A 72,089-nucleotide genomic window follows, 5' to 3' on the forward strand; every position below is an offset into this window, starting at 1 on the left:
TACGAGAACACAGTCTCCAGAGCAGTATTATTGCTGTGGCAAATGGACCAGACAGACGATGTTCTAGATATGCACATATCTTTGCATTTCCTTATGTTAAGTTCCATCAACGATATGTTACACCATTTGTTACAGCGCCAAGGTCAGATTGAAGGGCCTTAGTGTAATCAGCGCAGGTTATTCCTCGATAGACAACACAGTCATCGGCAAATAAGTTAACGTATGAAGAAACACAGGAAGATAAGTCATTCATGTAAACAAGAAAGAGCAAAGGGCCTAGTACCGTTTCTTGAGGGACCCCAGATCGAACAGCAGTATGCTCTGAATTAACGTTATTTTCAGACACGAACTGGGAACAGTTAGTAAGAAATATTTCTAGCCAAAAGAGCACTTCGGAGTTTATGTTAAGCTAGCGCAGTTTGTAGAGAAGCAGTTTATGACATACCTTGTCAAATGCTTTAAAAAAGTCTAGAAAAATGCAGTCAATTAGAGAAAGATCAAGGACGGCATGAAGCTCGTGAGGAAAAAATATTAGTTGGATTTCGCAAGAGTATGATTTGCGAAAACCATGTGATAATGAAAAAAACGAATTTAATTCAAGAAAGTTAGCAAGGTTTGAAAACAAAATATGCTGAAATATTCTGCAAGGAATGCTGGTGGAGGAAATGAGCCGGTAATTTAATGGTGATTGCTGGTTATCAGACTTGAAAAGTGGAATCACCTTGCCGATCTTCCATTCAACTGGCAGGGATCCCGTGTCCAATGATTGCTGAAGTAGCTTGGTTAATATAATGGATGAATACACATTTGTGGCTTTCAAAAACTTTGTGGTAATCCAATCGCAGGCGGGTGAAGAGGAAATCTTTAATTTGTTAATTATATTTTCCCTACCGCTAAAATGCATTATTATAGGAAACGCAATGGTGTATTCGGAGCATGAAAATTCTGGCAGTGAGACATTTACGCCATCAGAAAAGTTGCGCGAAAAAACGGTGTTAAGCACGGATGCACATTTCTCGGGCGAAATGGCACCACCAAAGCTATCGATAAGGGTTACTGTGTTATCAGCTTTGGAATTTACAGAGCGCCAGAACTTTCGCGAATGAGTTATCAGCATGCATGGTAAAGTGTTTTGTTGATAATTCTGCTTCGAGTTTTTAAGGGAGGTCATGTATTCTTCGGAAGCCTGTTTGTACGATTCCCAGCTCATGTTACTAGGACGTAACCAGGGTAATCTATAAAGCCGCCTTTTTTTCGTTTGCGAGCCGACTAACATTAAACCATGGTGCATTGCGATTTAACATTAGACGGTGAAGAGGGATGCACTTGTTGGTTAATTCAGCGACACTATAGCTGTAAGCATGCTCCAGTTGGACTGCGGTCGCTGAAGTGGTTAAAAAGTATGTCTATAAAAGTGCAGAGTTCACGGTTAATTGCCTCAAAGTTAGCGTTCTTGTAATCCCTAATAAACTTATATCTTTTTGATGTTTAGGGTCATGAAGTGTTCATCTGAAAAGTAATGAGTTAATGATAATTTAAGCCAGATAAGCATGTAACGTTAGAAATAAAATCGGGTTCAGATGTTAGCAGCAGACGAAGAATATTCGACACGGATGGCGTTATTCTAGTAGGTTGACGGACTAGCTTGCCGGACAATTCGTCAGACATTACCATCACTTGTGATTTTATTGCAATGACAGCAACATCCTCATCCACTCTATTGTAACCCAACCTTGCCTGGACTCAGTCAAGTTGTAACCACTGAATATGTTTAATGTTCGTGCGTATTTTGTGTCGGGCACACACGTCTGAATCATTCATTTCTGATCAGGGCGAATTAGCAGCTAGACTTTGATACTTGTCAGCATTAATTTATTTAATCACGTGTACAGACTTCCTAGAGCGCTTAAAATATAGAAGCGAGAAATAGCGGTGGAGATCGAGAGGCGTACAAGTGTGCTACATAGATAGAGCACCGTGTTTCGAGTTAAGTTTCCTTTAAATTTACGTTTAAGTTTATTGAAAACGTCTTCATTTAGGTTTGAAACAAGCGCCAAGCGCAACTTTTTTGTTTTTTCTGTGTCATTATTTTTGTTTGGTGTTTTTTCGTTGGTTTTACATGCACATAGGCATGGTGCCGTCATTTCTTGTTCTGTATTAGAAAACGAGCAGGCTCCTGCTCACGTTGCGGCTTAGAGGGACCTCGTACTGCTTGCACACGGTGCATGCTTTGCATTTCTAGGTGTTTTTGCCTAGGCGATTGTATGGTTTGTGCACTGTTCAAGCGAACCCCTCAAGTAGCTTTCGTTCGTCTGGACCAACACGACGGTGTACGTGATGACAGCACCCATGATCTGAAAAATAGAACGGGGAACACACGTGTGGGAATGCAGTTGCAACCTTCGCCACATTTTCAGCAAATGCGCGAAGTGGGGCTTGCTATCACTCTCGCGTTCGATCTAAAGGCATTTGTCAAATCACAGCCAGTTGTGTATGTGTGAAGTGCGATTTTATCGATGTATCCAGCTTAAGACTAAACGTAGAAGACAGATGCACCCGGGCTGCAAAATTAAATTGCGGGGTTCACCATCCCGTAACAGTTCAGAATGCCATAGGGGACACCGTAGCGGAGGAATTCAGGATCATTTCGAGCGCTCCGAGTTAACTTGGACCCGAGCCGAGCGGTACACGGGCGTTTTCTCGTTCCGCTCTCGTTGGAATGCATCCGCCGCGACCGAGAATCGAACCCGGGACCTCGTGGCCCAACAGCACGACGGCATAGTCACCTCGGCGAGTATACCGTATGGGCTATTTCTGAGAGGGAGCATAAAATCAACGCTTCTCAGTTAATCTTTGCTGTCCCCTGTTGCGTTCCGCTGGCAAGCGCCGCGGTGCAGTCGCCCACCGGGGGATCGGAGCGCGATGTGGCTCCGAGATGCCCTCCGAGTGGTGATCGCAGTGTACGCACGCCACGTCGCGTTGTTGTCGCCTCCGCACGACGGAGATTAGCCAGCGCCCAACAATAGATAAAGAGGGGTAAAACAATCAAGAACGAAACATTAAGCAAGTAAAGCAACAGTTTTTTTATTGTTCCATTCATAAATATTAAAAAAATAAAGTACGCTATGGTCGGTAACCTAGTAGCGTACTTGTTTTTTCAAGCCGATGAAGTGACGTTAAAGCGTGACGTAAAAAATGTTAAGTAACCGAGCTGCCGCCGGCACGTTGAACCATTAAACATGCAATTTTCTTAAGTGTGCCCCTTCGTTTCTTCAACCATATATACACATATATACTGACGCGATGATATCGATGTGCGTGCGATTAGATAAACATTCGTTTTAAAGCAACGGTGAAACGGTTCCGGGTGACAGCGAGAATACCAGGATTGAAAGCCTTATCGTTTTACGTAGATATTTTAGCTTTTGGCGATACGCAGTACATGCAGGCTCAATTGCAACACATCTCGCTCTTGAGCAGCTTGATCGAAGATGTACTTGACGCGATTAAGGCTTCACATCGCGTCGTCATGTCATTCTTATTTTCGTGCCCTATATATGCTTCTGTTTTCCACACCCTTGTTCGATGTCACCCAGACGTACGTCATTATACGAAATACACCAACCTCGTTCATGCGCTATTTCCCAAAGCGAAATACAAGGAATCACAGTCGTTACTCACATCGGCGAACGTCGACAGGTCCACCACAAAGAACCCGCAGCCCGTAAACCTGAGGTCGTCGTGCTTCATGCTGTTCAGCATCATCCGCAGCTGCGAATAGGAATGTCTAGTGGCGCCTACTGCCGGAGATTTCGGTGATCGCATGCCGTGAAAGCACATTTCGCGCTCGTCTGACGCATCTGCCCCATGTGTGACCTTACGACCAAATCATGCCTTGAATAGGAAGGAAAGCAAGCCGCATTCGCAGTTTGAAGGGATGCCCTAGAAATGTACTTGATCAGTTCAACCTAATGAAGTACTCATTCAAAACGCTATTAAAAATTAGGTGTGTCCGAGTAGACATTGTCAAATCCGTGACGTCACGGCGAGCTGGTGACGTCTAAGGTGCCGTCCGCCATCTTTTTTGGTTTTTGCATTTTTTTTCTTGCTTGCCCAGCCTCCTCCTATAAGGGTGGCTTTTCTGTTTCCTTTCTTTTTTTGTTTCGGTAGACAGGCAGTTTGGTCTAAGTCGAGAAAGAACATCTCGACAGTGACCCTTTCATCAGTTGAAATGTCTTTTATACACCTGTTACACGGGCACTTGCAACGGCCGTTAACGCAAACGGCAGTTGAACGCCGCAACGGCCGTGGGAACGGAACGGTGGTGGCTGCGCTCACACGGCACTTTCCATGTTCAGTAGGTGCACTGCCGTTTCAACGAGTTATCACGTGACTCTTGAACTTTTTACCTCGCCAACTCGAAAAAATTTTGTTTCTGGATCCAATTCGATCCATTGCTTTGCAAAATGGCTGCGTTTGTAGTGGTTTCAACGTGGTGAAGCGTCCGATTTCACGTTCCATCGCTTGTACTAACCGCAGCACCACTGTGCATTTCCTTGTTTCTTTCGTACCGCGAGTGACCATCTGCGCGATTCAGTAGGTGCAGTGTTTAACGTGGTGCAACTTTGCGACGCGCATCCGAGAACAGCCGTGGAATGCCGCTTAGCCGGCCGCTTATGAATGCGACCGTGATCGTCCACCCGATTTGCTTCTCCTGGTTGCGCACTACGGGGCCTTGTCTGCAAAAAGGGCTCAACCGCAAGCTGTGCGCATTAAGAAAGCGTCAATCAAGAAGAAGGCGGCCGAGAAGCGATGCCGCATCCTCGCTGCACTCTCTGTCTGCCAGGAGTGTGCGGACGCTTTCCAGACGACCGTCCTGGTACGACACCACCGTGCCGACGTTGTCGGATCAAGATTTCAAGGCCAACTTTCGCGTGACTCGTTCCACATTGGCCTACATCGTGAGCTCGTGTCCCTCACGGGAGGATACGAACATGCGAACACCCCTACACCAGCGCGTCGCCCTCTCGCTGCACAGACTGGCTGAACAGAGCTGGTTGAACAGTGCCGTCATCCTTGTGTACACGGGCGCATTGTGTTTCTGAGCTCGCAGTTCGGCAAAGTGATCCTGCCACAAGTTGATAAGTAAATGAGTCAGTGACGCTGTCCAGGCAAAGCGTTCTTGCGTCGGCGCGCTCGCCTGCCGCGGGGACACGTTGCTGCTGGGGACTGCCATCTTGCCTATTTCACGAGAAAACAGACGGAAACGGTGGCGGAACGGAGACCGGCGAGTCAATCGCCGTTGGATTTCCAACGGCGCTCGCGCTGCCGTGTAACTCCGCCTAACGGCCGTTAAGGCCAATGGCCGTTTCCCTTAACGGCCGTTCGAGTGCCCGTGTAACAAAAGGGGCATTAAGTGTTTCATTTGAAGCATATCGTTGATGCTCTTGAATGTGTTACTGGGAACGTTCACTGCTCTCGATTATTTAATATAGACCGTTGCTTATCTGTGAGCAGGCAGAATTTAGCTAAGACATTAAAACGACGCAAGCCACAATGAACAAACCTGTGCTAGCAGGTCGTCGGAGTAATCAGCCATTGACACTCCTTGCACTGCGCTCCGCAAATCGATGACCTGAAATGTAACAGCGTGTCCATTATGCCACATTTTTCAAGCCAAAAATTGTATGAAACTGCTTTTGGTTACTTGACGCCCATGCGCTTGTCTGTAGACTCCAACATGGTATCTTGTTTATATTTGTAACTGCTAAGGTATGGTTGTTGTAAACTTTGTGGGCCTCAATCTATTTTTTTCTTTGAGTTACCCGCCTTGGTTGCTTAGTGATTTTGGCGTTGAACTGCTAAGCACGAGGTCGCGGGATCAAATCCCGGCCACAGCGGCCGCATATCGATGAGGGCGAAATACGAAAACACCCATGTGCTCAGGTTTATGTGCACGATAAAGAACGCCAGGCGGTCAAAATTAATCCGCAGTCCCCCGGCGTGCCTCATTATCAAAATTGTGGTTTTGTCGCGTAAAACTCCATTTAAAGAAAAACCTTTTAAATTCTTATTTTTCCGATGTTAGGTAATTTCTCTGATCGACGGCCAAAGTGTGTGCGCATCTCGTGTTCGGAATAGCCGCACAAAGGCTTACGGCTCCCTTCATGCGGTGCGTGGTGACGGTGGGCAGCAGGACGCTGAGCCAGTGCAGCGAGCCGAAGAAGAAGAAGAAGAGTCGGACGCGGAACTCCAGCTCCGGGATGATGGTGTAGTAGGCGGCCGCGCACAGGATGGCCACGCTGTACGCGTAGGCATACAGCAGGCTCGGACCGAGCAGCGAGCTGGCCAAGTCGACGCAGTTCTTCAGCAGCGCCAACTGGACGCGCATGTGGTCCACCAGCAGCACCTTCCTGCGAACGCGCGCTCCGCATAATTAAAGGGACCCTGAAACGATTTTGGCGATTTTCTACAAACGTACTGAGTCGTTAGAGTAGGTTCTTCTGATCATTAATTGATGCATCTAAGTGCTCTGCGTAAAGCGTGTAATTTATTATAAGGTTTTAAAAATACACATCGCTGCCGATCGCAGCGCACTGCTCGGCGGAATTTTAAGCCGCCCCTACCCATATGATGCAAATAACCCATATTACGTCACATGGGCGAGCTATCTGATTGGCCGACCAGGGCGCGTGGTCGATAATTTTTCCAACTTTATGGGGAACAAATGATGCTCGTAATAGTTGGAATGTTAGTTACTTTGTTTTTGTAAAAAGAAAATAACTTAAAGAGAATACACAAGAATAGTTTTTTAGTACACTTCAGCACTTCCGGCACACAGCAAGTGTCGTTTGCTTGTGTTACAACGTACTCCATTTTGACGAGAGCTCCGCTGTCAGAGTCGGTCTCAGTCTTTTCGCGAGCACTATGATTCGACTTTGTTGCCTTGTGGACTGCAACCCTAGCGACCTGCAAACCGCGAGTCCAGTATTAGGGCAAGCGCAAGGGGACAGGGTCTGGCCGCTTGACTGTGCCGGGATGAGCCACGAGATGAGCAGAAGGGCAAATGTGAACGGTCTGCACGGTGCAGCCACCTGGTGGCACAGAGCTCAACCATACTCAGTAGCAGCAACGAAGTGTATTCTTTGCTGCTGGTGTGTATTTTTCGCAGGAGTGTAATCATCAACACGTTGAATTATGAATGTTTAAAATGCTTTACACTTGGTTAGAGCAATATTAGCGCTTTGTTTGACTGGTTAAGCGCTGCGCCAGCAAGTGTCTGGACCGTGCAGACCGATCAGGCTGTTCACGTACGTCTACGCTAAAGTTCCTTCATCAGCTTGAGTTTATGCCTCCAGTCATTTGCCGAAATGACCAGCTTGCGTGTTTTTAGCGGAGTACCGGACACGTTCGGCGCTACGACAGAATGCTCGCAACACACGCTGCTTCGATAGCTCTCGGTCGACGGCCAAGCGGCTAGCGGAGAGGTCTCGCGCGGGAGGGGGCGTGCTCCTAAACAACCGGAAGTGAACGATGTGACGTTGCATCGTGACGCTGAACCAGTGAAGGCGGAGCTTAGCGCCGCTCGCTCGGCGAGCGAGTTGAGGAGGAAAAGCATAGCTAGGGAGGAGGGTAACTTCTAATCGCTTGCAGCTCCATTATTGCGTAACGCTTCACTTAAATTGTGGTGCGAATGTTCTACTTAAGCTGTACCCTACGCGCTTACAAAATTTGTCCGAACCGTTTCAGGGGCCCTTTAACGTGCTTCTGCCACCGCGTCGTCGTAGGTGGTTTTCTTAGATCTCCCCGCCTTGCAGACTTGCCGGGCGTACTCGCTCTGCTGCGGAACGTCTGGCACAAGAGTTGAACAAGCTTGTGGCATTTGATCAACCACTTCACTGTAGATTCGCTCTAAATAGATCCTAAGATACGCATTGGGTGGACGTAATTTCTTTTTCTATAAATTCGGGGCGTTTGGCCGATGTGTTGATGTGTTGATGACCGAGCGACAGTGCATGAACTTTCTGTTAGGAATACATTATTGTTATTCTTAGCTTTCTGCTAAGAATACGGTACATTGCAAATCATGCGAGGCCAGATTCACCAGTGTGAGCGTAATGGGCAGAAGTAACGAGGTGCTTCCACGAAAATGTTGGAGGCATAATACATGAAAAGAAAGAAAGATACCTGTCTTAGCGATACGTCTGTGATGTTGTGCGATTCCGTGTTTGAATTCTTAAGATGCTTTTTTAAACTAGCACGTGTCTTGTTATTGACCGATCTAGGCTGGTACGACGCGCAGAAACTTGCCGCGCATGTGTGGCTGGCTACATATGACGCAGTTTCCTACGAATAAAGATAGTTGGCGCCCATTCCTTTCGCCTGTCTTTTCCTTGGTGTTTTGCGTCTTTTTCGGTGTATAAAGCACGCACTGCAGCCAGCCCAACAACAAGCTTTATTCTGATACTCCCAATGCGCATTAAAATTCTGGCAGTAGAACTTATCTCACGGCGACTGTGGGCATCAGTGCGATTATATGTATAACATTCAAGCAATGTAGCGACGCACTGCATTGCTGATGACATGTTTACTTGAGCCTGTAAAGCAGGCTGAGAATGATAATCGCATTAATGCGCCCACTCGCCAAAGCGCCACCACAGACCACAGCGCCTACACCGGGGGGCCCCAAACTACGGCCCGCGGCTGGATCAGACCCGAAGAGACCTCCGGACCGTCACCCGCGGTGGTCCTTCCGATGGCGGCCGGACCGTAGGCAGGCCGTTATTCTTCGAAAATTCCCCACTCTTCTCCATAATACCTTGGGCTATGGGGCTTCTTCCCGAGAGCCGGCTTCACTGCAGTTACGCGATCAGGCCGCCTCGCCTGACGACGCATCCGCAGGCGCCTCGCGGCCGACGAGGCATCTCCTCGAAACGGGGAGAGAAAAGACTTTATTGATCGGGAACGAATCGTCGCCCGCTCGAGTTTACGCTACGACTGGGGCCGTATTCTGTAACGGTTCCTTTGGGAACCGGTTCCTTTTGGCTGTTACGTCTGGATTACGTAACTCGGAGAAAGAGTGGAACGGGGCGGCATGAGGGGAACCAATCAACGAGCGGCGGTCTGCTGGAAGATCACGTCATCATTTTTGTTTGTACTTGGGGGACTGTATAGCAATTAAAGGATGTTGCTGGTTTGATAAAAAAACATTGGTTTCTACAGAACACTTGCAAATATATTTTCAGTAATAAATGTGAGCTTGCGGCGCAGACCGCTACTGGGAGTTGTAAGTTTATTTCTGTTGTTTTCTTATTTAGTCGCTAGGTGGTGTGCCATACGCTATGCAAACAAGTTGCCTCGCTTTGTTTACGTTTTGGACATATTTCTTTTCTCTATGTTTTGGACTTGCCAGTTTGCGCGCCGCGGATCCAAAACGATGTCCTCGCAGAAGGTTAGGCTGCTGGGTCCTCATGTTTCAGCGAGGCAACGCGATATACTCGTGTCATTTGTTGAAGAGCACCCCTACCTTGCGAAGGCGTCGTGTGTGCTGGGTCAACAGCTGACGGCGGCGCGCAAGGAGGAGCTCTCGCAGCAAGTGATTGCCTTGCTGCCCGGCAGTGAAAACTGCAGCCCAATGGCGCGGCGTGTGGAAGAAAGACGTGTATAACGTCCGCCGTGATGCAGCCAGGTAAGCACACTCGTTGACGGAGCTTTTGCGCACCATATTCTAACAAACGTGTTAATCACAGAGGAACCGGAGGAGGCAGCCTGCCCGGACCGCGAGGGCGGGCGAGCGCCATCGGAGTCTGCCCGCCGTTCTTTGAGCCCGACGAAGAGGTGAACATCAGGCGCATGGGTTTCAATAGGTCAACGCCAAGTCGACGTGCTGTCGCGATTCGCTCAGTCACCGCCGTTATGGCTGATGTGTGGTCGCGCGCTAGTGTTGCCGCTCAGAAGATGGCCCGAGCTTGAGCGGAAATCGTCAAGCTATTTACTATCGCTTGCGTCAAGTAAGGTCGACATTTTTGTTTAATACCTTTCATCAGTATTTCAGTCTACTCATTCAAACATTAGGGGGGTTAATAGAGTTGATTTTCCGGTCGGAGCCGGCGAAATGTCTGAGGTTGTATTTAGTGTGACGAGCATCGAGTGATTATTACAGAGTTTGAAACGAACAAAAGTGTGTGGTCCGGATGATATCCCTACATCATTCCTTATAAATTGCTCGGGCATCTTTGTACTTCTGTCGCTTATTTCAAAATTTCTTAAATAACAGCGTTGTTCCTGGTGATTGGAAACTAGCGCGAGTGGTGCCAATTCATAAGAGTGGACAGAGGAACAGAGTTGAGAATTACGGACCAGTATCCTTAACTAGCATTTTATGTATGTAAGGTTATGGCACATGTGTATACCTGCATCATGTCTCATCTTGATAACAATAACCTTCTTCATCCTAGTCAGCATGGGTTTCGGCAGGGTTTTTCGTGTACGACACAATTGGTTGCATTCACTCATGAGCTAGTCTCACCAGTCGACAAGAAACAAATTGTTGATTGTATATTTCTGTATTTCAAAAAAGCTTTTGACGTCGTTACGCATAGTCTACTGATCGCTAAACTTTGACTTTACAAATTGGTTGAGAAGGTTATCGCATGTATTGCCGAGTATCTTCGCTCAAGACAGATGTCTGTGGCTCTCAACGGATGTTCCTCTGAATACGTACCTGTGACTTCTGGGGTTCCCCAGAAGTCACATTCATGGCACCACTTCAGGCATTACATCATTTACAGCATGGTTTCCAAAAAGGATTTTCTTGCGAAACCTAACTACTAGAATTCACGTCAGACTTACGCTTTCATATGAACAGTAATAAACAAATTGACTGCATCTTTTTGGATTTCTCGAAAGCATTCGATCGTGTAGCCCATAGTCACCCGATATCAAAGCTCTCAGCAATTAAACTCGACTCACTAACCCTATCATGGATTCGCAATTTTCTTACTAATCGCGAACAGTTCACTGTTGTTGCTAACTTTTCCTCTGGCCTCTTTGACGTCACCTCTGGTGTACCTCAAGGCAGTTTACTTGGGCCTCTTCTCTTTTTAATTTACATTAATGACTTGCCGAACAATATATCATCTTCTGTACGATTATTATTTCACAGATTTGTTCACACAGTTGGCCTAACCTTATCAAACCTGAAAGAAGCATCCTCGACGTCACAACGACTGAACAATCAGTTCAGCTACACCCGAATTTATGGCAACACACAACGCTTTTAATTTTTCAACTTTGCCCCGTGCGGTCCGTTTATGGAACGCACTACCAGATACCATTGCATGCCAATCTAAACACACCGCATTTCGCAATCTGCTAAGCAATCAATATGCCGTTTCAATCGTCTAAACACGTCATGTCTTTTGTAATTTACTTGAATTTTTTTCTACAAGTTAAAGAATTTCAGCGCTCCCAATTTTTTTACAATACTTACTACTGTATAACATGTAAAAACGTTTACAATGTTATTATGCTATTATGTTGTTGTTTACCATTTATTGTTATTGCTCTACATATTGTATTTGCTAATGTATTAATTTTCCATGTTCTGTGTGCACTCCTTTCATTATGCTGATGTTTATTTCTTTCCCGATTCAATATTACTATGTTACCGTATTTCCCCCTTACACTATGCCTTCTCGAAGGCCTGTAAGGTACACGTAAATAAATAAATCAATATTTAGAATGTTTGCAGATGACTGTATATAAGGTCATCAACAGCGAATCTGACCAACAAGCACTACAATATGATTTGGATTTGATTGCCACATGGTGTGAAAAATGGAAAATGTCACTGAATGAGCAAAAGAGTGTCCACGTCACCTTTACCGGGAAGCGCTCATATGACAGCAATCGTAACACTATAAATAATGCTACTCTTGAACAAGTGTCAGAATATAAATACTTAGGTGTATTTTTTTCTGCTGATCTAAGGTGGAACAGACACGTTACTCATGTTAGGAACAATGCTGTCGGAGCATTAGGTTTCTTGAAACGTATCTTTAGTAGCTTGCCACAGAAACTTAGGGAGCAACTGTATTTCACACATGTGCGCAGTACACTAGAGTATGCGTGTGTTTGCTGGGATCCATATACTACAGAACTTGTAGATAAACGAGAAAAAGTGCAGAACAGGGCAGTTCGGTTTGTCCTTGGCAATTATGACAGGATGCTTAGCATGACAGAAAGCAAAAAGACATTAAATTGGCATCTTCTCGAACACCGTCGCCGAAACCTCAGATTAAAATTTCTTCATAACATATACCACTCTAATGCGGGGATAGCCAGGTAATTGTATTTTCAGCCGCCCACATGTTTCTCAAAGGCGAGATCACAAATTAAAAATATGTGAGATTCCTTTTGACGCTCTATTGCATGAATTATGAAAAGTCATTTTTTTCAGCTTTCATTATTGATTGAATGAGCAAACACGACTGTAATAATAAAGATAAAGCTTTGTGCCAAATATGGCACACCATGAAGATGGCTGAGCGCTCTTGCAGCCATGGGCGGAAAACAAACCTTCACGGACGGTGGTCTTTTTAGTGCGATGTGGGGAATGAAATGAAACAGTTGTTTGCTGCATTCAGGCACAGATGAATGTTGCACTTCCTCTATCTTACCAACGACTTGTTTGTGCAAGGTGGCCGCTTACATCTTTGTTTCTTCTCGTCAAATTCTGGCCAGTGGCCGACTTGGTCAGATCGGTCGTCTTTGGGTGGCATTGCGGCCGCTGGTCCCTGTGCTTTTTTCGACTTGAACCTGGAATTCGATGTCCTGACTAGAAGTCCTTCCTGGTCGCTAGTTGGGTAGGCACTTGTTATGCGAGGTAAGGCATTCTGCAATTTCTGCTTTTAAATGAGCCAGCGGTAGTACTTGTCTCCTCCTAAGCTGCTCCTGCACCCTCCTGTACAAGACCCATGCTGTTACTACCGATAAGTCTAGCATAGGCGTAAAAATTCGAAAGTGCCATTTCTTCGACCTCTGATATGTATGCAGTAAAGTCCAAACAGTGAGTGCAGCAGGTCAACACCACCCATGTGCCTGTTATGGACCTTTACTACGCTGGGGCAATCAATTTCGCGAAACACCTTGGCGGAGGTAAACCAGCGCTTAGTCTTTTGGACTGGATCTCTCCCAACAAAGCTCGGCAGAAATGTCACTGCGCGGTTATCGTATCAACGCACACACGATAACTCCACGTCATGTATCGCGTTTGTGAGTGCCTCTGAAGCACCACGTCCTTTACATTTCAGTTCCTTTTCGCTTTTCAGGCGGCTGTTTGGTAGACAATTCGCCCTTACCGTACCGATCGTCAAAATTCCATCTTGTGATAGAGTGACCTGCAACTTCGGGCTATTGAACAGATGGTAGCACGTTACCATATTTTGTATTTCAAGTTCATACTGTGCCAATATGGCACACACCGATTTCGGTTTCTCTGCTGTAGTTGCAGGCAAAATTGAGAAAACTAGTAACTGCCTTGAATTGACGAGACCAAAAAATATGCCAAAATAATTTTTCTATGCTTCTGCGGTCGAAATTTTTCAGAGAAAAAAAAAACAATTGCTCGTGTTTGCCCCCCTCCAAGTTTCACGTTGCATCCCAAAATCTACTTCACTTCTGTCTTGCGTATCGCTCAAGAGATGGCAGCACTTGCTCATAATAAGTGCGCATAACTATGAGATTTACTCTGATGGTATCACATTCTCAACTGGGAATCTCACACAAGCGAAAAAGAATGGTAACTGGTATGTGCCAAATATGGGACGTCATGCAATAGAAGGTTAAAAGCGACGCTTTCCGCTACTCTTTCTATGTTCGTACTATAAGAGATTGAAATACTCTACCACCTGACACTGTCTGTATTTGTTCAAATGATGATTTCTTCCATGCTTTATGAATGTAATTTTGAGTGTTCATTTATATGAGTTGTACCCTCCCTGCTGTAATGCCTGAATGGCGAAGCAGGTACCCAGTGAATAAAATAATGTTTCATTGTCATGATTTTGTTTATATTGTGTTATAGCGTAGTTGCACCTTGTTAAGCAGCAATTACGAGCATTATGTGAAATCATGCGTGCAAGAAATGCAATGTTGAAGCAACTCTTGAGTTTAAACAAAGCAGTAGTAAGCATGAGTGTCTGCTATGTAAAGAAATCCTGCTCCAAAAAGTGCTTGGCATGTCTCGTTTGTTGCTATACGTTTCAATATGTGCTATACAGATTGCTTTGAACGACATTTCAGTTGCTGTGCAACTTGTGCTGTGCTTGTGTGTCACACATGAACAGACACCTTCAGCTTTGGAACAATGCATACTGCACAGTAAAATAGGCATCGCAAAGCAATATTCAACTATGCAAGATTGGTTGCCATTCACCTTGGAAATAACCTTTATTTTAAGAAAATTCCCTGGCAAGACAATATTTAAAAGCACAGTGAACAAAGCAAAGGAGTAACATAATGGCACATGGCTATTTGTCACTGCATGTGTATCTGTCATGCTCAACATAGACAAATCATGTGCTTTTCACTACCGCAGTATGCAGCATACTACGATTAGCCACATGTGAGCACACGCAATGTGTTATGTTGAAGTGCACGGCCTATTTACTTCATGAAAAGAAAAATAAAACATGTTCCACCAGCACATGTCTCCGCCTCATTTGCCAGCGAATGCGCCGGCGCACACTTTGCAGGTAGGCAATGCGCAAATTTCTGGGCAGCCGAAACACACCAACTATGGATTCGCGCACCGCACGGCCTCATTGAAACAAAGCTCGAGAAGGCTGTACAGGGTGCGCCTGCGGTGGCACCTGTACTTGAAGCGGCACTTGTGCCTGGGCTGGCCGCTGTGCGCTGTCGTCATGTGCACCGTCATCATCTGGGTCGTCTGGCAGAGGCACGCCTGCTGCAAGGCAGAGGTTATGCAGCGCTGCACAAGCTGCAACAATAGTGGCTGCTTTCTGAGGCGAGTAGTGGAGCACCCGATACATCTGCAGGCATCGGAAGCGGCTCTTGACGACTCCTATGTACCGCTCAACGGCATTTCGCATTGATGCGTGTGCCTCATTATAGCGCCCCTCTGCCGTGAGGCGATTTGGGTGACCAGGCACAGGAGTCATGATCCATGGCGCTAGCCGGTACCCAGAGTCCCCTGTAAAGTGTTGCATGTTAGTGAACGAAATGGATACATTAAGGCGCAATGCAAGAACACAGTCTACGCCAGGGCCCTTTTACAACAGGAGCGGGTCTTGGATTTATTGTTGCAATATCTATCAAACATTGACCTTCCCGGAAAGTTGTAAAGAAAGTTCAACTCATTTTAAAGAAAAGCCCTATTTCACCTGTTGTCTTGGCTGCAAATCTCTATCTCAGGTTAAGTTGGACATGTAATATTTATTTCATACTCGTGGTTTTCTGCTCCGTTCATCCCATTTGCCCCTCCCTAAATGTACATCTTCCACTAAAACTTATTACTAAAACTTCAGAAGTCTTATTTTATGAAACACTTCTAAGGTCTACTCTCGAATATGCTGCCAGTATCTGGGATCCTTGCTCTACCTTTCGTACCTCTTCTCATGAAGGTACCCAAAATCGAGCTACCCGTTTGATCCTTTCTAATCACTCCAGCACCACATGTCGCTGCAACTAAAAAAATCACACACATTGCGACACAAAGCAAAATAGCGCAACTTGCACCATTCTACAATATATACTACACCGATCACTAACGTCGATGCCGAAAGTTTCACGCACACGCTTATTCCTTTGTTCCAAGGACAGGGACCAGGTCCCCGAGTCCATTGTCACCAACCCTTTTCCACCATACTTGTAAACTGCCATTTCGACGTGTTCTGTAGAATTCCACCCCTGCCTGTAGCGCTCCACTTGGCATTCAGTGTATTGAAATTAATAAATAAACAGCATAACATGTCAGCTGTTGTATACATGCTGGTACAAATATCTGCCTTTTAAGAGAGACTTGTTTCTCTCGATAGTCGCTGCAGGTTCATTAGGTACCGCTGCATTCACAACACATTTCTAGCAAATCACGCTTTCTTAAAGTTTGCTAGGATGCAAAACTATTTGACTGTGTATGTTTTACATGTGGAAGAAGCACTGCTACTTAAGGTGCACTTACCAAGCAAGACTTCTCCATGAAGTAACAGGCCACGAGTGAGGCGGCGGCGAAATGTAGAATGCCTCCAGACGAATGAATCGTGGCACGATCCCGGAAACCGTGGGTCAATTTCCAGGATATTCAGCTTCGCGTCGCACACCTCATAAGGGAAAGCAAAGAGAAGGTGTCAGTGCCACTGCAACAAATATGTGGCACAACCTTTTGCTTACAACACTACTTGCCAAACAGTTACTGTTCAGTCAGTGAACACAATTACAGAAAAGGAGATATCAATATACGCAATAGGCAGTTGAACTAATGATCAGCATGATAACAGTGTCATCTTAACCTACAAATGCAATGTTGGCATGTGTTCACATGCTCATGTATGGCGTGCGGTAACAACACAATGCGCAAAATAATTCTTTTGGTTTCTTCCGTCCATATTGTATAAGATTCTGCTAAAGAGTGAACCTATGTTTTTTTTTTTTTTCAGACAAAGTGCCTATTACAAGCGAAAGAACGCGGAAACAGCATGTGCCGTATTGACAGCTAGAGCAAATGGGTGTCCACACATTCTCATTCTCCCTCACACCATTTTCATTGATGGGATGCTCCTTTTCGCGTTTACAGTCTGTTGGCCACAATGCTTTAGTTTTACGTCGAATAAGAATCACAAGGGCTCGTCTTCTGTTAGGATCGCTCGCAGACGAAGACTCCCTTCACTGCTACGGCGTCTATTCCGGTTTAAGTCGCGCGTAATGAGTTTACATTGTAGCATCGAAAAGGCTATTCAACTGTGATTGGAGAGCACTGAAAAAGTGCGGCCGTGTTCTATGCAAAGATCAAAGTCGTCATTACACATACAACACAAACGCTACTTTCTCTAATAGGAACGCAAGTATTGCCGGCAATTGATGAAAAATAACGAAACGAAGTTTTTTACAACGTGCACTCGCGCAAACACATATCGAAAATATTTGTCAATGAACAATACTCACGACCATGCAGTTGAGGGTGTAATACCCTTTACGGCTCCAGTACGATTCCGTTTCGCCGGGGCCGAGCTTCTTAGGGCGAACGATGGCTATCAGACTCCCGTCCACACATCCTAGAACTCCTGGAATTTTTCCACGGCTAAGAAAGCCTTCCTTGACGGCGGCTTTCTGTTGCGCCGTGGATGGGAATCTAACCCATCCTTTTTCCTTGCCCGCAACCGTAATGGCCTTGGCGACAGCTGTAATGATCCGGCTGACCGAAGGCTACGACAGTGCAATCGCTTCTTCATTCCCGACGCACTGTTGAAAGCTCCCGGTGGCAAAAAACCGCAGCGCGCACAGCACTTTCATCGTAGTGTCGACACCACGCAATCTTCGAGGTCCGAGATGTCCTTCCAGCTCATCGCAAAGACGTCGCACTATGTCTTTGGAGAGACTAAAATGCCTTCGAAACTCTTCTTCGGCCATGCCGAACGCGTCGCGTCGTTGCCTCTCGTCGCGTCGTTGTCTTTCGGCACTCGCCAGCAGCACAACCAAGGGAGCCGCCATTGCCGTCTCTGTCTCGTCTCGTCTAGGTGCCGGCTCGTCAGCTGGCGCGAGATTAGCCGGCAGCCGCGGTTGCCCTAGCAACCCTCGACATCATGCTCGCCTCCGCGCGCGACTCTCAAACGAACCACTTCTCCGCGGTTCCGCTCCTAGCAGGGAACCGGTTCCTTTCCAGAAGATTGGCAACCTGTGTGACGTCATCAAAATTTGTCGTCCCGCCCACCAGGGATGACGACATCGAAGCGCCGACCAATGGCAACAGCCGAAAGGAACCGGTTCCCAAAGGAACCGCTACAGAATACGGCCCCTGCTTTTCCCTCCGCGTGGCCATCGCGTGCCACGCCGGCCTTCGACGCGTTCGTCGTCGAACTAGACGCACGTGCATTCAGGTGCTGCGGTCGACGGTGGGGCTTTGTCGCCCTCATCCATCCACAAGACGTCAGTAAAAAGACAAGTGCGGCAAGCTTTCCGAGACGTTAGTCACAAAATCTTCGTAGTTCGTCGAAACTTCGCGTTCGCAAGCATGCAAAATAGAAACGATAATGCTCCTTTTCACACATCTGGTGCAACGCTATGGAGGCTAGATAGGCTTTTCGCAGTGGCTGCGTTCGCGCCTAGAAACAGTTTGGCGTTTTCTGACCAATTTTTGCGAAAATGTCCTTCACAGTAAGGCTCAGTTACGAATGAAAAGGAAAATATCTTAGAAATAAATAAACCACGTACTTATGCGGCTACTAACACGTTGTCTTATATCACTTTGCTGTTCGTTGTTTTTATTTTTAGCGTTATTTATTTGCAACCCGCCGCGGCATTTGCTCGCCAACCCGCCGAGCACATGCTGCCGGTGCGCAGCGAAGTTTTCATGAAAGAACGCCCGCGGAGTGATTCATTCTGGTGACCAAACTTCTTGCCTAGCCTTCACAGCGTTACACCTAGTGTATGAAGCCGAGTACAGAACGATTACTCGACAAAAGCTTGTTTTTTACTCGTCCTGAAACAATAACATAAAAACATGCACGAAAACGTCGGTAAAGCCTTAAGTACAAGAATTTCAAAGTATGCTGGTACATTCCATAAATTTCTGCGATATACGGACATTAACAGATAATATAGCGGTAGCAGAAAACTATTCGCTTAGTTTCACGATCGTCATCGATGGTTTTTTTTACATAACTTTTCCTCTGTTGCGAACACATTTATTGCCGTTGAAGACGCCCTATAATGTGCCTTATAAGAGATGCGGTCATATTCCGTATTTCTTGTCGGTAAAAGTTCCAAAATGAAATCGATCACCAGCAAGTTAGTTTGTCATTTTCTGGTGAACAACAATAAACGGCTAAATTGTTAATTATAATGAGGTTTGAGAACTGTGATTACAAGTTCTCTCTTTCTGCCACTTCGCGGCTTTTCCGAGCGAACGTGCGCGCGCCTTCGTAGCTGGCATTTGGCGGTGAAAACAAAGTTCTATAATTTCGCTCCTTTTCTCGTCCTTATGCCAGAAGGTCAGCACTGCTAGTTAAGATTAGCAGTTCTTTGAATAAAGCAGGTCGCTAAATTGGAGCAAAATACTAATTTACCAATTTTATTTGTATCTTTATTGCCCGGTCCTATGGCCAGAAGGCTTCGAGACCTTGGTTAGGTAGAGACCTTCGAATGTCACAGTGAAGAAAAGTTCACCAAACGTGTCCTGCCAAGCGAAGCCTGCTTTGGCGCCGACCTTCGTTCTTTTTCGCTGCCGCCGCTGGCACTGCAGTTCAGGATAGCCGAGAATGAACGGCAGCAGCAGCATCTGCGTCGCAACAGAATTACGCAGACGCTCGCGTCTACACGAGGCAGGTACTGCTGGCACGCGTCGGCACGGGCTGTCGTTCGGATCTCTCTCTCTCTCGGAAGACCTGCAGAGCGCCTTCGATAAGGTGAAACATTCGGCGATTCTGACCCAAGTCTCCAAGCTCGAAATGGGAGAAAGATCCTACAACTACATCAAGGACTTCCTCCCAGAGAGGACCGCCGAGCTACGAGCAGGCGACCTACAGAGGCAAGAGAAGAAGCTCGGGAGCACCGGCACACCGCAGGGATCGGTCATTTCGCCGATGCTGTTCAACCTGGTAATGATCGGAGTGGCCGAAAAGCTCGGGCACATCGAAGACGTCAGGCACACCATCTACGCGGACGATATCACTATATGGGTGACCGGTGGCAGCGACGCCCACATCGAGGGCGCGCTGCAAGCCGCCGTCGACGCAATAGAAGACCAGCTGGAAGGCACCGAACTGACATGTTCGCCGAGAAAATCGGAGCTTCTTATACTCCCACCTACCGAAAACAGCAGAGGCAAGACCAGACAACGCGAAAACGAAAAAATCAGAATCGTCACCAAATCCGGCAACGTGATCCCCGAGGTCGGCAAAATTAAGATCCTAGGCATGGTCATCGAAAAGCACGGAAGAAACGGCGAAACCATCACCCGTCTCAAGTCAAAAGCAGCCAACGCGATTCGACTCCTCAAACGAGTCACTTCCCGAAAGGCTGGCATGAGAGAGGAGAGCCTAATTAGGCTCGTCCAATCGTTCGTCATCAGACACGTCGCGTACGTTGCAGCCTACCACAGATGGCTGGAACACGAACGAAACAAAATCAACGTGCTCATCAGAAGAGCGTACAAGACGGCGCTGGCCCTGTTCGAGTCCACAAGCACGACCCGCTTGTTACAACTCGGGCTACACAATACGCTCGAAGAAATAGCCGAAGCGCAACGGACCTCTCAACTGGAGCGGCTGTCTATGACCAAAGCCGGGAGGAAGATACTGGACGATCTGGGAATTAGACACTCGAATGAGGTGGAGATGAAGCTCCCCGTCCCCGAAGAGGTCCGACGTCAGACCAGAATCGACCCCATACCGAAGAACATGAATCCTGAGTTCAACAAGGGAAGAAGAGCGGCGAGGGCCAAGGCTCTCATCGACCAGCATGCCAACGACGAACACGCGCGGTACGTGGACGCGGCCGAATACCAATGGAACGCCTTCGCAGCGGTCGTCATAGAGGCGTCAACCAGCGCCACGAGGACGGCAGCGAGCGTGAGAAGCGCCGGAGCGGAACAAGCGGAGGAGGTAGCCATCGCCCTGGCCATCGCCGAGGCAGACTGCCACACGGTGCTGAGTGACTCAAGACAGGCGGTGCGAAACTTCGCCAAAGGGCAAATCTGCAGGGAGGCTGGGCGCGTACTGCGAGCGGTAAAACTAGAACTAAAAGTACGACTGAAGTGGTTCCCGGCGCACGCGGGCGACGCGTCGGAACGCAATGAGAACCATAATGAGACGGCACACGCAGCGGCGCGAGCGCTAACCAACCGCGCCCCGGCGACACACCGTCCGACGTGGTTCGGAACCATGGACCGCATGACGGATTACAATGAAATCACGAAGGCCTACCGCCTAGCTCGCAGGACTCTCCCACCCCCGCACCCGAGACTGAGTCGAGTGGAGGCGGTAGTACTGAGACAGCTCCAGACCGGATCGCTACCGAGCCGGAAACTGATGAATCGCATGTACCCCGTGACATATCCGACAGATATGTGCAGAGTCTGCTGGAGGGAGACTATCCAGAAGACGCTAAATCAAGAACGCTCCCACCGCGGCTAGAGGCAGCCGCGAAGAGCTACGACCGAGACGATCAGCTCTGGGCCGTCCAGCAGGTCCTCGAGGTGCTCGAAAGGCACGGACCCAGCGAGCCGGCAACGGCGAGCGGAGACCCGCGCCGAGTAACGGCAACTTCGATTATGACATTGGCCCTCGTCGGGGCGCGCGAGCGCCCAACTGCAGGCATAAATAAAGTTTCTCCAATCCAATCCAATCTCGGAAGGCCGACACTGCACCGGTCTACGCGGCCGCCGGTCGCCACAAACTGTACGGCTAAACGGAATGGGCCACTTCTCCTAAACTTTAATTTTCAGCGTCGGCTAAAACAGCGCACGTCCTCACTTTTATCACTGGGACGCGTAACTTCCTCTTTCGTTTCGCGAGCGGTATTAACGTTTCAGGGACCAGAGCCGCAGCAAGCTAAATTTGAGCGGACGGCGATTGAATTAAAAGCAGCGAGATGAGAACGTATGCACGATAGGAGATACAGACGTTGGTGAGCCGGGTACAAATGTCCACCTGCTTCAGTTTTCACGTCTCTCTCACTGCCCCGTCTTTCATGCTGCCTAATAATCGCTAAAGCCCAAACTCGAATCATTTCGAAGCCAGTCGGTCTCGCGACCTCTCTGAGTCACCGCTGTAAGTTCGCGTTCAAACTTCTAGGCACGACGTCCTGCAGCACCAATTCCTTTCTCACGGTTTGAACGGCACGCAGAAACGCCATTTGGCGCTGTGCCTGCATTTGATTTTGTCGCAAGCCCCGTTAAGCTTTAGGCGTTTCCCTAAACTGGTTTTTTTCGCATCATGCGCAACTGCAGTGCTGCATTTTGTGAAGTAAGAAGCGCGCAAGACTGGCATGGCACTGATCGGCCATGTTCTCCTTATCAATAAGACGTTCTGCAGATTTTCAGTCGATCTGTCATTGTATCTTTTTTCAGCTGAAGTGTTTTTAATGTAGTAAGGTCGACACCACGTCACTGCACGCCTCTAGCAGCGCCGGCATACTTGGCATACGGTCCCTTTATCGCAGTAATGTATGGCAACAGTGAAGCTTCTGTCGTGGGTTAACATATTGTTTTCAATAACTGCGGGCAAAGTGCGTGCAATCCTAGCACGCGTGTCAGACAGAATAAAAAGCATTTGATGAAGACTGAAATGAGCGAATACGTTTCTGCGCTGTCCTGAACGTACATTTACGAGCGCCGATTGGCCTAAGATTAGTTTGTTCTGCACGGAACATTGCGCACCACCGTGTGTGCCGTCAAATCACTCGTTCAAACACAAAGTCCACCTGCTTTCCGGAGTGCTCCTCGATCGCAGGCACTGGTCCAGGTTCCTGTAGATGCAGCCCAAGTAGAGCGCGACGGCCCTGGAGATGTACATGAGCAGGAGCCGAGTGCTGAGGCACATGGCGGACAGGTACACGACACCAACGAACCCATTGCTGACGGCTAGGTTCATGACAAGCGGGTCCAGCTGGCGACCATCTTCTGCCAGCAGCATCGTGCCGAAGTGCGAGTGGACGTTCAGGGCCACGTTCAGGATGACGGCGGCAACCTGCGTGGGACACACTTGAAAAGACTGCTCCGTCCCTCCGCTCTTGGTCCACTGACAGCGGAATTATTAATGCGAAAGCACTGTATGGCCACGGGAAATCGGCGTTGGCGTGACCACGCCGTTGTCCGAAAAGGCTACGATCCCACCGACCCTTGGCGTTAATTAAGGTGAATTAAGGCAAAGTTAAGTAAGATAGAGTTAATTAAGGCACTCGAGCACACGACCTTTGGGATTAAGGCGCAATTCTTTTGGGCGCTCCAACCCATGACCTTTGGTGGGAGTCGAATCCACGACATTTGGTGTTAATTAAGGTGTTAAGGCACAGTTATTTAGGTAGAGCTAGTTAAGACACTCGCACCCACGACCCTGCGCTGTGCGCACCTTGTGGCAAACACCGCTGGTCACGTCGCGGCACTTCTGACGCCGCCGCAATGCTTTCGCATTCATCCACGTAAGTGCCCCTTGAATATTTGTCTTTCACTTTTATACTTTGATGAGTCTGTGTATATCTGATAATCACGGAGTAAAACCGTAAGTGCTCCAATGTGACTGTTAGCATAATTAATTAGGATCGATTTTAACGTCACTTAGACTGCCCACCCGAAACCATAATAGTGGGCCCAACAATTTGAGGAGCACGCTTGTTGAATTGCCAGTTGCTGAATATGCCTGCTAATTGCGAGCGTGTCGTCGGCCTCAGAATCGTTGTCGTCGTCATCCTACATAAAGTGAGGCCGATGACTGCGTGCCAGTCGGAATCACTGCCGTAGTAGACACGTAGCGAACCGTTTTCAGTTGGGGCCCCTCACTGCAGCGGGTTCGAAATTGGCAGCACTGCAAGTAGAACATGAAAACGTACTCACTGGCAGCCCCAAAAAAGTGAGCGCAAAAGAAATAACAAAATGGTGCGGGCAAATTGTGTTGCTCTTCCTTGGTGTCCTTTTATTCCGAGCCTTGTTGAAAGGGAAGTCGACCAACTGTTGTCGGTGTCCCGCGGGGGGAAACGAATGGTTCGCCTGCTGCGGTGCCATCGCTTTGCTACTATGGAGACAGCTGCAACCCGCGCACCGATGCCTCGTCATGCCGGTATGTTCAGACTGCTGCTACACACGGTGTGATTTCGCTGCTATCCTTCATATACGACTCCTGGCCACTGGCCGTAGCTGCTTAGTGGTTTCTGGCGTTACGCTGATTAGCACAAGGTCACGGGATCGAATCCCGGCCGCTGCGGCCGCATTTCGATGGGGACGAAATGCAAACGCCTGTGCACGGGGTGCTGGCTGTTCGTTAAAGAACTCCAGGTGGCCCAAATTAATCTAGAGTCCCCGACTACGGTGCGCCTTATAATCAGATCGTGGTTTTGGCACGTAGCACCCCATAAATAATGATATTACGCCTGGCCGTCCTACTTGCCGCATGCATGTGCGCAGTACAGATATGAAACGGGCGCGCGAGCGACCGTGCGCAGCGCAGGCTCTGGCCAGATTCGGCGTCCCTGCATGCATGCGCGGTCGCAAAAGTTCGTATCGTCATCAGGAAATACAAGATGGACTCATTTGCACGACGCTCCTTAGTTTTGCGCGAACGTTGTCAATAAGAGCACTTCACAGCTAGCGACCAGCAGTTCACAAAGGCGCGTCGTCCACTGGCGCGCGGCTCCGATGACACCCGCCCATGAATCCAGTGGCCACCGCAGTCCATGGCGCTTGCGACCCGGCCGGAGCTTATAAGTAGGGTACTTAGTTAGGAGCACAGCTATAGTAGGCGCCCCGAGCGTCGGTGTCGGCGTCCCTCGTTACCGAGCGAACGAGCTCGGCGAAGGATGAAAGACCGAGCGTGGAGCGCAGCGGGGAATGAAAGACGGCGATAGCGAAGAGAGCGCGAGGAGGAAAGCGGAAGAGGTGATATACCCGTGATATTTTGGCGTAGGTGCGGGATATAAAACTATTTACACGGTGTATTTACAAGGGACACATAAACATCAGCTGAGAATCCCGAGAGGCTGTTGCCACTTCGTCGTCTTCACCGTCGTCGACATTGTCCTCTTTTCCCACCGTAACAATATTACGCGTTTAGTGGCTGCTTGGGCTCTCTGTGACGTTCGTCAGCTCCACGACGATTATTAGCGTCAGAGATCGGGATACTTGTGCACAGCACCACGGGACGCTGCTTCCTCGCTTCCATCTAGGGCTGGTCGTCTGCTCGCATGAGGCACACGGTACGATCTGTCCACGGATCCGGCGTGCGACTTGTGGCTACTACGACGTCCAACTATTTCCAAGTTCCAACAGGATGTAGCGTTAGATCGGACGCCGTACCCGTGACGATATCAATATATTGTTACGGGTACGGCGATGTCGCGAGGTGCTGCCAACTGAAATCAGCCGCTCCACTGCTGCGCAACTGTTTTCGTGCCGCAGCGGCAACGTGTGGCGCCGCAGTCGTTATCGAGGAGGCACCATGGAGGTCATAGTACAAAGTGGTACCGCCGCTGTAAGGTCAGTGCATGCAACATACACGAACATGCCTTGGACGTAGCGTACAGTGTGGAAGTGTAATGTTCGGATATAATGAAGCGAACAAAGAGACTTGGGTATCGCGAGGAAATTTCACCAGACATAGGCAAGTGTTTGCAAAGTCTTCGGTATGGAAGTTTATTTAAGGAATGAGAGAGGTCGCCTTGAGGCAGACAGCTCTACCCTAGCTGCTGCTATACGCCGGGATAAAAGAAATGGAAAACAAAGAGGGCTGTGAGTGATGATGATGATGATGTGTACAGAAGCTGTCAGAAAAAATTCTTTAAGATGAACTTTCACAACCGCGAGTTGAAACCGTACTGTGCAGGAATGCAAGTAATGTGCAAATTGCTCTGAAATTGCATTTGCTGTCTGGCCAAGGTTCCAGTATTACGTCTTCCGTAAAATACCAATCGGTGATCTAGGATAGAGAATCAGCCAGCGTATTTTGTTCACGTGCACTGGGGGATAGTGGGGGCGATGGCAAGCCTTTCTTAGAGGCAGGAATTGTCCAAATTTGCATATATCTGCGAAGGTTCCTTTATTTTCCTTTCACGCGCGGTCAAGTGCCAACATCAGCGCCTTACCTGGAAGGTCACCATGGCCCATGCGAAGCGGACTGTCTGTCGCTGCACGTAGGGAGGCACAGCAGTCTGTAGCTCGATGAACCCACAGATTCGCAAGAGCTCGACAAACTTGGGCGCCTGGACCAAGAGGAGCACGTTGTTGAGCGCAGCCTCCACGGTGAGCGCCGCCATGAAGGCGATGAAGATGGTCTTATTCAGCCGGTCCGTGTCCCTCATGGCGTGCTTGTGCCGCTCCGAGTCCACGAACAAGGTCACGCCGACCGCTGCGTGCGAGCACGTCACCCATCTCGTGCTGTTCTGTTAGTTTAGTGAAACGCACATCTGAACACAGCCACCGAAACATCAGGACGCCGGTGCACTGAGATAGTTATGAAGTGAAACTTCGATAAAACATTTATCATTTAGGGCCTTTCAATCCCCCATACCCTCCCCCATGCAGAGTAGTATATGTAGGACACTGTACGCATGTCGGCAGAATTGTTTCATTAGAGCTGTTTCTCTCTCTCTGCTCTTAAAAAAATACACGGAAAGGATACTCTGCCACGTTCTTATGCCACGTACTTATGTAGAAATAGGAAAAAAATAATAAATATTCTGGCATTACTTAAACTAGTCACTTGAATTTCACTGCAGATATCTGAAAGTCATTCCTCCGCGCTACAGAAATAGCGTATCTTACAGCGAAGCTATTGAGGGCTACTTTCCCCACTATCGTGTCCGCGTGCAGAAAAACAAAAAAAAAACAAAATAACTCGAAGATAGTGCAATGCCGGGCTGACCCGCGGCGGGGGTGACGCAAGCGTTGAGCGCTCCCTTTACATGAGCCAATACCGGAGATGGTAGTTTAGAACTTCTTGCTGGTCAAGTTGGTGCATTGCTTTGAAGAACCAAGTAGCGCATTCAAAAAATACGAGAGCGCCCTTTCCGTCTCCGTCGCCTTTTCCTGTGGTTGTATTTTTTGAATGCGCAACTTTGTTCTTCAAAATCCGAAGATGGTTCAATACTGGGCCGACCCATGGTGGAGGTAAAGCAGGCTTTAAGCACTCCCCATACGTGGGCCGATCCCGAAGATAGTGAAATGCCGGGCCCACCCGCGGCGGAGGTGCAGTTCGCCATTAAGGGGCACACATACACAGCTTCGTTGGTCATCCTTCTTCACAGAGTGGAAGGGAACTGAGCTTTTTAGATAAGGAAGTTAAATGAGGTTATACAGTTCAAGGTAAACTACAAGCTTCAATGATAATGCAATTATTAGTCTGAAGTAAGAGTACGTGTCTGTAGTACAGGACCTTTGCGTGAAAACACAGATTCACCGCTTAGAAATGGTACCGAGGAGAGCGGTTTGGAACATTTTTAACAAATACAAAAAGATAGCCTCACCAACTTACAAGTAGTATACCTACACGAGCGCCACGCTGAAAAAAAAAATGGGCCATGTGGTATATTTGCGAAGTATTTTGCTTGGATTAATCACTGTAAGCACACCTTTGTCTAAAGAACCCCTGACAACACGAACGGTCGCCACACTCACAAACACACTACAAGAAAGTTCTACAATAAAAACAGCTTAGAAACAGTTTTTTTCCCCGTTTACAGTCTCAGCGCACTGGAACTCTCTCGCTGAGCATGTATTTCAGCCTGGTAGCTTTCATGAAGCTGTTCAATAGCAGTTACCACACAAAACATTTTTATCACGTTATTTTTACAGCCCTACTTACTGCTGTACTGAGTATTGCTAAATGCTTTTGATTCTCCAAGTGTGTGCATGCTTTGTGTATTATATGTGCGTTTTCTTTCTTTTTTCGACGCCTCGTTAAGCCACAGAAGACTTGCAAAAAACAAATAAACAAATAATAAAGTTGAGTGTGACTTAAGTATTTAAAGTCATACGTTCAATGTTGTAGTCGCTGTTAGAAGCATCTTTCTTGTTTCGGCACTTTATTTTTACGCACACTGCCAACGTGCGTGTTCGCCGTCTACGAATTCACGAAGCGGCACGTTCATTGTGGTCGACGACTTCGCCTGCAATTCTGGCACGCCAAGTTCTTCACTTGAGTGGGGGTTTTCTTCTTCTTTAGCGACAGCCACAACGAAGGAGTTGTTGTTAAAACTTGGTTCAGGAACTGCAAGTGGTTGTTCCTGCTGAAGGAAGTGGTCGCGACTAGCCCATCAATCGATTAATCTCAAAGCCCCCCCTCCCCCCATCTTCTCATTGCTTAGGCAAAATTTAAACCAGTTGACTGCTTGCCTAAAAGCATTTATGCCTTTCACATGCATTTTGACACATCTGGTAAGCCCAAAACAAAAATTTTTCTTTAATGTATGGCAGCGCAGCAAACAAAAATGACAGAACGCATGTGCTGTACTTCCAACTGATTTTTATTACATATACACGCATATTTTATGCACACATGTATGAAAAAAAAGATTATCCTACACCATGATTTTACTTAGAATCAACAGCAAAACAGAAGAATTACACGAGTGAAATTGTGTATTGTAAATCTAACAAGCTTAAAGAGGAAAAGAACCGCGACTTGAGACGGGACGTGAGACGTAGTGGACAGGACGAGGGGTAACTAGCAACTGAGGTTTACTACCATGAAACACATAGCAGCAAAAGGACGCATCATATCAAGGCACGCTGCGCGCTGATGCGTCCTTTTGCTGCTATGTGTTTTATGGTAGTAAACCTCAGTTGCTAGTTACCGCTCGTCCTCTCCACTACTTCGTCTAACGTCCCGTCTGAAGTCGCGGTTCTTTTCCTCTTTAAACATGTCGGACCAACTGGCCCAAAGTTCCCCCCTCTTAAACTTAACAATTTTGCGCAGACGTGTATTTGCTTATTTCGCTTGTTTCAAAATGCTGTGAGCCCATTGCGGGCCTTTACAGGCTGAAAAAAGGAACGCAAACTACGTAACTACACAAGACATGAAATGTTTCGTAAGACGGAAATCAATGATGCATTAAAAGAGAAATAATTTCACAAGAACACATCAGACAAGCAGCAGTTGCTGATTTCTCGTAGAGGCGACAACGAAATCCGTAGTGGCCTAAATGTCCGAGTTAAGATCGTTCCACTACAAAATTTATTTAATTAAAAAGAGTGTTTAAATTATTAACTTTGGTTGATTAGGGCATAAAAAATATCAGCATAATTTGTACACAGAGAAATACTGGCAGGGGGTACACGCTGGGCGATATCTCTCGTGCGATCGGTGCAAAAATTATTAATCTCGAAGTTTCTCCGCGAGTTTCAAGATACGGCAAGTGCGCTCTCGTATGTAACACGGATTAAATATCGCTTGGGAGTGCCGTGCACGTGTTTTGACCCTTTCTGTTTGCCGACATGCAAATGAAATGGCAGTGCTACGAGAGTTCGTCCAGACCACGTCAAACGTTTCTCGTCGTCGTGCGGGCTTACTCAAGTGGTAGCACCATATGCAGAGCGGGTAGAGCAGGTAGAGGCTCGCCCTCTTGGCCCGCACGCGCTGCGGGTCGGCCGAGGCCAGGTTCTCGAGGAAGCAGCAGCCCAGGAGCCGCTGTGCGCGGCCGATGACGCGCAATCCGGCGTAGAAGGGCCGGCACTCGTTGCGCAGCAGCTCCCGCGCCAGCACCGTCTTGCTCGCCGCGGGGCTTCGCTGCTGGGCCGCGGGCGCCACCCGGAACATTTCTCTGGTCGCTCAAGGGGAACGGCGCGAGAGGTTGGTTTCTTCTTTCCCGACTATTGCGTTCGTTTGACTCACGAAGAGAACGAAAGAAAGAAAACAGGCAAGGAGATTAAACAACAAGAAATTTGGTTTGCCACTCTTCACCGGAGGGGTAGAAAGATCGGGAGAAGATAGCGACACAAGAAAACAAGCACACGATCCCTGCCGGTCCCGATCATCGCACACGATAACGACACAGGATCGCGAGTAGAACAACGAACAGCATTTACGGCTGAAGCGTTGGTGCAGTTTTTGCCCTTAAAAACTGTAACGGTGGCTTCGTCACCATCTAGTTCTGCGCCATTTCGGAATAGTTTGTTCTGGTAACGGTTTGCGATAAATGTTTGGCTCCGATACATCAGTATGACGTCACAAATTTCCAAGTATTTTCGTTCATTTTAGCCATTTTTAGATTGGTGACGTTCTTATTGTTTTTAGGTCATGTACTTGGCTTCCGTAAGCCACCTCTTTTACCGGCAAGTTAAATTCCATGACGTCACGGCACGGCTGTATCGCGAGAGTCGAGGTGGCGTCGCCACTCGTGCTTTGTTGGGCGTCTTTCCTGGCTCATCAAGCTTCCACTCGAACTACCTCAATTTTCTTTTTTTTTGCTCTCGTTCTATGGGCCGCATATCAATAAGTGAAAAAAAAAGAGTAACGCTAAAAACATTGCCAAACAAATAAAAACACTATGCTTGCTCACATGAATGGCAGGAATTTTCATCTCCCGTGACTTCTCTTACTTTATGCGCAGCTTTTCCCAAGTCGATGGCCTGGTCACTCGTCATTAGGGAAAAGCACGCCACCGAGAAACGCGTCACTTTCTCGACTAACCCGCACATTGCCGACTGGCATCAAGCGGCGCTTCGGTCAATTACGAGCTCCTCCGAGCAAGAGTGAAAAAGCCCGGTGTGCCCGCCCACTTCTTTTCGCGAGAATATCGAACTTCGTGCGCGTCCGGGCTGGTGGGCGTGGCCGCCCGCCAGTGGGAACGCATCGATCCCGGCGCGCCATCGTGAAGCTGTTCACGGAAACCCATCGATTGGCCTTTATCCCACTAGTGTTGCATGCTCGCTGGCTGTTTAACGACGAGGCAGAAGAAAATTGATCGTGGTGCACTTGCGTGTGCGTACTCCTATCACACGCCAATTAATTACGTTCATTAAAAAGTTCGTTTGAGCACATTTCTTGCCTCTTCACTGTCATGAAAAGAAACCAACTGCAGAATTGATTAAGAATGTTTCATTCTTCAGCTAGTTTTGTCAAGTTTACGGAATGTGGACTCATCTGAGAACTCTATACAAGACCGTCAGATTTGAGGATATCATCTATATTACGTCTAGCATACTTGAAAGCATTTATTCAGCCATGAATACTGGGAACGCACCTATTCACCCATCTGAAAAATCCACTTTACGTGAAACGTTGTGAAAAATTTGGCAGACTCCACTGTAGTTGACGTCTACGTAATGTGAATCAGTAATAATTTGCAGAGCAGGGTTGTATGAATATTGTAAATGTTGGGTTGCGAACAATTATGCAGAGATTGTATGTAAGGCAATGTTTCTAACGGAAAGATATAAGACTGAAAGCCAAGTAAGACACAGCGGCGCATACCAAGTGGCCAACGTACCGGTGGCAACGTTTTTCCTCTCGAGTGAAAAATAAAACAGAATAAAAGTGAGCGGTAGCCTGCGCCAATAAGATGTGTGCCGGTCATTAATGTAAAATAAGTGAAGAGGTCTTTTTCTATGAAAATCCTATACGAAATTGAGAATAAAAAAAGCAATTAAATCCAAGTTAAAAAGAAACGTGCGCAGCTTGCACTAGTGGTGCAAGGCTGGAGCCAACCATGGAGCTTGGGATCACCTAGCTTTTACGTGGCTTTCCTAAGTTGTTTGTAGGTTTTGCGAGTTTATGTTAGGTTATCTTAGTTGTTGGTAGGCTTGACTATGTCGTTTATAGATTTTGCGAGGTTAGGCTAGGTTTTGCTAAGTTGTTGCTAGGCGGGCTTGGCGCTGGAAGTTTTCGAGCAGTTGCAGGCCGGCATCGCTTTCTCGGCAACGTCGAGGGTTCAGGCGCCGACTCTCGCGTTCCTTGGACTGAAACTCAGGATCCTCAACTCGGCGTCGCCTCTTCTCAGCTGCAGCTTCGGCGCGGTGTTCCGGACCAGCTCGGCGGCGACGCATCGCTTATCGCTTGGCAGTACGGCGCTCTTCCTGGTAAGCCGCTTCTTCTTCGGGCGTCCGGACTTTCTTCGGTCTTCCCATGGCAAACACGTACGCATGGAGTAGATGTGTGTCGCCGCGCTGGCTGTTCCGAGCTTTTTCTCGCCTGTGACGTCAAGACTCCGCCCTACGCGCGTGGGGTGTGAGGAGGTTGCGTGGCTCGGTGGTTGTTAGGCAACGCGAGGCGACGCACAGCTGGGCTGAGTTTACTGGTAACGCTCCACGGCGGAAGTAAAAGCTTAAACAGCTCCGCTGTTAAAAGCAGATTTGAAGGCTAAATCAGTGGAGAATAACAGGATGGTAACGTTAGGCCATGGACGAAGCAAGCTGAGTAGCACAAGGTTTGGCCAGCAACAGGAGTCGTCCTCCTGACCATCACATGTAGATATTGTATAATACTGATTGGGAAAATTAGTGTAAAATATAAAGGTATTGTAATGCTCGGCAGTGATTTTCTATACCAGTTCTACAAATCTATTTCCAGTGCGATTTATTGGTTGTATCAGTTGATCCCAGAAAAGTGTGCCGTTGTCCCAGGTGACAGGTGTAAGCGATGCTTCATACAGTAGAGAGTTTTAGTTTAGGGGACGCAAGCGGCTTGCGTACGCAAGAACTATGGGCGACGGCACTGCGCATGCGCAGACCACCACGTCTACTTGCGTCCTTGGGTTGTTTGGCCTGCCGAAAACATAGCTGCCCCTAAGTGGTCACGTTGCCCACGTGACTCTCGCGGTGTAGGAGAACTTACGAGTAGTTAGCGGGTAGATAACCTAATAACTCTTTCGCCAAGTGTCGGCAGACGTCGTTTTTATATGTATTAGAGAGGTTTAGCGTGTCCGGTATTCGGATAAACGCCGTTGGGGCGCTGGGGCGGAACCATAAGCGGGAGCGTCCTGCATGGTGCAGCCACCTGGCGGCGCAAAGCTCAAACGGACAAAAGCAGCTAATATTGCTGTAACCAAGTCTATTCTACTTCGCTGCTGGTGTAAATTTTCGGCACTGGCGTAATTGTGTTTCTGCCAAAAATTTATGCCCGCAGCAAAGTAAAATACACTTGGTTACTGCAATATTGGCTGTTTTTGTCTGTTTGAGCTTTGCGCCACCAGGTGGCTGCACCATGCAGGACGCTCCCGTTCATGGCTATGCCCCAACGCCCCAGCCTGTGTTTACCCGAATACCGGACACTCTAAACCTCTCTATTAACTGCTTTTAATACGAATAGTTTTATGTGCTTTACTTCATATGCTTGATTTCATGTTTTAAAAAATGATAACGCAGCAAAGATCAGACGTTGAAGGCGCTGCGAGCGCATGCGACCTCACTGCGGCTTGCGTTTGGGGCCGCTAACCTATAACGTGTTTCTGCTTGCGTACGCAAACGCACCCACTCGCTAGGGGCCCCAACGCCTTGCGTCCCCTAAACTAAAGCTCTCTATTGCCTTACTGCCGGCAGCAAAACTTCGTTCGCACAGTCGTCGGATTATGCCAGGATTTAAGGAACGATGGGACCTAATGAAACTCAACAGACGCACAACCAATAGCTCAGGCGCTGACTTGATGTAATCTACATGTTCATGAAAATTTAATTTTTAATCGAATACGATTCCCAGCAGTTTTATATGATATTTGTGTTTTAGAAAAGCGCCATACAGTTTGAATGATGGACGAAGCTTTTAAGTGCCAATGTGTCCATTATCAAAAAACGAAAGTAGAATACTAATGGAGTCTAATAGTGACCTTACTTTTGCTCGCCCAATCGGAAACAGAAGAAAGGTTTTGCTGTGGCCTGTAGCTGCAGCCGTGAGCAGCCGGCAAGAAGTATAATCGTTTCACCGGCTTGCAGGCGCACGCCTTGTGGAAGGTCTCGGCCAAGCAGACTCTGAAGGACCCACAGTACTGGGCGCGTTGCCAATCCTTGTGGGTGGATGGAGGCATCGAGACTTCACCCGCGTCACTTCCCATTTCTTCAAAAATAACTAATAAATAATAAAGATTCGTGGGACATCGGTGCTTCCTGAAGAAGTCAAGTACAGTGTCGTGCCATGACACTATCAAAGGCACCGGGTAAAGTTCAATTATATTATTATTTCTGGTGTTTTTTGTGTATATACACTCCAGTCAACCATTACCGCAACGCGTACAGGGCTAGAGAGGAGTTTTTTGCGTGCCTGAAACTGAGTTCTTCTTCATGTATGAAGTTGTTTGAATTTAGAAAGACAGAAATTTAGTAAACGTTCGAGAATCTTTTCAAATAGGGAGTTCCTTACGATAGGTCTGTCTGCCATAGGAAGGATAGCACATCGGCCAATTTTCGGGATAAATATAATATCGCCTTGCTTTCAGCAGAAGAGGAAATGACCTAGTTTAAGCGCGGCGTTGGATAACAATAGAAACAATTTGGCTGGTCAATTCAATAAATTAAACATGGCGGTCTAGACCTAGCGCGGAGCGGGTGTTTCCTAAACAGAGAGCATGTTCCGTTTCACGTGAAAGGATGGTTCTGCGGACTGCGGGGTGTCGGCACGGACGCGGTAATACAGCGTACCCGACGAAGGCTGTCACCTACCGCTGTGTGTTCAGTAACAGTCTTGCGGATTCCGAGGCGCGCGGAAACTTCCATCGGGTATACAGACGGCTATAGGGGTACGAGATGCGTAGTCTGCTTCTCAAACGCCAATTTCTGTCCACAGGTGTGCTTGATGGCTAGCTCGCGGCATATTTCTTCGTCAAGTAGGCCTTAGACTTTTTTGATATCTTATTTCTACTGTGTGGAAGTACTTGCACATTCTTTTTTGAATCTCTCGCAGGCGCGCATCATCTGCATGCTGAATTTTCATCGACATGGCCCTCACCGTTTTACGCTCCTCGATTAATTCGGGAGTCCACCAGGCTTTGTGATGACTGCTTCGAGGTTCCATTTTACATAAATAATTGTGTATAAACCTTCACAGATCTTATAAAATCTCACACTAACAAAGTCGAGGGTAAGGCCAGAGTAAAAAATGCAGTGGCCGCATGCCCACAATTATTTTCTGCATAATCATTCCAAGTAATCACTACAGTTATTTATACTGCACTTGGAGGTTACAAATTCACATTCTGTACAGAATGTGAAATGAAACAAACCAATGTATCGCTAATTAGAGTGCTTACTTCTAATACCAGTAATTGTAAGTCTCAGTGAGTTCCAGTGAATGGGGCTAGTCGAGACCAGATAAATATTTACGAGAGCGAGATACCGTCTACTGAATTTGTGGCGCTATTTAGCCATCATATCCTTCCTGGAATAATGCCTGTGATAAAAAATATTCATAACATTTTTCGTTACGGCAAAACTTTATCTTGTGTTACATGACGGTTCGCTATTTTATTCCGGGGTTATGACACAATGACGAAGAAAAGCTGAAAGCTATAGTAAAGCAGCCTTATCAAGACGCCATGCAGGTCCTTTAATTTTTCAGACGGCCCCCAGAGAGGGAGCCTCCAGAAACCCATCTGAGGACAAAGCCGTTTGTTCCAAAACGCACACAAGGCTTTTAATACAACCAATGTAAACATACAGATAACAATTAAACACTCGATGAAAAAATTCGCAGCAAGAAACCAATGCACTCAACGCTCGGACACCACGCAAGTTAGGGCCGACCACGGCTGTGATGGCGCTCAACAGTTCGACGTGGAGTTCGGGAGGCGAGGCGACGAAAGATCACCGATGTGGCCGACCGACGAACGGGCGACTGCAGAGCGTGGAAATGGGAAGCAGGTGGCTTGGCAGCATGTGCAGGTGGAGGTGGCCGGCCAGGCAGCTGGGCGCAATCTTGGGCTCACGCTCGGCCTGAAGGCGCAGGAGTTGGTCGGCCTCGGGCCGTGATTGGGCAGAGTTGCGGCGCCTGGGATTGGGTCAAGTTCTGGAGGCTCGGGTCCGGAACGCGACAGCCCGCCTTCACTCCGGGTCCGGTGGCACCCTGGCGCCGTCTTCTGGAGCTCTTCTGCCAGTGCACCTCGCTTTTCTGCCGCTCTGACCGATTTGTCTTTGCCTGATTCGGAGTTCCGTCTTCACAGGGCCCTTGAAACTTGTCTTGTGTCCCAGACAGTGGCGCATACCCACTATGGGGGATTGGCTAAGAAGCAGACGGTTTTTCGTATGCTTAGTAGTAAAGCCAAACTAGATTTATATTGTGGAGCGTGAGACTAGAACTGTAATTTAGACGTGTGATGAAAATATTGTGAAGAATCTTGATAAAATAAATTAACGGGAATAAATGAAGTAATAGAAAATATTGATAATTTTAGAAATTCAGCAACGTACTCTTTTTGTCTCTCTAATAAAATTGTAAATTGCAAGAAAAGCATCCCTGTGGCTGGATCCCAGGGAGGTCGCACCAAAAGAAAGAATGGTTGGCGACGTTGGCGACTCTTCTTGCGCCCTCGTATACCGGATTGAATTGGATTGGATTTCCTTCTTCGATGGTGCGTACCCACTGCGGGGGTTGGCAAAGATTTGGATGGTATTAGGAGGATGTCGGTAGTACAAAAACTGGTAAAAGTGTTGTGTGGAAACGGATAAAAAAAATGTTTAAAGAATTCAAACAATGCTCTTCCCCGCATGTGCTACAACGCTGGCTAGACTTGCATCCTGCACTAGTATGACGACATCGCCAGCAATTACGGCATTGCAGCAGACGCGATGCCAGAGGGTCAACTCTGAATACAAGGGGCCACACCTTTAGTTCTGATGGACAAGAAGTTCCTGCGAATGTTGCAATCACCGATTCTGTTGGGACCCTCTTATTGTCTACCACTCGATTGTAGCGGTAAATAGCAATTACTACAGTCCCAGACAATCTCTCTCATGTTTCTGATGGAGATAAATCAGCATCGACACCTCTGGCTATTGGAGAGATGATGAACAGGGATGAAGGCACACACCGGCAGTGACGCGAATGATGAACACTTAAGCAAATCCGCGACACAGGTCTGGTCTGGTGATCTGCACACGATACCTCCGCGGCCGAACGGTCTCACTTCTGTGATGGTCTGGTACGCAGAAGTAGCAGCACGGAGCAATTTCTGGATAGCCTGGGGTTTGGTCAACCGTACAGAGCCTCCATTGGAAGGAACCAGAGCCACAGGGATGCTGCTCACGCCCCTGCGGGTAAACAAATCCAGGGGTAATTCGTCTGTCGGAATAGATGATGTCCAAGGGGAAAAACCCCTGCCAAGGGAGTTTTTGGACATCAGCCTAGGATGATACAGGCGCAAGAATAATAGGAAGATCAACCAATAAGCCTAGAAAAGCCTAATACCACCCAAAACTTGGCCAAGTAACAGGAGACGCAGACAGGTCCGAGGAACGTCCGAAGAGCGTTCGAAGACTTCCATCCAGCACGAGATTCCCATTTGCGCGCGCATTCTTTGTTTTCCTTTCCCAACCAGGGCACCGTCTCGCACACTATACGTATCACAGAGTGGTACATCTTTATTCGATGCTTCTTTATTGTCAACACAAGATATTGCGGGCTGATTACTCATTAGTGTAAAGATTCGTGTAATAATGCCACAGCTGTCAGTCCACTGAAGAGGAAGCAACCTCACTCAAATACGCGCATACAGCATAGTTACAAGTTTTTTTGTTTTGTTTTTTTGAATGTGCATGGGGTTTAGAGTCTCAACCTGCACGGCAGCTTATGAGGGACGCGGTACTCTTGTGGCTCCTGATTGATTTCTGCAATCCGGTGTTCTTTAACGTGCACCTAAATTTAAATTTAGGCGCCCCCCCCCCCCCCCCTTACCATCGGAACCCGGCCGCCGCGAGCGGGATTCGACGCGCCGCCGAGGCAACGTCGGCTGTTGTGGGCAAGTAGCTGTGAAGCGGCGGAAGCACAGTCTCGCTTATAGTGAGCGAAGAAGCTGGGGAAAAGGGTCTATGCCGTGCACATATAAAAAAGGATATATTGATTTCCTACCGACCATGACAAGGAGGCCAGCCTTAGTGACGAAAACAGCGCCATATCTGACAGCCACCGTAGGCTGCCAATAAATACGTCGTTATTTTTTTGCCTGGATCTTATAGCAACTGCTGAAATAAAGTGGTACTGTTTTCCACAAAGATGCGGAATAAATGGAAAGCTAGCTGTCGAACCTTGTTATTGCTGACGTACGCGTCAAGATATTCAACAAAGAGCCCCCCTATGCACTCTTATTTTTATTATGATCCCATGCCGCCAACCCTTATGGGTTTATGTTTCTTGTTTCTAGTTCGTTTTACTCTACTGATTCAGTGGTTCTTGCAACAACGCTTCATTCGTCATTTGCTCGTTTGCAGTTGATCCTTTTCCAGTCTTTGAGGCGGTATGCAGTGTGCCCCTTCTTGTCAGCGCGTTTTATCATTTTTTTTTGCTTGTCACTTCGAACATTAACAGACCTAGCCTCCATTCTTCCGAAACAACAAAGAGCAATCGCAGCCTTCGTCAGAACACGTCGCGGTACCTCACAGCGGTGCCCGGCGCGACGTGGCAGAAACAAAGCCGCAATGATCGCGACTGAATGCCGAATGATTGCGACTGAATGGTCACGATCGAAACGAAAGCTCAGAGCTCAGTCATCTTGCACCCTTCGACAATTGCACCAATGGTGTACCTTCAACTGGCCCCGGTTTACAGCACAAGGCGAGCGGATCCCGGGCAGCAGTCGCATTAATTTGACGAAGAGCCTGGAATAAACTCGCTGCACTGCAGAACACACTGAGAAATCCGAGTGCACCCTGTACCACTGGCGCACCTTGATGCGACAACGGACGGGATGCAGATACTGGAAAGAAAAGTTTGTAGGTAAATCAGCTGTTTTTATAAGTGTTTCATTGAATAATTGATTAATGCATTGATTGAGTGAATAATAATCCATCGATTAATAATGCATTATAATTAATTACTGCATAATGAACGAAATGATTATTCACGTTGATTGATTAATTAATTAAGGCTTACAGCTATAGGGCTATTTTATCGAGAAAAATATTCTGAGCCTCTTCGTTTATTTACCGCGTAAATCGGTGTCAGCGCGTGCGTGGGGATTGATGTATGCGAAGAACGAGCGCTTTTGGGTGAACTTATTTTTTCCAGCTGAGACGATATTTTCAAGGGGTATTGGCGGCGAGGAGTTACGGAGTCGCCATCTATCGGAAGCGCCTGGCTGGCGTAGTATGAGGGATCACGTGGCGCGCTCCTCGTAGGTTTTGCTGTCAGCGCTCACTGAAAACACCACGCACGAGCTTTCCTGGACATTTCTGTACGTACTTTCGAAACGAGAGAAGTTTTTACTGTCTAAATAATAATCTTGGGCAAACTGAAATCACAGACTCGTTTACAGACGCTCTCTTTTTACCGAATACGTACTAGTGAACGCCACTGTGCGCGGTCGCCGCGATGGAGTCTCCCGAACCGGCTTCTTGCGAGAAACATAGGCAAACGCTGAGAGCAAACTATGTGAAATATGTTCTTATGGTGTTTGTATAACTAAATGGAGCGTAAAAGAATGAAGCCTCAATGCAGCAATTCCACAGCTTCGCAGCGGCCGACTGCGCGTCTGCATGCTTGTCCGCGCACTGTTTCGCTTTCTCCGCTCGCGCGTTTTCGCACCGTGCCATGAGCTTTAGGCCGCAGAATATGAGCATTTGACAGTAAACAAGCAACCACTGTTGCGTGGGCATTATCAGAGCTGTTCAAAAATAATTTCATTGTAGAGACTTCAACGTGACGTGCCGTCATGACGATTCAATCTTTTTTTTTCTTCTAAATTCTTGGACGTTTCAATATTATTTCTCGAGTTTCGTCGCACTGTATGTTTATTGGTGTTTTCAGCGTGCGATTTCCCGCTGCTTCTTTTTTGTAATACAGTGCACAGAATTCATAACACAAACATGACCATATGCCATGTTTTTTTAAATGTGCTTCTTACCGCTCCCTTTCCACTCCAGTGAACTTGCCAGTATCTATAGCATCGACAAGTGCATAGACCAAACCGTCATGACATTAGTCGGGCAGCGGATTCGGGCAAGCATCACAGTGCGCGTTTTCTGAACATCGCAGACCCGGCGCCGTAGCAGAAATCTTCCTCGCGTCTGTGCTTGCTGCATACCCGAGTTGTAGCCGATTACTAGTTGTCGGTTTTATGTTTCGCTAGCCAAGCTTCCCGCAGCTTCTTGTCCTGCGGCTACGTGTGAATAAGGCTGACACCGAGCTCCGTTGCGTACGTCCGGCACTGCGGCACCGAGCAATATGCCTACCATGTTGCGCACCTTCAAAGGCAGCCACTACCTATTGTGGTGCTTTCCAGCGTTGTAAAGGAGACACTCGAAGCGGGAAAAGCTCGCCACTAAATGAGGACCGCAGCGTACGATGGAATTTAAACTGTCGTTTTCAGCTCGCTTCGGCGCTCCCGAAGCAGCCGACGCGGCCGCTATGTCCACGTGATCGCTAATAGCACGTCACGCCATCGGTGGCGCCAGCTTTTCCAGTGGTGGAGCTCGAGGCCAATAAGCTAAGTGTTAATTTTTCCTAGAACATTATTCTGGGCCTCCTCGTTTACTTATCGCGTAAATCGGCGCCAACGCATGCGTGGGCATAGATATATGCGAACAACAAGCGCTTTTTGGGAGAAAATATTTTTCGCAGCTGAGAGGATATTTTCATGGGCTTAGTGCTTTTTCATTTTTTCGAGAAAGTCATTTTGGGCCTTTTCGTTCATTTATCGCGTAAATACGCGTCAGCGCGTGCGTGGGGATTGATGTATACGAAGAACAAGCGCATGCGGGAGAACTTATTTTTTCGCAGCACAGACGATATTTTCACGGGCTATATGCATAGTGTTTTTTTCTTTTACATCTGTTTAGTGAAAGTCATTTCGGGCCTCTTTGTTTATTTATCGCATAAATCGGCGTCAGCGCGTGCGTGGGGATTGTTGTACGCGAAGAACAAGAGTTTTGGGGAGAATTCATTATTCGCGGCTGAGACGATATTTTCATGGGCTATAGGTTTAGTGTTTTCATTTTTTCGAGAAAGTCATTTTGGGCTTCGTTTATTTATCGCGTAAATCGATGACTACGCACGCCCGGGGGATTATATATGGGGAGTACCAGCGCTTTCGAGAGACTTTACTTCTTGTCGCAAAAATGATATTCTCATGGGCTTAGTGTTTTTTCCATTTTGGGGGGAAAATTATTCTTTGCCCGATCGTTTATTTATCGTGTTAAACGGCGTCTACGCATGCCCGGGGACTGATATATGCGGAGTACGGGCGCTTTCGAGACACTTTATTTTTCGTCGAAAAAATCATATTTTCATGATTTATAGGCTTAGTGTTTTTTCCATTTTGGGGGGAAATTTATTCTTTACCGGATCGTTTATTTATCGCGTTAAACGGCGTCTACGCATGCCCGGGAACTGATATATTTGGAGTACGGGCGCTTTCGAGACACCTAATTTTTCGTCGAAAAAATCATATTCTCATGGGCTATAGGCTTAGTGTTTTTCCCATTTTGGGGGGAAAATTATTCTTTGCCGGATCGTTTATTTATCGCGTTAAACGGCGTCTACGCATGCCCGGGGACTGATATATGCGGAGTACGGGCGCTTTCTAGACACTTTATTTTTCGTCGAAAAAATCATATTTTCATGGGCTATAGGTTTAGTGTTTTTTCCATTTTGGGGGGAAAATTATTCTTTGCCGGAGCGTTTATTTATCGCGTTAAACGGCGTCTACGCATGCCCGGGGACTGGTATATGCGGAGTACGGGCGCTTTCTAGACACTTTATTTTTCGTCGAAAAAATCATATTTTCATGGTATAGGCTTAGTGTTTTTTCAATTTTGGGGGGAAAATTATTCTTTGCCTGATCGTTTACTTATCGCGTTAAACGGCGTCTACGCATGCCCGGGGACTGATATATGCGGAGTACGGGCGCTTTCGAGACACTTTATTTTTCGTCGAAAAAATCATATTTTCATGGGCTATAGGCTTAGTGTTTTTCCATTTTGGGGGGAAAATTATTCTTTGCCGAATCGTTTACTTATCGCGTTAAACGGCGTCTACGCATGCCCGGGGACTGATATATGCGGAGTACGGGCGCTTTCGAGACACTTTATTTTTCGTCGAAACCCCGCAGGGGCGTCTGCGTCAGCAGGCGTTTGGTGTGTTGCGACACCACGTACCCGAGCACACGAGGGTTGGACCCTCCCGCGTGTAGCCGTGCGCGGCTTAGCCGTGTCTGGGGAAAAGGGGATCCTGGGGGTTGAGCTGAAGCTGGGTGTTTGGACCTTTAAGGCCCCCCGGCGGAGGCAACACACCTCTTCGGCCTCGGCTTCACATAGACGGCACCTCCAGGCTGACCCACCTGGAGGAAATCGGCAGTCGCCTTTTCCTGTCCTCCTCTCCATTCTTCGTCTTTCTCTCCCACTTTTCTATCTCTCCTGTCTTCTCTTCACTTCTTATTACTTCCTCATTTCCTGGCGGCAAGGGTTAACCTTGTGTAATATATCCAGTCTTGGGTATATATATTAGGTTATAGTGGGATTGTACCGCTGGCGTACGCAGAATAGAATGTTTCTAATCCTGTGCCGTCCCCAGGTTGGGCTCCCAGGTGGGCGGCGGGCATTCCTGCCGAATACAGTAATTATATATGGCTTCAAATTTCCCCCCACTCCTTGATCGCTCCCTGAAGAGGGGGCGCACCGATGAAACATTCAACTTTCTCTTCAAACCAAAAGAAATATTTCCCAAGTACCACGTAATACATAGTCAACACGAAACAAAGACAGTCCGTACAATATCCCCGTTTGTGGTCGCAAAATGCCTGACAGAAGCAATCGGTTCTGGTTACAAAGTAACTAAGATGGGAAGCGGCGACCTTCTTCTGGAAGTACGTGACAAGCTCCAATACAGCAAACTGACGAAACTTGTTGCGTTTGGTGACATCCCTGTATCTGTGGGCCCCCACCGGTCTATGAACACTGTGCGTGGTGTCATTTCTGATGACGACCTCCTTGATCTTAGTGAGAGCGAGCTGTTGGACGGATGGCAAGACCAAAACGTGGTGAAGGTGCAACGAATCAAGTTAAGGCGTGACGACAAGGAAATTCCAACAAAGCATCTAATAATAACATTTGGAACAAGTGAACTACCTGATTCCTTAGAGACGGGATATTGTAAACTACGCGTACGACCGTACATTCCCAATCCGCGCCGATGCTTCAAGTGTCAGCGTTTTGGGCACGGGTCTCAGAGCTGCCGAGGGCGTGCCACTTGTGCAAAATGTGCATCTAAAGACCACGCTTCAGACAACTGTTCTTCTCCAACCCACTGCGCTAACTGTGACGGAGACCACCCCGCCTATTCACGATCGTGTCCGTCATGGAAGAAAGAAAAACAAATAATCGAACTGAAGGTAAAACTAAACATCACTTTTCCAGAAGCGCGCAAGCGCTTTAGTGTCCACAATCAATCGAATCCGTCCTACAGTGATGTGACGCGCCGGGGGGCAGCGCCACATCTTTTGGCGGCCGCGCAAGTCACACGGAGTGTGACGGCGGTTACGCCATCAGCCCCCCTGGCGGGAGCAGCCACTGCTCTTCCGCCCCCTACCACGAAGGGCCAGCAGACTTCCGAGCCTGCCGGTCCCCGGGCCACTGCTCGTGCAGACAGGCCCGAAAAAACCCCGCGCGTGTCCGCTGAGCGGGCATATCATCCAGCGCCTCTGATGAGGCGATGGATGTAGCAAAAACTTCTCCGGCGTCTCAGACGCCGAAGGAACGGCGTTGCTCCCTGGAGCGCGCCAAGAAAAAAGAAATACCCCGGGTCAAGGGGCCTGGAAAGGTCCCTTGAACCAACCTAATCCATATCTCTTCACACGCACCATAAAACACTTCCAATATGGCCACACAAGTAATGCATTGGAATGTCAGAGGTCTAATACACAATCTTGATGACATTAAGGAACCCCTTCGCAAGTTTAATCCAAGGGTGCTGTGTGTGCAAGAGACACACTTAAATCTTTCACATACTAACTTTCTCAAACAGTATGCCATTTACCGGAAAGATCGAAGTGACGCCTACGCCTCGTCAGGCGGTGTTGCTATTATAGTCGATAAGGGTATCGCCTGTAAGCATTTACATCTGCAAACGCCCCTTGAGGCAGTGGCAATCAGAGCCGTGCTATTTGATAAGCTAGTTACTGTTTGCTCTCTTTACATTCCTCCGAGCCATCAACTTTCCAGAACAGAATTCGAGAGCTTTATCACAGAACTCCCCGAACCATACATTGTAGTGGGCGATTTAAATGCGCACAACACCCGCTGGGGAAGTTCTCGTTGTGATACGAGAGGGCGCTTATTAGAAAGCTTCCTTTTATCTTCCAATGCATGCATACTGAACAAGAAAGAACCTACATTCTACAGCGTGGCAAACAAAACGTTCTCATCTATTGACTTAAGCATAACATCAACTACACTAGTGCCATACCTGGAGTGGAAAGTGATCAAAAATCCGTATGGGAGTGACCATTTCCCAATAGTCTTAAAATTAACAAAAAGCGATAAGTTTTCTCCACATTTGCCCTGTTGGAAGGTGGACTGTGCTGACTGGGAACGATACAGAGAGCTGACACATTTGACCTTGGAGAACATCTGTACTCTCTCAATCGATGATAGAGTGACATATTTGACTGCGTTTATAATGGAGGCTGCATCAATATGTATCCCTCAAACGAATGGATCACCCTCTAAACGACGCATTCCTTGGTGGAATGAGCAGTGTAGGGAAGCCCGCAAAATTCAAAATAAGGCTTGGGGTCGCCTTCGCGACTGCCCAACTACCGAGAACTTGATCAGCTTCAAGAAAATAAAATCAGAAGGTAGAAGGACGCGCCGCCTTGCCAAAAGGGAAAGCTGGCAGAAATACATCTCTAGTATTAATTCATATACAGACGAAAGAAAAGCTTGGAACAGAGTAAACAAAATAAAAGGCCGCGATACTCATCCCCTACCATTAGTAAACACGCAAACAGATACTCTTCAGGACCAGGCTGACTGTCTAGGAGCACATTTCGAACACATTTCCAGTACATCTCATTACACAGATACATTCCTAAAATTACGTCGACAAGCAGAACAGATGACACTGGGTGGGAAAGGCACTTCCAACGAAGTATACAATCGTCCATTTGGAATGGCTGAGTTCCAAGCCTCACTGAACTGTTGCAACAAGTCCGCTCCAGGAAGTGACAGAATAATGTATGAGATGATTAGACACTTACACCCTGAAACCCAAAAAACACTGCTGTCACTCTTCAATTCCATGTTCTCTGCCGGATACATTCCTTCTGTCTGGAAAGAAGCAATCGTAATCCCTATTCTCAAAGAGGGCAAGGACCCTTCCTCACCCAACAGTTATAGACCTATAGCTCTCACTAGTTGTCTATGCAAATTATTTGAAAAGATGATTAACCATCGCCTCATCCATTTTCTTGAAAGCAACAAAATACTTGATCCCTTACAGTGCGGTTTTAGGGACCGCAGATCCACAACAGATCACCTTGTCCGTATCGAGACAAATATCCGTGATGCCTTTGTCCGCAAACAGTTCTTCCTGTCAGTATTTTTAGATATGGAAAAGGCATACGACACAACCTGGCGCTTTGGAATTCTCCGTGACCTGTCTGAAATGGGAGTTCGAGGCAACTTGCTGAACGTGATTCAGAGTTACCTCTCCAATCGGACGTTCCGTGTTAGAGTTGGTAACGTTCTGTCTCGTCCATTTACGCAAGAGGCCGGTGTTCCACAAAGTGGTGTGCTGAGCTGCACTCTTTTTATTGTCAAAATGAATTCGATCCAGACTGCCATACCACATACAATGTTTTATTCCGTATATGTGGATGACATCCAGATAGGCTTCAAATCATGTAACCTAAGTATCTGCGAGCGACAAGTACAGCTTTGCATAAATAAATTATCTAAGTGGGCGGACCAAAACGGTTTCAAACTAAACCCACAAAAAAGTACATGCGTCCTATTTTCTAACAAGAGAGGTATAATGGTGGACCCCGCAATAGATTTAAATGGAGAACGGCTATCTGTGAGCCATGAACACAAATTTCTCGGAATCCTTTTAGATAGTAAGCTGACTTTTGTACCACACTTGAAGTATCTGAAATCAAAGTGCCTCAAGTCTATGAACCTGCTGAAGCTGTTGTCACGTACTTCTTGGGGCAGCGACAGGCGGTGCCTTTTAAAGCTCTACAAAAGTCTAATATTAACACGCCTTGACTACGGAGCAATAGTCTATAATTCTGCCAGACCTAGTGCTCTGAAAATGCTTGATCCTATTCACCACTTAGGTATCCGCCTTGCTACAGGCGCCTTTAGGACTAGCCCTGTGCAAAGCCTCTACGTCGAATCAAACGAATGGTCATTGCACTACCAAAGGACATATTTAACTTTCTCCTACGCCCTAAAAGTTAACTCAGATGTTGAACATCCTTGTCATTTCACTATATGTGACTTGTCCACTGCTAGGCTGTTTCGTAACCGCCCAGCCACTAGGCCTCCTCTGTCCCTCCGGTTGGAAGCACTATCAGAAAAAACAGGGGTCCCTCTTTTACACAATGACTTAATGGCTCCTACACGGCTTCCACCGCCTTGGGAGTGGCAGACTATCCAATGCGACATCTCGTTCTTAGAAATATCGAAACGAGCCCCGGAGGCACACATATATTCGCATTTTATAGAACTCAAGGAAAAGTACTCATGTGATGAATTTTACACAGATGCTTCGAAGTCTCCAACTGGTGTTGCTTACGCAGCTCTGGGACCCTCACTTTCAACATCTGGACCACTAAACCCACACACCAGTATCTTTACAGCGGAAGCATACGCCATACTTAAGGCTATTCAACACATACGGCTAAAAAATATCGCTAAGGCTGTTGTATTTACAGACTCATTAAGTGTAGTGAGAGCCCTAATTAGCTTACGAAAGCATAAGAACTCGGTTTTTAATGAGCTGTATAGCTTGTTATGTTCCGCATATATGTGCAATCAATCGATTATAATATGCTGGGTACCTGGTCACAAAGGTATAAAAGGCAACGAAGCTGCTGACGAAAGTGCTAGGTCAGTATTTTTAGCGAGGCAGATTCAAATATCCCCATCCCTGCCACAGACCTAAAGCCCTTTCTACGCAGTAAATTGAGGAATCACTGGCAGGGCGAATGGGATACACAAAAAATGAATAAGCTTCATATAATAAAGCCAAAACTGGGGAACTGGATAAATGGGAAAATAGCAAGGTACAAGGAAGTACTTCTCTGCCGATTAAGGATAGGCCACACATACGGCACCCACTCTCATCTCTTGACTGGGGGCGATCCTCCAACTTGTGCTAAGTGCGGCTATAATCTCACTGTCCTCCATGCTCTTATTGAGTGCGCTGCAATAGAAACAGAGAGGAAAAAGTATTTCCCTGCTGCATATCGCGAGAATTTACCCCTTCACCCTGCATTTTTTCTTAGCGATGAACCTCTTTTTAACCTGCAAACAGTCTTAGAGTTTTTAGCCGAAACGGACACACTGAAAATCATCTGGCCAGGTAACTTTTAAGCACACGACTAACAGCCCTGCATTCAAGGGCTCTCTTGAAACTCTCTTGTCAGTGTTAAGTTTTATTGCATCATGTTTTAACGAAAGTCCATTGCCATAGCCCATATCACACCCTAGTCATCATCATTATTTTAGCACCTATGTATTCTACCCCACTTACCGCGGAAGTTTTAGGCCCTTTTACAGCCATATCTCACCTACCATGATGAGTTCATTACGCACGTCACCCACAACACATCGTCAACATTACCACCTGTCATGGCGCTCTTTGGCCAAACCTGGCCCTTGCGCCATTAAAACACCACTCATCATCATCATTTTTCGTCGAAAAAATCATATTTTCGTGGGCTATAGGCTTAGTGTTTTTTCCATTTGGGGGGGGGGGGAAATTACTCTTTGCCGGATCGTTTATTTATCGCGTTAAACGGCGTCTACGCATGCCCGGGGACTGATATATGCGGAGTACGGGCGCTTTCTAGACACTTTATTTTTCGTCGAAAAAATCATATTTTCATGGGCTATAGGCTCAGTGTTTTTTCCATTTTGGGGGGAAAATTATTCTTTGCCGGATCGTTTATTTATCGCGTTAAACGGCGTCTACGCATGCCCGGGGACTGATATATGCGGAGTACGGGCGCTTTCTAGACACTTTATTTTTCGTCGAAAAAATCATATTTTCATATTTTCATATTTCCATTTTGGGGGGAAAATTATTCTTTGCCGGATCGTTTATTTATCGCGTTAAACGGCGTCTACGCATGCCCGGGGACTGATATAAGCGGAGTACGGGCGCTTTCGAGACACTTTATTTTTCGTCGAAAAAATCATATTTTCGTGGGCTATAGGCTTAGTGTTTTTTCCATTTTGGGGGGAAAATTATTCTTTGCCGGATCGTTTACTTATCGCGTTAAACGGCGTCTACGCATGCCCGGGGACTGATATAAGCGGAGTACGGGCGCTTTCGAGACACTTTATTTTTCGTCGAAAAAATCATATTTTCGTGGGCTATAGGCTTAGTGTTTTTTCCATTTTCGGGGGAAAATTATTCTTTGCCGGATCGTTTACTTATCGCGTTAAACGGCGTCTACGCATGCCCGGGGACTGATATAAGCGGAGTACGGGCGCTTTCGAGACACTTTATTTTTCGTCGAAAAAATCATATTTTCATGGGCTATAGGCTTAGTGTTTTTTCCATTTTGGGGGGAAAATTATTCTTTGCCGGATCGTTTACTTATCGCGTTAAACGGCGTCTACGCATGCCCGGGGACTGATATATGCGGAGTACGGGCGCTTTCTAGACACTTTATTTTTCGTCGAAAAAATCATATTTTCGTGGGCTATAGGCTTAGTGTTTTTTCCATTTTGGGGGGAAAATTATTCTTTGCCGGATCGTTTATTTATCGCGTTAAACGGCGTCTACGCATGCCCGGGGACTGATATAAGCGGAGTACGGGCGCTTTCGAGACACTTTATTTTTCGTCGAAAAAATCATATTTTCGTGGGCTATAGGCTTAGTGTTTTTTCAATTTTGGGGGGAAAATTATTCTTTGCCGGATCGTTTACTTATCGCGTTAAACGGCGTCTACGCATGCCCGGGGACTGATATAAGCGGAGTACGGGCGCTTTCGAGACACTTTATTTTTCGTCGAAAAAATCATATTTTCGTCGGCTATAGGCTTAGTGTTTTTTCCATTTGGGGGGGAAAATTACTCTTTGCCGGATCGTTTACTTATCGCGTTAAACGGCGTCTACGCATGCCCGGGGACTGATATATGCGGAGTACGGGCGCTTTCTAGACACTTTATTTTTCGTCGAAAAAATCATATTTTCGTGGGCTATAGGCTTAGTGTTTTTTCTATTTTGGGGGGAAAATTATTCTTTGCCGGATCGTTTATTTATCGCGTTAAACGGCGTCAACGCATGCCCGGGAACTGATATATGCGGAGTACGGGCGCTTTCGAAGCACTTTATTTTTCGTCGAAAAAATCATATTTTCATGGGCTATAGGCTTAGTGTTTTTTCAATTTTGGGGGGAAAATTATTCTTTGCCGGATCGTTTACTTATCGCGTTAAACGGCGTCTACGCATGCCCGGGGACTGATATATGCGGAGTACGGGCGCTTTCTAGACACTTGATTTTTCGTCGAAAAAATCATATTTGCATGGGCTATAGGCTTAGTGTTTTTTCCATTTTGGGGGGAAAATTATTCTTTGCCGGATCGTTTATTTATCGCGTTAAACGGCGTCTACGCATGCCCGGGGACTGATATATGCGGAGTACGGGCGCTTTCGAAGCACTTTATTTTTCGTCGAAAAAATCATATTTTCATGGGCTATAGGTTTAGTGTTTTTTCATTTTTGGGGGGAAAATTATTCTTTGCCGGATCGTTTACTTATCGCGTTAAACGGCGTCTACGCATGCCCGGGGACTGATATATGCGGAGTACGGGCGCTTTCGAAGCACTTTATTTTTCGTCGAAAAAATCATATTTTCATGGGCTATAGGCTTAGTGTTTTTTCCATTTTGGGGGGAAAATTATTCTTTGCCGGATCGTTTACTTATCGCGTTAAACGGCGTCTACGCATGCCCGGGGACTGATATATGCGGAGTACGGGCGCTTTCTAGACACTTTATTTTTCGTCGAAAAAATCATATTTGCATGGGCTATAGGCTTAGATTTTTTTCCATTTTGGGGGGAAAATTATTCTTTGCCGGATCGTTTATTTATCGCATTAAACGGCGTCTACGCATGCCCGGGGACTGATATATGCGGAGTACGGGCGCTTTCGAGACACTTTATTTTTCGTCGAAAAAATCATATTTTCATGGGCTATAGGCTTAGTGTTTTTTCATTTTTGGGAGGAAAATTATTCTTTGCCGGATCGTTTATTTATCGCGTTAAACGGCGTCAACGCATGCCCGGGGACTGATATATGCGGAGTACGGGCGCTTTCGAAGCACTTTATTTTTCGTCGAAAAAATCATATTTTCATGGGCTATAGGCTTAGTGTTTTTTCCATTTTGGGGGGAAAATTATTCTTTGCCGGATCGTTTACTTATCGCGTTAAACGGCGTCTACGCATGCCCGGGGACTGATATATGCGGAGTACGGGCGCTTTCTAGACACTTTATTTTTCGTCGAAAAAATCATATTTGCATGGGCTATAGGCTTAGATTTTTTTCCATTTTGGGGGGAAAATTATTCTTTGCCGGATCGTTTATTTATCGCGTTAAACGGCGTCTACGCATGCCCGGTGACTGATATATGCGGAGTACGGGCGCTTTCGAGACACTTTATTTTTCGTCGAAAAAATCATATTTTCATGGGCTATAGGCTTAGTGTTTTTTTCCATTTTGGGGGGAAAATTATTCTTTGCCGGATCGTTTACTTATCGCGTTAAACGGCGTCTACGCATTCCCGGGGACTGATATATGCGGAGTACGGGCGCTGTCGAGACACTTTATTTTTCGTCGAAAAAATCATATTTTCATGGGCTATAGGCTTAGTGTTTTTTTCCATTTTGGGGGGAAAATTATTCTTTGCCGGATCGTTTACTTATCGCGTTAAACGGCGTCTACGCATGCCCGGGGACTGATATATGCGGAGTACGGGCGCTTTCGAAGCACTTTATTTTTCGTCGAAAAAATCATATTTTCATGGGCTATAGGCTTAGTGTTTTTTCCATTTTGGGGGGAAAATTATTCTTTGCCGGATCGTTTACTTATCGCGTTAAACGGCGTCTACGCATGCCCGGGGACTGATATATGCGGAGTACGGGCGCTTTCTAGACACTTTATTTTTCGTCGAAAAAATCATATTTGCATGGGCTATAGGCTTAGATTTTTTTCCATTTTGGGGGGAAAATTATTCTTTGCCGGATCGTTTATTTATCGCGTTAAACGGCGTCTACGCATGCCCGGGGACTGATATATGCGGAGTATGGGCGCTTTCGAGACACTTTATTTTTCGTCGAAAAAATCATATTTTCATGGGCTATAGGCTTAGTGTTTTTTCATTTTTGGGGGGAAAATTATTCTTTGCCGGATCGTTTATTTATCGCGTTAAACGGCGTCAACGCATGCCCGGGGACTGATATATGAGGAGTACGGGCGCTTTCGAATCACTTTATTTTTCGTCGAAAAAATCATATTTTCATGGGCTATAGGCTTAGTGTTTTTTCCATTTTGGGGGGAAAATTATTCTTTGCCGGATCGTTTACTTATCGCGTTAAACGGCGTCTACGCATGCCCGGGGACTGATATATGCGGAGTACGGGCGCTTTCTAGACACTTTATTTTTCGTCGAAAAAATCATATTTGCATGGGCTATAGGCTTAGATTTTTTTCCATTTTGGGGGGAAAATTATTCTTTGCCGGATCGTTTATTTATCGCGTTAAACGGCGTCTACGCATGCCCGGTGACTGATATATGCGGAGTACGGGCGCGTTCGAGACACTTTATTTTTCGTCGAAAAAATCATATTTTCATGGGCTATAGGCTTAGTGTTTTTTTCCATTTTGGGGGGAAAATTATTCTTTGCCGGATCGTTTACTTATCGCGTTAAACGGCGTCTACGCATGCCCGGGGACTGATATATGCGGAGTACGGGCGCTGTCGAGACACTTTATTTTTAGTCGAAAAAATCATATTTTCGTGGGCTTAGTGTTTTTTCCATTTGGGGGGGAAAATTACTCTTTGCCGGATCGTTTATTTATCGCGTTAAACGGCGTCTACGCATGCCCGGGGACTGATATATGCGGAGTACGGACGCTTTCTAGACACTTTATTTTTCGTCGAAAAAATCATATTTTCGTGGGCTATAGGCTTAGTGTTTTTTCCATTTGGGGGGGGGGGGGAAATTACTCTTTGCCGGATCGTTTATTTATCGCGTTAAACGGCGTCTACGCATGCCCGGGGACTGATATATGCGGAGTACGGGCGCTTTCTAGACACTTTATTTTTCGTCTAAAAAATCATATTTTTTTTCCATTTGGGGGGAAAATTATTCTTTGCCGGATCGTTTATTTATCGCGTTATACGGCGTCTACGCATGCCCGGGGACTGATATATGCGGAGTACGGGCGCTTTCGAAGCACTTTATTTTTCGTCGAAAAAATCATATTTTCATGGGCTATAGGCTTAGTGTTTTTTCAATTTTGGGGGGAAAATTATTCTTTGCCTGATCGTTTACTTATCGCGTTAAACGGCGTCTACGCATGCCCGGGGACTGATATATGCGGAGTACGGGCGCTTTCGAGACACTTTATTTTTCGTCGAAAAAATCATATTTTCATGGGCTATAGGCTTAGTGTTTTTTCCATTTTGGGGGGAAAATTATTCTTTGCCGGATCCTTTACTTATCGCGTTAAACGGCGTCTACGCATGCCCGGGGACTGATATATGCGGAGTACGGGCGCTGTCGAGACACTTTATTTTTAGTCGAAAAAATCATATTTTCGTGGGCTTAGTGTTTTTTCCATTTGGGGGGGAAAATTACTCTTTGCCGGATCGTTTATTTATCGCGTTAAACGGCGTCTACGCATGCCCGGGGACTGATATATGCGGAGTACGAGCGCTTTCTAGACACTTTATTTTTCGTCGAAAAAATCATATTTTCGTGGGCTATAGGCTTAGTGTTTTTTCCATTTGGGGGGGGGGGGGAAATTACTCTGCCGGATCGTTTATTTATCGCGTTAAACGGCGTCTTCGCATGCCCGGGGACTGATATATGCGGAGTACGGGCGCTTTCTAGACACTTTATTTTTCGTCTAAAAAATCATATTTTTTTTCCATTTGTGGGGAAAATTATTCTTTGCCGGATCGTTTATTTATCGCGTTAAACGGCGTCTACGCATGCCCGGGGACTGATATATGCGGAGTACGGGCGCTTTCGAGACACTTTATTTTTCGTCGAAAAATTCATATTTTCATGGGCTATAGGCTTAGTGTTTTTTTCCATTTTGGGGGGAAAATTATTCTTTGCCGGATCGTTTACTTATCGCGTTAAACGGCGTCTACGCATGCCCGGGGACTGATATATGCGGAGTACGGGCGCTTTCGAGACACTTTATTTTTCGTCGAAAAAATCATATTTTCGTGGGCGGAGTGTTTTTTTCCATTTGAGGGGGAAAATTATTCTTTGCCGGATCGTTTATTTATCGCGTTAAACGGCGTCTACGCATGCCCGGGGACTGATATATGCGGAGTACGGGCGCTTTCTAGACACTTTATTTTTCGTCGAAAAAATCACATTTTCCATTTTGGGGGGAAAATTATTCTTTGCCGGATCGTTTATTTATCGCGTTAAACGGCGGCTACGCATGCCCGGGGACTGATGTATGCGGAGTAGGGGCGCTTTCGAAGCACTTTATTTTTCGTCGAAAAAATCATATTTTCATGGGTTATAGGCTTAGTGTTTTTTCCATTTGGGGGGAAAATTATTCTTTGCCGGATCGTTTATTTATCGCGTTAAACGGCGGCTACGCATGCCCGGGGACTGATATATGCGGAGCACGGGCGCTTTCGAAGCACTTTATTTTTCGTCGAAAAAATCATATTTTCATGGGCTATAGGCTTAGTGTTTTTTCCATTTTGGGGGGAAAATTATTCTTTGCGGGATCGTTTATTTATCGCGTTAAACGGCGGCTACGCATGCCCGGGGACTGATGTATGCGGAGTAGGGGCGCTTTCGAAACACTTTATTTTTCGTCGAAAAAATCATATTTTCATGGGCTATAGGCTTAGTGTTTTTTCCATTTGGGGGGGAAAATTACTCTTTGCCGGATCGTTTATTTATCGCGTTAAACGGCGTCTACGCATGCCCGGGGACTGGTATATGCGGAGTACGGACGCTTTCTAGACACTTTATTTTTCGTCGAAAAAATCATATTTTCGTGGGCTATAGGCTTAGTGTTTTTTCCATTTGGGGGGGGGGAAATTACTCTTTGCCGGATCGTTTATTTATCGCGTTAAACGGCGTCTACGCATGCCCGGGGACTGATATATGGGGAGTACGGGCGCTTTCTAGACACTTTATTTTTCGTCTAAAAAATCATATTTTTTTTCCATTTGGGGGGAAAATTATTCTTTGCCGGATCGTTTATTTATCGCGTTATACGGCGTCTACGCATGCCCGGGGACTGATATATGCGGAGTACGGGCGCTTTCGAAGCACTTTATTTTTCGTCGAAAAAATCATATTTTCATGGGCTATAGGCTTAGTGTTTTTTCAATTTTGGGGGGAAAATTATTCTTTGCCTGATCGTTTACTTATCGCGTTAAACGGCGTCTACGCATGCCCGGGGACTGATATATGCGGAGTACGGGCGCTTTCGAGACACTTTATTTTTCGTCGAAAAAATCATATTTTCGTGGGCTATAGGCTTAGTGTTTTTTCCATTTTGGGGGGAAAATTATTCTTTGCCGGATCGTTTATTTATCGCGTTAAACGGCGTCTACGCATGCCCGGGGACTGATATAAGCGGAGTACGGGCGCTTTCGAGACACTTTATTTTTCGTCGAAAAAATCATATTTTCGTGGGCTATAGGCTTAGTGTTTTTTCAATTTTGGGGGGAAAATTATTCTTTGCCGGATCGTTTACTTATCGCGTTAAACGGCGTCTACGCATGCCCGGGGACTGATATAAGCGGAGTACGGGCGCTTTCGAGACACTTTATTTTTCGTCGAAAAAATCATATTTTCGTCGGCTATAGGCTTAGTGTTTTTTCCATTTGGGGGGGAAAATTACTCTTTGCCGGATCGTTTACTTATCGCGTTAAACGGCGTCTACGCATGCCCGGGGACTGATATATGCGGAGTACGGGCGCTTTCTAGACACTTTATTTTTCGTCGAAAAAATCATATTTTCATGGGCTATAGGCTTAGTGTTTTTTCAATTTTGGGGGGAAAATTATTCTTTGCCGGATCGTTTACTTATCGCGTTAAACGGCGTCTACGCATGCCCGGGGACTGATATATGCGGAGTACGGGCGCTTTCTAGACACTTGATTTTTCGTCGAAAAAATCATATTTGCATGGGCTATAGGCTTAGTGTTTTTTCCATTTTGGGGGGAAAATTATTCTTTGCCGGATCGTTTATTTATCGCGTTAAACGGCGTCTACGCATGCCCGGGGACTGATATATGCGGAGTACGGGCGCTTTCGAAGCACTTTATTTTTCGTCGAAAAAATCATATTTTCATGGGCTATAGGCTTAGTGTTTTTTCATTTTTGGGGGGAAAATTATTCTTTGCCGGATCGTTTACTTATCGCGTTAAACGGCGTCTACGCATGCCCGGGGACTGATATATGCGGAGTACGGGCGCTTTCGAAGCACTTTATTTTTCGTCGAAAAAATCATATTTTCATGGGCTATAGGCTTAGTGTTTTTTCCATTTTGGGGGGAAAATTATTCTTTGCCGGATCGTTTACTTATCGCGTTAAACGGCGTCTACGCATGCCCGGGGACTGATATATGCGGAGTACGGGCGCTTTCTAGACACTTTATTTTTCGTCGAAAAAATCATATTTGCATGGGCTATAGGCTTAGATTTTTTTCCATTTTGGGGGGAAAATTATTCTTTGCCGGATCGTTTATTTATCGCGTTAAACGGCGTCTACGCATGCCCGGGGACTGATATATGCGGAGTACGGCCGCTTTCGAGACACTTTATTTTTCGTCGAAAAAATCATATTTTCATGGGCTATAGGCTTAGTGTTTTTTCATTTTTGGGAGGAAAATTATTCTTTGCCGGATCGTTTATTTATCGCGTTAAACGGCGTCAACGCATGCCCGGGGACTGATATATGCGGAGTACGGGCGCTTTCGAAGCACTTTATTTTTCGTCGAAAAAATCATATTTTCATGGGCTATAGGCTTAGTGTTTTTTCCATTTTGGGGGGAAAATTATTCTTTGCCGGATCGTTTACTTATCGCGTTAAACGGCGTCTACGCATGCCCGGGGACTGATATATGCGGAGTACGGGCGCTTTCTAGACACTTTATTTTTCGTCGAAAAAATCATATTTGCATGGGCTATAGGCTTAGATTTTTTTCCATTTTGGGGGGAAAATTATTCTTTGCCGGATCGTTTATTTATCGCGTTAAACGGCGTCTACGCATGCCCGGTGACTGATATATGCGGAGTACGGGCGCTTTCGAGACACTTTATTTTTCGTCGAAAAAATCATATTTTCATGGGCTTAGTGTTTTTTTCCATTTTGGGGGGAAAATTATTCTTTGCCGGATCGTTTACTTATCGCGTTAAACGGCGTCTACGCATGCCCGGGGACTGATATATGCGGAGTACGGGCGCTGTCGAGACACTTTATTTTTCGTCGAAAAAATCATATTTTCATGGGCTATAGGCTTAGTGTTTTTTTCCATTTTGGGGGGAAAATTATTCTTTGCCGGATCGTTTACTTATCGCGTTAAACGGCGTCTACGCATGCCCGGGGACTGATATATGCGGAGTACGGGCGCTTTCGAAGCACTTTATTTTTCGTCGAAAAAATCATATTTTCATGGGCTATAGGCTTAGTGTTTTTTCCATTTTGGGGGGAAAATTATTCTTTGCCGGATCGTTTACTTATCGCGTTAAACGGCGTCTACGCATGCCCGGGGACTGATATATGCGGAGTACGGGCGCTTTCTAGACACTTTATTTTTCGTCGAAAAAATCATATTGGCATGGGCTATAGGCTTAGATTTTTTTCCATTTTGGGGGGAAAATTATTCTTTGCCGGATCGTTTATTTATCGCGTTAAACGGCGTCTACGCATGCCCGGGGACTGATATATGCGGAGTACGGGCGCTTTCGAGACACTTTATTTTTCGTCGAAAAAATCATATTTTCATGGGCTATAGGCTTAGTGTTTTTTCATTTTTTTGGGGAAAATTATTCTTTGCCGGATCGTTTATTTATCGCGTTAAACGGCGTCAACGCATGCCCGGGGACTGATATATGAGGAGTACGGGCGCTTTCGAATCACTTTATTTTTCGTCGAAAAAATCATATTTTCATGGGCTATAGGCTTAGTGTTTTTTCCATTTTGGGGGGAAAATTATTCTTTGCCGGATCGTTTACTTATCGCGTTAAACGGCGTCTACGCATGCCCGGGGACTGATATATGCGGAGTACGGGCGCTTTCTAGACACTTTATTTTTCGTCGAAAAAATCATATTTTCATGGGCTATAGGCTTAGTGTTTTTTCCATTTTGGGGGGAAAATTATTCTTTGCCGGATCGTTTATTTATCGCGTTAAACGGCGTCTACGCATGCCCGGTGACTGATATATGCGGAGTACGGGCGCTTTCGAATCACTTTATTTTTCGTCGAAAAAATCATATTTTCATGGGCTATAGGCTTAGTGTTTTTTCAATTTTGGGGGGAAAATTATTCTTTGCCTGATCGTTTACTTATCGCGTTAAACGGCGTCTACGCATGCCCGGGGACTGATATATGCGGAGTACGGGCGCTTTCGAGACACTTTATTTTTCGTCGAAAAAATCATATTTTCATGGGCTATAGGCTTAGTGTTTTTTCCATTTTGGGGGGAAAATTATTCTTTGCCGGATCCTTTACTTATCGCGTTAAACGGCGTCTACGCATGCCCGGGGACTGATATATGCGGAGTACGGGCGCTGTCGAGACACTTTATTTTTAGTCGAAAAAATCATATTTTCGTGGGCTTAGTGTTTTTTCCATTTGGGGGGGAAAATTACTCTTTGCCGGATCGTTTATTTATCGCGTTAAACGGCGTCTACGCATGCCCGGGGACTGATATATGCGGAGTACGAGCGCTTTCTAGACACTTTATTTTTCGTCGAAAAAATCATATTTTCGTGGGCTATAGGCTTAGTGTTTTTTCCATTTGGGGGGGGGGGGAAATTACTCTGCCGGATCGTTTATTTATCGCGTTAAACGGCGTCTTCGCATGCCCGGGGACTGATATATGCGGAGTACGGGCGCTTTCTAGACACTTTATTTTTCGTCTAAAAAATCATATTTTTTTTCCATTTGTGGGGAAAATTATTCTTTGCCGGATCGTTTATTTATCGCGTTAAACGGCGTCTACGCATGCCCGGGGACTGATATATGCGGAGTACGGGCGCTTTCGAGACACTTTATTTTTCGTCGAAAAATTCATATTTTCATGGGCTATAGGCTTAGTGTTTTTTTCCATTTTGGGGGGAAAATTATTCTTTGCCGGATCGTTTACTTATCGCGTTAAACGGCGTCTACGCATGCCCGGGGACTGATATATGCGGAGTACGGGCGCTTTCGAGACACTTTATTTTTCGTCGAAAAAATCATATTTTCGTGGGCGGAGTGTTTTTTTCCATTTGAGGGGGAAAATTATTCTTTGCCGGATCGTTTATTTATCGCGTTAAACGGCGTCTACGCATGCCCGGGGACTGATATATGCGGAGTACGGGCGCTTTCTAGACACTTTATTTTTCGTCGAAAAAATCACATTTTCCATTTTGGGGGGAAAATTATTCTTTGCCGGATCGTTTATTTATCGCGTTAAACGGCGGCTACGCATGCCCGGGGACTGATGTATGCGGAGTAGGGGCGCTTTCGAAGCACTTTATTTTTCGTCGAAAAAATCATATTTTCATGGGTTATAGGCTTAGTGTTTTTTCCATTTGGGGGGAAAATTATTCTTTGCCGGATCGTTTATTTATCGCGTTAAACGGCGGCTACGCATGCCCGGGGACTGATATATGCGGAGCACGGGCGCTTTCGAAGCACTTTATTTTTCGTCGAAAAAATCATATTTTCATGGGCTATAGGCTTAGTGTTTTTTCCATTTTGGGGGGAAAATTATTCTTTGCGGGATCGTTTATTTATCGCGTTAAACGGCGGCTACGCATGCCCGGGGACTGATGTATGCGGAGTAGGGGCGCTTTCGAAACACTTTATTTTTCGTCGAAAAAATCATATTTTCATGGGCTATAGGCTTAGTGTTTTTTCCATTTGGGGGGGAAAATTACTCTTTGCCGGATCGTTTATTTATCGCGTTAAACGGCGTCTACGCATGCCCGGGGACTGGTATATGCGGAGTACGGACGCTTTCTAGACACTTTATTTTTCGTCGAAAAAATCATATTTTCGTGGGCTATAGGCTTAGTGTTTTTTCCATTTGGGGGGGGGGAAATTACTCTTTGCCGGATCGTTTATTTATCGCGTTAAACGGCGTCTACGCATGCCCGGGGACTGATATATGGGGAGTACGGGCGCTTTCTAGACACTTTATTTTTCGTCTAAAAAATCATATTTTTTTTCCATTTGGGGGGAAAATTATTCTTTGCCGGATCGTTTATTTATCGCGTTATACGGCGTCTACGCATGCCCGGGGACTGATATATGCGGAGTACGGGCGCTTTCGAAGCACTTTATTTTTCGTCGAAAAAATCATATTTTCATGGGCTATAGGCTTAGTGTTTTTTCAATTTTGGGGGGAAAATTATTCTTTGCCTGATCGTTTACTTATCGCGTTAAACGGCGTCTACGCATGCCCGGGGACTGATATATGCGGAGTACGGGCGCTTTCGAGACACTTTATTTTTCGTCGAAAAAATCATATTTTCGTGGGCTATAGGCTTAGTGTTTTTTCCATTTTGGGGGGAAAATTATTCTTTGCCGGATCGTTTATTTATCGCGTTAAACGGCGTCTACGCATGCCCGGGGACTGATATAAGCGGAGTACGGGCGCTTTCGAGACACTTTATTTTTCGTCGAAAAAATCATATTTTCGTGGGCTATAGGCTTAGTGTTTTTTCAATTTTGGGGGGAAAATTATTCTTTGCCGGATCGTTTACTTATCGCGTTAAACGGCGTCTACGCATGCCCGGGGACTGATATAAGCGGAGTACGGGCGCTTTCGAGACACTTTATTTTTCGTCGAAAAAATCATATTTTCGTCGGCTATAGGCTTAGTGTTTTTTCCATTTGGGGGGGAAAATTACTCTTTGCCGGATCGTTTACTTATCGCGTTAAACGGCGTCTACGCATGCCCGGGGACTGATATATGCGGAGTACGGGCGCTTTCTAGACACTTTATTTTTCGTCGAAAAAATCATATTTTCATGGGCTATAGGCTTAGTGTTTTTTCAATTTTGGGGGGAAAATTATTCTTTGCCGGATCGTTTACTTATCGCGTTAAACGGCGTCTACGCATGCCCGGGGACTGATATATGCGGAGTACGGGCGCTTTCTAGACACTTGATTTTTCGTCGAAAAAATCATATTTGCATGGGCTATAGGCTTAGTGTTTTTTCCATTTTGGGGGGAAAATTATTCTTTGCCGGATCGTTTATTTATCGCGTTAAACGGCGTCTACGCATGCCCGGGGACTGATATATGCGGAGTACGGGCGCTTTCGAAGCACTTTATTTTTCGTCGAAAAAATCATATTTTCATGGGCTATAGGCTTAGTGTTTTTTCATTTTTGGGGGGAAAATTATTCTTTGCCGGATCGTTTACTTATCGCGTTAAACGGCGTCTACGCATGCCCGGGGACTGATATATGCGGAGTACGGGCGCTTTCGAAGCACTTTATTTTTCGTCGAAAAAATCATATTTTCATGGGCTATAGGCTTAGTGTTTTTTCCATTTTGGGGGGAAAATTATTCTTTGCCGGATCGTTTACTTATCGCGTTAAACGGCGTCTACGCATGCCCGGGGACTGATATATGCGGAGTACGGGCGCTTTCTAGACACTTTATTTTTCGTCGAAAAAATCATATTTGCATGGGCTATAGGCTTAGATTTTTTTCCATTTTGGGGGGAAAATTATTCTTTGCCGGATCGTTTATTTATCGCGTTAAACGGCGTCTACGCATGCCCGGGGACTGATATATGCGGAGTACGGCCGCTTTCGAGACACTTTATTTTTCGTCGAAAAAATCATATTTTCATGGGCTATAGGCTTAGTGTTTTTTCATTTTTGGGAGGAAAATTATTCTTTGCCGGATCGTTTATTTATCGCGTTAAACGGCGTCAACGCATGCCCGGGGACTGATATATGCGGAGTACGGGCGCTTTCGAAGCACTTTATTTTTCGTCGAAAAAATCATATTTTCATGGGCTATAGGCTTAGTGTTTTTTCCATTTTGGGGGGAAAATTATTCTTTGCCGGATCGTTTACTTATCGCGTTAAACGGCGTCTACGCATGCCCGGGGACTGATATATGCGGAGTACGGGCGCTTTCTAGACACTTTATTTTTCGTCGAAAAAATCATATTTGCATGGGCTATTGGCTTAGATTTTTTTCCATTTTGGGGGGAAAATTATTCTTTGCCGGATCGTTTATTTATCGCGTTAAACGGCGTCTACGCATGCCCGGTGACTGATATATGCGGAGTACGGGCGCTTTCGAGACACTTTATTTTTCGTCGAAAAAATCATATTTTCATGGGCTTAGTGTTTTTTTCCATTTTGGGGGGAAAATTATTCTTTGCCGGATCGTTTACTTATCGCGTTAAACGGCGTCTACGCATGCCCGGGGACTGATATATGCGGAGTACGGGCGCTGTCGAGACACTTTATTTTTCGTCGAAAAAATCATATTTTCATGGGCTATAGGCTTAGTGTTTTTTTCCATTTTGGGGGGAAAATTATTCTTTGCCGGATCGTTTACTTATCGCGTTAAACGGCGTCTACGCATGCCCGGGGACTGATATATGCGGAGTACGGGCGCTTTCGAAGCACTTTATTTTTCGTCGAAAAAATCATATTTTCATGGGCTATAGGCTTAGTGTTTTTTCCATTTTGGGGGGAAAATTATTCTTTGCCGGATCGTTTACTTATCGCGTTAAACGGCGTCTACGCATGCCCGGGGACTGATATATGCGGAGTACGGGCGCTTTCTAGACACTTTATTTTTCGTCGAAAAAATCATATTTGCATGGGCTATAGGCTTAGATTTTTTTCCATTTTGGGGGGAAAATTATTCTTTGCCGGATCGTTTATTTATCGCGTTAAACGGCGTCTACGCATGCCCGGTGACTGATATATGCGGAGTACGGGCGCTTTCGAGACACTTTATTTTTCGTCGAAAAAATCATATTTTCATGGGCTATAGGCTTAGTGTTTTTTTCCATTTTGGGGGGAAAATTATTCTTTGCCGGATCGTTTACTTATCGCGTTAAACGGCGTCTACGCATGCCCGGGGACTGATATATGCGGAGTACGGGCGCTGTCGAGACACTTTATTTTTAGTCGAAAAAATCATATTTTCGTGGGCTTAGTGTATTTTTCCATTTGGGGGGGAAAATTACTTTTGCCGGATCGTTTATTTATCGCGTTAAACGGCGTCTACGCATGCCCGGGGACTGATATATGCGGAGTACGGACGCTTTCTAGACACTTTATTTTTCGTCGAAAAAATCATATTTTCGTGGGCTATAGGCTTAGTGTTTTTTCCATTTGGGGGGGGGGGGAAATTACTCTTTGCCGGATCGTTTATTTATCGCGTTAAACGGCGTCTACGCATGCCCGGGGACTGATATATGCGGAGTACGGGCGCTTTCTAGACACTTTATTTTTCGTCTAAAAAATCATATTTTTTTTCCATTTGGGGGGAAAATTATTCTTTGCCGGATCGTTTATTTATCGCGTTATACGGCGTCTACGCATGCCCGGGGACTGATATATGCGGAGTACGGGCGCTTTCGAAGCACTTTATTTTTCGTCGAAAAAATCATATTTTCATGGGCTATAGGCTTAGTGTTTTTTCAATTTTGGGGGGAAAATTATTCTTTGCCTGATCGTTTACTTATCGCGTTAAACGGCGTCTACGCATGCCCGGGGACTGATATATGCGGAGTACGGGCGCTTTCGAGACACTTTATTTTTCGTCGAAAAAATCATATTTTCATGGGCTATAGGCTTAGTGTTTTTTCCATTTTGGGGGGAAAATTATTCTTTGCCGGATCGTTTACTTATCGCGTTAAACGGCGTCTACGCATGCCCGGGGACTGATATATGCGGAGTACGGGCGCTGTCGAGACACTTTATTTTTAGTCGAAAAAATCATATTTTCGTGGGCTTAGTGTTTTTTCCATTTGGGGGGAAAATTACTCTTTGCCGGATCGTTTATTTATCGCGTTAAACGGCGTCTACGCATGCCCGGGGACTGATATATGCGGAGTACGGGCGCTTTCTAGACACTTTATTTTTCGTCGAAAAAATCATATTTTCGTGGGCTATAGGCTTAGTGTTTTTTCCATTTGGGGGGGGGGGGGAAATTACTCTGCCGGATCGTTTATTTATCGCGTTAAACGGCGTCTTCGCATGCCCGGGGACTGATATATGCGGAGTACGGGCGCTTTCTAGACACTTTATTTTTCGTCTAAAAAATCATATTTTTTTCCATTTGGGGGGAAAATTATTCTTTGCCGGATCGTTTATTTATCGCGTTAAACGGCGTCTACGCATGCCCGGGGACTGATATATGCGGAGTACGGGCGCTTTCGAGACACTTTATTTTTCGTCGAAAAATTCATATTTTCATGGGCTATAGGCTTAGTGTTTTTTTCCATTTTGGGGGGAAAATTATTCTTTGCCGGATCGTTTACTTATCGCGTTAAACGGCGTCTACGCATGCCCGGGGACTGATATATGCGGAGTACGGGCGCTTTCGAGACACTTTATTTTTCGTCGAAAAAATCATATTTTCGTGGGCGGAGTGTTTTTTTCCATTTGGGGGGGAAAATTATTCTTTGCCGGATCGTTTATTTATCGCGTTAAACGGCGTCTACGCATGCCCGGGGACTGATATATGCGGAGTACGGGCGCTTTCTAGACACTTTATTTTTCGTCGAAAAAATCACATTTTCCATTTTGGGGGGAAAATTATTCTTTGCCGGATCGTTTATTTATCGCGTTAAACGGCGGCTCCGCATGCCCGGGGACTGATGTATGCGGAGTAGGGGCGCTTTCGAAGCACTTTATTTTTCGTCGAAAAAATCATATTTTCATGGGTTATAGGCTTAGTGTTTTTTCCATTTGGGGGGGAAAATTATTCTTTGCCGGATCGTTTATTTATCGCGTTAAACGGCGGCTACGCATGCCCGTGGACTGATATATGCGGAGCACGGGCGCTTTCGAAGCACTTTATTTTTCGTCGAAAAAATTATATTTTCATGGGCTATAGGCTTAGTGTTTTTTCCATTTTGGGGGGAAAATTATTCTTTGCGGGATCGTTTATTTATCGCGTTAAACGGCGGCTACGCATGCCCGGGGACTTATGTATGCGGAGTAGGGGCGCTTTCGAAGCACTTTATTTTTCGTCGAAAAAATCATATTTTCATGGGCTATAGGCTTAGTGTTTTTTCCATTTGGGGGGGAAAATTACTCTTTGCCGGATTGTTTATTTATCGCGTTAAACGGCGTCTACGCATGCCCGGGGACTGATATATGCGGAGTACGGACGCTTTCTAGACACTTTATTTTTCGTCGAAAAAATCATATTTTCGTGGGCTATAGGCTTAGTGTTTTTTGCATTTGGGGGGGGGAAATTACTCTTTGCCGGATCGTTTATTTATCGCGTTAAACGGCGTCTACGCATGCCCGGGGACTGATATATGCGGAGTACGGGCGCTTTCTAGACACTTTATTTTTCGTCTAAAAAATCATATTTTTTTTCCATTTGGGGGAAAAATTATTCTTTGCCGGATCGTTTATTTATCGCGTTATACGGCGTCTACGCATGCCCGGGGACTGATATATGCGGAGTACGGGCGCTTTCGAAGCACTTTATTTTTCGTCGAAAAAATCATATTTTCATGGGCTATAGGCTTAGTGTTTTTTCCATTTTGGGGGGAAAATTATTCTTTGCCGGATCGTTTACTTATCGCGTTAAACGGCGTCTACGCATGCCCGGGGACTGATATATGCGGAGTACGGGCGCTGTCGAGACACTTTATTTTTAGTCGAAAAAATCATATTTTCGTGGGCTTAGTGTTTTTTCCATTTGGGGGGGAAAATTACTCTTTGCCGGATCGTTTATTTATCGCGTTAAACGGCGTCTACGCATGCCCGGGGACTGATATATGCGGAGTACGGGCGCTTTCTAGACACTTTATTTTTCGTCGAAAAAATCATATTTTCGTGGGCTATAGGCTTAGTGTTTTTTCCATTTGGGGGGGGGGAAATTACTCTTTGCCGGATCGTTTATTTATCGCGTTAAACGGCGTCTTCGCATGCCCGGGGACTGATATATGCGGAGTACGGGCGCTTTCTAGACACTTTATTTTTCGTCTAAAAAATCACATTTTTTTTCCATTTGGGGGGAAAATTATTCTTTGCCGGATCGTTTATTTATCGCGTTAAACGGCGTCTACGCATGCCCGGGGACTGATATATGCGGAGTACGGGCGCTTTCGAGACACTTTATTTTTCGTCGAAAAATTCATATTTTCATGGGCTATAGGCTTAGTGTTTTTTTCCATTTTGGGGGGAAAATTATTCTTTGCCGGATCGTTTACTTATCGCGTTAAACGGCGTCTACGCATGCCCGGGGACTGATATATGCGGAGTACGGGCGCTTTCGAGACACTTTATTTTTCGTCGAAAAAATCATATTTTCATGGGCTATAGGCTTAGTGTTTTTTCCATTTTGGGGGGAAAATTATTCTTTGCCGGATCGTTTATTTATCGCGTTAAACGGCGTCTTCGCATGCCCGGGGACTGATATATGCGGAGTACGGGCGCTTTCTAGACACTTTATTTTTCGTCTAAAAAATCATATTTTTTTTCCATTTGGGGGGAAAATTATTCTTTGCCGGATCGTTTATTTATCGCGTTAAACGGCGGCTACGCATGCCCGGGGACTGATGTATGCGGAGTAGGGGCGCTTTCGAAGCACTTTATTTTTCGTCGAAAAAATCATATTTTCATGGGCTATAGGCTTAGTGTTTTTTCCATTTTGGGGGGAAAATTATTCTTTGCGGGATCGTTTATTTATCGCGTTAAACGGCGGCTACGCATGCCCGGGGACTGATGTATGCGGAGTAGGGGCGCTTTCGAAGCACTTTATTTTTCGTCGAAAAAATCATATTTTCATGGGCTATAGGCTTAGTGTTTTTTCCATTTTGGGGGGAAAATTATTCTTTGCCGGATCGTTGATTTATCGCGTTAAACGGCGGCTACGCATGCCCGGGGACTGATATATGCGGAGTACGGGCGCTTTCTAGACACTTTATTTTTCGTCGAAAAAATCATATTTTCATGGGCTATAGGCTTAGTGTTTTTTCCATTTGGGGGGAAAATTATTCTTTGCCTGATCGTTAACTTATCGCGGTAAACGGCGTCTACGCATGCCCGGGGACTGATATATGCGGAGTACGGGCGCTTTCGAAGCACTTTATTTTTCGTCGAAAAAATCATATTTTCATGGGCTATAGGCTTAGTGTTTTTTCAATATTGGGGGGAAAATTATTCTTTGCCGGATCGTTTATTTATCGCGTTAAACGGCGGCTACGCATGCCCGGGGACTGATATATGCGGAGCACGGGCGCTTTCGAAGCACTTTATTTTTCGTCGAAAAAATCATATTTTCATGGGCTATAGGCTTAGTGTTTTTTCCATTTTGGGGGGAAAATTATTCTTTGGGGGATCGTTTATTTATCGCGTTAAACGGCGTCTACGCATGCCCGGGGACTGATATATGCGGAGTACGGGCGCTTTCGAGACACACTATTTTTCGTCGAAAAAATCATATTTTCGTGGGCTATAGGCTTAGTGTTTTTTTTCCATTTGGGGGGGGGGGGAAATTATTCTTTGCCGGATCGTTTATTTATCGCGTTAAACGGCGTCTACGCATGCCCGGGGACTGATATATGCGGAGTACGGGCGCTTTCTAGACACTTTATTTTTCGTCGAAAAAATCATATTTTCATGGGCTATAGGCTTAGGGTTTTTTCCATTTGGGGGGGAAATTATTCTTTGCCTGATCGTTAACTTATCGCGTTAAACGGCGTCTACGCATGCCCGGGGACTGATATATGCGGAGTACGGGCGCTTTCGAAGCACTTTATTTTTCGTCGAAAAAATCATATTTTCATGGGCTATAGGCTTAGTGTTTTTTCAATTTTGGGGGGAAAATTATTCTTTGCCTGATCGTTTACTTATCGCGTTAAACGGCGTCTACGCATGCCCGGGGACTGATATATGCGGAGTACGGGCGCTTTCGAGACACTTTATTTTTCGTCGAAAAAATCATATTTTCATGGGATATATAGTGTTTTTTCCATTTTGGGGAGAAAATTATTCTTTGCCGGATCGTTTACTTATCGCGTTAAACGGCGTCTACGCATGCCCGGGGACTGATATATGCGGAGTACGGGCGCTGTCGAGACACTTTATTTTTAGTCGAAAAAATCATATTTTCGTGGGCTTAGTGTTTTTTCCATTTGGGGGGGAAAATTACTCTTTGCCGGATCGTTTATTTATCGCGTTAAACGGCGTCTACGCATGCCCGGGGACTGATATATGCGGAGTACGGGCGCTTTCTATACACTTTATTTTTCGTCGAAAAAATCATATTTTCGTGGGCTATAGGCTTAGTGTTTTTTCCATTTGGGGGGGGGGGGAAATTACTCTTTGCCGGATCGTTTATTTATCGCGTTAAACGGCGTCTACGCATGCCCGGGGACTGATATATGCGGAGTACGGGCGCTTTCTAGACACTTTATTTTTCGTCTAAAAAATCATATTTTTTTTCCATTTGGGGGGAAAATTATTCTTTGCCGGATCGTTTATTTATCGCGTTAAACGGCGTCTACGCATGCCCGGGGACTGATATATGCGGAGTACGGGCGCTTTCGAAGCACTTTATTTTTCGTCGAAAAAATCATATTTTCATGGGCTATACGCTTAGTGTTTTTTTCCCATTTGGGGGGGAAAATTATTCTTTGCCGGATCGTTTATTTATCGCGTTAAACGGCGTCTACGCATGCCCGGGGACTGATATATGCGGAGTACGGGCGCTTTCGAGACACTTTATTTTTCGTCGAAAAATTCATATTTTCATGGGCTATAGGCTTAGTGTTTTTTTCCATTTTGGGGGGAAAATTATTCTTTGCCGGATCGTTTACTTATCGCGTTAAACGGCGTCTACGCATGCCCGGGGACTGATATATGCGGAGTACGGGCGCTTTCGAGACACTTTATTTTTCGTCGAAAAAATCATATTTTCGTGGGCGGAGTGTTTTTTTCCATTTGGGGGGGAAAATTATTCTTTGCCGGATCGTTTATTTATCGCGTTAAACGGCGTCTACGCATGCCCGGCGACTGATATATGCGGAGTACGGGCGCTTTCTCGACACTTTATTTTTCGTCGAAAAAATCACATTTTCATGGGCTATAGGCTTAGTGTTTTTTCCATTTTGGGGGGAAAATTATTCTTTGCCGGATCGTTTATTTATCGCGTTAAACGGCGGCTACGCATGCCCGGGGACTGATGTATGCGGAGTAGGGGCGCTTTCGAAGCACTTTATTTTTCGTCGAAAAAATCATATTTTCATGGGCTATAGGCTTAGTGTTTTTTCCATTTGGGGGGGAAAATTATTCTTTGCCGGATCGTTTATTTATCGCGTTAAACGGCGTCTACGCATGCCCGGGGACTGATATATGCGGAGCACGGGCGCTTTCGAAGCACTTTATTTTTCGTCGAAAAAATCATATTTTCGTGGGCTATAGGCTTAGTGTTTTTTTTTCCATTTGGGGGGGGAAATTATTCTTTGCCGGATCGTTTATTTATCGCGTTAAACGGCGTCTACGCATGCCCGGGGACTGATATATGCGGAGTACGGGCGCTTTCTAGACACTTTATTTTTCGTCGAAAAAATCATATTTTCATGGGCCATAGGCTTAGTGTTTTTTCCATTTGGGGGGGAAAATTATTCTTTGCCTGATCGTTAACTTATCGCGTTAAACGGCGTCTACGCATGCCCGGGGACTGATATATGCGGAGTACGGGCGCTTTCGAAGCACTTTATTTTTCGTCGAAAAAATCATATTTTCATGGTTTTTTCCATTTTGGGGGGAAAATTATTCTTTGCCGGATCGTTTTTTTATCGCGTTAAACGGCGTCAACGCATGCCCGGGAACTGATATATGCGGAGTACGGGCGCTTTCGAGACACTTTATTTTTCGTCGAAAAAATCATATTTTCGTGGGCTATAGGCTTAGTGTTTTTTCCATTTTGGGGGGAAAATTATTCTTTGCCGGATCGTTTATTTATCGCGTTAAACGGCGGCTACGCATGCCCGGGGACTGATGTATGCGGAGTAGGGGCGCTTTCGAAGCACTTTATTTTTCGTCGAAAAAATCATATTTTCATGGGCTATAGGCTTAGTGTTTTTTCCATTTTGGGGGGAAAATTATTCTTTGCGGGATCGTTTATTTATCGCGTTAAACGGCGTCTACGCATGCCCGGGGACTGATATATGCGGTGTACGGGCGCTTTCGAGACACACTATTTTTCGTCGAAAAAATCATATTTTCGTGGGCTATAGGCTTAGTGTTTTTTTTCCATTTGGGGGGGGGAATTATTCTTTGCCGGATCGTTTATTTATCGCGTTAAACGGCGTCTACGCATGCCCGGGGACTGATATATGCGGAGTACGGGCGCTTTCTAGACACTTTATTTTTCGTCGAAAAAATCATATTTTCATGGGCTATAGGCTTAGTGTTTTTTCCATTTGGGGGGAAAATTATTCTTTGCCTGATCGTTAACTTATCGCGTTAAACGGCGTCTACGCATGCCCGGGGACTGATATATGCGGAGTACGGGCGCTTTCGAAGCACTTTATTTTTCGTCGAAAAAATCATATTTTCATGGTTTTTTCCATTTTGGGGGGAAAATTATTCTTTGCCGGATCGTTTATTTATCGCGTTAAACGGCGTCAACGCATGCCCGGGAACTGATATATGCGGAGTACGGGCGCTTTCGAGACACTTTATTTTTCGTCGAAAAAATCATATTTTCGTGGGCTATAGGCTTAGTGTTTTTTCCATTTTGGGGGAAAAATTATTCTTTGCCGGATCGTTTACTTATCGCGTTAAACGGCGTCTACGCATGCCCGGGGACTGATATATGCGGAGTACGGGCGCTTTCGAGACACACTATTTTTCGTCGAAAAAATCATATTTTCGTGGGCTATAGGCTTAGTGTTTTTTTTCCATTTGGGGGGGGGAAATTATTCTTTGCCGGATCGTTTATTTATCGCGTTAAACGGCGTCTACGCATGCCCGGGGACTGATATATGCGGAGTACGGGCGCTTTCTAGACACTTTATTTTTCGTCGAAAAAATCATATTTTCATGGGCTATAGGCTTAGTGTTTTTTCCATTTTCGGGGGAAAATTATTCTTTGCCTGATCGTTAACTTATCGCGTTAAACGGCGTCTACGCATGCCCGGGGACTGATATATGCGGAGTACAGGCGCTTTCGAAGCACTTTATTTTTTGTCGAAAAAATCATATTTTCATGGGCTATAGGCTTAGTGTTTTTTCCATTTTCGGGGGAAAATTATTCTTTGCCTGATCGTTAACTTATCGCGTTAAACGGCGTCTACGCATGCCCGGGGACTGATATATGCGGAGTACGGGCGCTTTCTAGACACTTTATTTTATGCGAAGCATATTACGAGGGCTCAACCCAGCTCCTCAGGCGCGGCGGTGACCATGAAATCACGTGACACCGTGACGTCACGACAGAGGAGAAGTGGCTTTGGCTCAACTCTTGCAAGACGGGCTGGGTGGGAATCGAACCAGGGTCTCCGGAGTGTGGGACGGAGACGCTACCACTGAGCCACGAGTACAACGCTTCAAAGCGGTACAAAAGCGCCTCTAGTGAATGCGGTGTTGCCTTAGAAACGCGCTGTTTCTAAGGCGTGCGTCTCTTGCTCAGGCGCACATTTCGTTGCCGCGCCGAACGCTGCTTTGCTCGACGCTCACCGCGTCCAATGCGGGGCGCGTAGTCGCTGCCCTGTAGCCCATTGTCTTACACCCCTTGGCGGGTCGACGGGAACGCTGTCGCGTTCCACTCTTGAAGGCGAAGAAGTAATCCATGAGTTGTTTCTTCGTCTAGCCGAACCAAGTATAGCCAAGCAACAGCAGTTCACCAGGCTAAACAGTGGTTCAACAACTAAAATAAAGGCTAGTATGCTTCGCATCCTGGGCTTAACCTTACCTAAGCCACAGCCATTTTTTCGTCGAAAAAATCATATTTTCATGGGCTATAGGCTTAGTGTTTTTTCCATTTTGGGGGGAAAAGTATTCTTTGCGGGATCGTTTATTTATCGCGTTAAACGGCGTCTACGCATGCCGGGGGCTGATATATGCGGAGTACGGGCGCTTTCTAGACACTTCATTTTTCGTCGAAAAAATCATATTTTCATGGGCTATAGGCTTAGTGTTTTTTCCATTTTGGGGGGAAAAGTATTCTTTGCGGGATCGTTTA

General features: G+C 46.0%; 1 protein-coding gene, 2 long non-coding RNA genes and 1 pseudogene across 5 annotated transcripts; 2 read left to right on the top strand and 2 right to left on the bottom strand.

Moving 5' to 3' along the window:
- Positions 1-2,140: 2,140 nt before the first annotated feature.
- On the bottom strand, positions 2,141-30,562 carry LOC135911948 (uncharacterized). Of its 3 annotated transcripts, XM_070528180.1 has the most exons (8): positions 30,479-30,562; positions 29,450-29,766; positions 26,026-26,288; positions 22,657-22,922; positions 6,158-6,413; positions 5,567-5,635; positions 3,682-3,771; positions 2,141-2,354 (listed from the first exon to the last, which is right to left on the bottom strand). In XM_070528180.1, exons 2-8 carry the CDS (start codon positions 29,694-29,696, stop codon positions 2,253-2,255), a joined length of 1,293 nt encoding a protein of 430 aa, XP_070384281.1. In that variant the 5' UTR covers positions 29,697-29,766; positions 30,479-30,562; the 3' UTR covers positions 2,141-2,252. The 3 variants fall into 3 exon arrangements, with proteins under 3 accessions (XP_070384281.1, XP_070384280.1, XP_070384282.1); XM_070528179.1 differs by lacking the exon at positions 30,479-30,562 and having other exon boundaries at positions 29,450-29,885; XM_070528181.1 differs by lacking the exons at positions 3,682-3,771; positions 5,567-5,635; positions 30,479-30,562 and having other exon boundaries at positions 29,450-29,885.
- On the top strand, positions 9,405-14,709 carry LOC135911950 (uncharacterized). The gene is made up of 2 exons (XR_010567522.2): positions 9,405-9,688; positions 9,750-14,709. It is a non-coding gene; the product is annotated as an uncharacterized lncRNA (long non-coding RNA).
- Positions 13,285-17,538, bottom strand: LOC135911949 (uncharacterized). Its single transcript, XR_010567521.2, has 3 exons — positions 17,182-17,538; positions 16,202-16,340; positions 13,285-15,214 (listed from the first exon to the last, which is right to left on the bottom strand). It is a non-coding gene; the product is annotated as an uncharacterized lncRNA (long non-coding RNA).
- On the top strand, positions 19,683-21,642 carry LOC135911946 (uncharacterized; annotated as a pseudogene).
- Positions 30,563-72,089: the final 41,527 nt, after the last annotated feature.

The sequence above is a fragment of the Dermacentor albipictus genome, chromosome 10, assembly GCF_038994185.2.
Source record: "Dermacentor albipictus isolate Rhodes 1998 colony chromosome 10, USDA_Dalb.pri_finalv2, whole genome shotgun sequence".
NCBI classification, from domain to species: Eukaryota; Metazoa; Arthropoda; class Arachnida; order Ixodida; family Ixodidae; genus Dermacentor; species Dermacentor albipictus.

Bases quoted from the DNA above. Each gene is read 5' to 3' on its own strand.
- LOC135911948 (XM_070528180.1), bottom strand. From the start codon at position 29,696: ATGTTCCGGGTGGCGCCCGCGGCCCAGCAGCGAAGCCCCGCGGCGAGC. The intron at 26,289-29,449 runs GTAAGCCCGCAC...GCTCGCACGCAG, and splicing joins CATATGGTGCTACCACTTGA to CGGTCGGCGTGACCTTGTTC. The intron at 22,923-26,025 runs GTAAGGCGCTGA...TGTCCCACGCAG, and splicing joins GGGCCATGGTGACCTTCCAG to GTTGCCGCCGTCATCCTGAA.